We start from the raw sequence: 72,089 nt of genomic DNA, 5'->3' as shown, positions 1-72,089 counted from the left end.
ATAAAATATGAAACTGTTAAAGAAATTATCATATGAGAAATATTAGTAATAAGCCCTAATCTTCTCACATGTTAATATAATGCTCCATTAAAATGTTATTAATAATCATTAATGTTAATTTTATTTCAGAGTGAGCTCTGCCAAGGTAGTCAGAGAGCTGTGAAATCATACATAATAAGTATCTAAAAACATTGTAAAAACATGTGAACAAAACAGAATTGATATACATATAAATGGTTCATTGAAAGGAACTGAAGAAAAGACCATTATAATTTAAATATCTGCAAATGTGCTTCTATATCTCAGTGTCCACATTCAGAATTCATGAGGTCTATTTCTCAGCGAATCTACACACCCACCAGTCACTCTGACGGATGACTTCTAAAGCATTTTACATTCAACAGGACAGGAATTTGAAAGTATACTAGGCAAATTCAGATGTTGCTAACTAAAAGGACCTTTTTGTAGTGGCTATGATTGTGCCACCATAATATGAAACATCACTATTTCCTTATTTACTCTTTATTTATCCATTAGATGAGTTCCAGCTATAGCCAATGCCAATATAGGAAAGGACTAATTAGACAAAGACAGAGCCCGCAGGATGACTACAGGCTACATAAATTATTCTAATACTTCTTAGGTTGTGAAAAGTAACTTATGAAAGCTAGGCTTGAAAGTAAAGCTCTGGGGAGAAAGAGAATACAAATATCACTTCAACCGAGTCTTGAAGCATAAGAGGTCTATGACTGGGTTGATGTTGCAAATGGCAAATAACCTAGGGAGCGGGAACAGAATGATGGAAAAGAAGAAAGGGTATGACAGGTGAGCCCTGGGGAGTAAGGAGAGGGACTGTCTTGGAGTGAGTGGTCAGGGAGATTGAGGAGTGACAAGAGGACCTCATACTTAACTATGAAGATCATGGAATTTAGAGGCAGAAAAGGGAGGCCACAGAGGAGGCTCAGGAAGATAAATGAAAACTTAGGAAAACATGGGCTAATGGAAGCCCTAAGAAAGAAAGAGTATTAATCAGAAGATAGCTTCTAATCACCATTGATAGGAAAAGTAAAAAGAAAAAGCGTTCATGGAACTGAACTTACCAGCCATCTTAGAGCAGATGTGGTGGTGACCTGAGGAGAGAAATGAAAAGAAACGGAAGTGCAATAGGTGAAGATTGGAAGGGAGGTTAAGAGGAGTTAGTGAGCATAGGTGAATCTTAGGTGAGATGCTTTTTACTACATTTGGTTATGAAGAAAAAGAATTAAAGGCCTGATATAAAAAGGCATTAAGGCCTGATATAAGATGCTGATGCTTTCAGTTAGAAAGGATCAGAATGCAAGACAGTTCTCATTCAAGAACCTAAAGAGGAAGCCTACAGAATGGGAGAAGATCTTTACCAGCCACCACTCTGATAGAAGGCTTATATTCAGAATATACAAAGAGCTCAAAAGACTCTACACTCGCAAAAACACAACCTGATCAAGAAACAGACAACTGAATTGAAACAGACACTTCACAAAAGAAGAGACACAAATGGCCAATACATGAAAAGATGTTCAACATCATTAGCCATCAGGGAGATGCAAATCATAACTACACTGAGATTCCATCTAACCCCAATCAGAGTTGCAAGCATAAAGAAATCAAATAACAACAAATTCTGGTGAAGATGTTGGGAAAGAGGAACTCTTCTACACCATTGGTGGGAGTGCAAACTAGTTCAGCTGCTATGGAGATCAGTGTGGAGATTCCTCAGAAAACAGAATGGATCCGTCATATGATTTGGCTCTACCACTCTTGGGTATCTTTCCAAAGGGGATGAAATCAGAGAACTACAGTAACATATGCATACCCATATTCATAGCAGCACAATTCATAATAGTCAAAATAGGGAGCCAACCTAGGTCTCCATCAACAAATGAATGGATTGCCAAATTATGGGAAATACACACAATGGAATTCTACTCAGCTATAAAGAACAAAATCATGCCATTTGCAGGAAGATGGAAAGACCTGGAGAGCATTATGTTAAGTGAGATCAGTCAAGCACAGAAAGAGAAGGGACATATGTTTTCTCTAATATGCCCAAACTAGGGAGTATTGGGGATACCAGAGGGACTCCAGATAATGGAGGGTAAACCTCAGAAAAGCTAGAATGTTAGAAGAGGAAGAAAGCTGAAGTTGATTAATGGAGGAGCTACATTCAAAGTATGAATGTAGCATGGTCAACCTGGACACTCATTGTTGGGAGGGAGAGAAATAAGAAGTGGGGAGAGGGCACCAAGCACTGTCTGATTGTATGCCATTTTCAATATGCTCCACATAAAAATAGAAATTCAATAAAAGCAAACAAGAAGATGCCATTTGAGCAAGTTTTATAAAAAATTAAAAGAACCCATAATATGGAAAAATGCAGTCAGTTCAAAGTCCCTGAAGTTGAAATACATCTGATGAACACAAGAATAATCTTGTGGCACACACCTATAATTCCAGTACTTGGGAGTCTGAGACTAAGAATCACAGACTTGCAGCCAGCCTCAGCAATTTAGTGAAGCCCTCCTCAACTTAGTGAGACCTTGCTCCAAAATAAAAAATAAAATAGAGCTGGGGGTGTAGCTCATAGGTAAAATATACCTGGATTCAATCCCTAGCAACACACACACACACACACACACACACACACACACACACACGCGCGTGCGCGCGCGCACGCACAAATACACACACACACACACGCAATCTAAATTGTGGATGTGGCAATGTCTATTGTAGTGGAATAAATAGGGACTCTTCCTCTTCCCTGTCTTCTTTTTCTCCATAGCACTTCTATCCACTTGGAATATTATATTTATATAACCGTATGCATTTTTCTCGTGTTTATTTTTTATTTTATATCTCTGTTTACCTACTCATCCAGAACCCAAGCTCTGTGTGGAGAGACATTTATTAGTTTTGGTTCACTGCTGGATTTTCAGTTGCTAAATGACATGCTTTACATGTAGTAAAAACTCAATAAATATTTGTTAAATAAATAAAGAAGAACATGGCAATCTGATGTGCTTATATATGCTTACACATATATATTTTTGTTTAAGATAGATAATTTGGGTATACAGTAGTCATAGGCAGAGGACTAGAAATAAGTTGTGTATTTTATATACATATGGATGTTTCATGAAGTCTGGGGGAGTAAGTAGTAAAATAACAAATATACATAGTGCCACATGCTTGTAATCCCAGTACTTGGGAGGCTGAGAAAGGAGGATCTCAGGTTAGAGGCTGGCCTTAGCTACTTAGTGAAGCTCTCCTAAACTTAGTGAGAGCCTGTTTCAAAATAAAGAATAAAAAATAGGGCTGGGATTGTTGCTTGGAATTAGAATACTGCTGGGTTCAATTTGCAGTATTGCAAATATATATATATTCAGATGATAAATCTGGGTAATTTTAGTTTAGTTTTTTAGCTGTTATATTTTTTTCAATAGCGAACATATAATTGTATATTGAAGAACAATAAAACTTTATATAGTGTAAATATCTATCTGTGACCTAAGCCTGTGATATTTGCTGAATTGATTTGAACTTTTGAAATAGAGACAGGAGGGTCAGTGTATGTGAAAGCTTTGCTTGGGGATCTTATTATAATTTTTGGTTCAGTAGACTGTAATTGTGGTGTACCTCCACAAGCCACAATTTAATGAACCTGGAGCCTCATTTCTAGGACCAAAGAGGACAGGAAACCTGGAGCTCGATAATGCTGTTTTGTTTCATTAAATGTTCTTCTGTCTGTGTGGAAATAAATGTGACTCGCCCCTGACAGATGATAAAAGGCAGCAGACATCATTAGTGTCCATCACATGACTTCTGACACCTACTGGAGAGAGGGCCTCTGTTTGCTCATGATCAGAAGTAAAATCCTTCTACAGATTGATTTGAAATTGCTTCTTAACTTCAATGTTCAGATCTAGCCATGAAGCCAAGAGTGGTTCCTATTCCAACCTTAAAAACCTTGTGAGGTTTTAAATCATTTCAGTTCTGAATTTCAGGATGTTTCAAGGGACTGCCATGCTCACAAAGGAGGAAGGTTCTGTCGAATGCTTTATTAGAATTTCAAAAAAGTACCATCTCTCCAACTGCTCATTACTAGGAACAACCTGATGCCAAGCAATTTATGATTATTAAAACATATAATTTGCATTTAAATTAAATGAGTTAATAAATAGCAGAGATTAAAATAATGTGTTATATTTTCTTATTGTTAGCTGCTTTAATTCTTACACATACTAAAATAAAAAATAAAATTTATGGGTGTTCATTTGTTTTTGTACAGAGAAGTATTAAGACAAATATGAATTGAGGAAATTAGTCTCCATTATTTCCAGTTTGTCAAGAGAATGTGTTCTTAGATGCATTTCTTTATACCATATCTTCTTTTTAGGAAATTGCACTACACTTTATTTGTTCCAAAAGATATTTCTTAATATTTATCTATGTAAGAAAATTTTTAAAAGACATTTAAATAACCCAAATATATTCTGTTTCAAATTTCCTATATAAAATGGTTTTTATATCAAATAATAATAGTTTTAGTAAATAACTGATATTTAAACTGATATCTAAGGCATTATGCCAGGTACGATGGTGAAAGAAAACAACTACAAGATCCCCTCAAAGTGTTGATTCCAATTATGCATATAAAACTTAAAGTCACAAAAACATTTTAAAATGTTTAACAAGTATAACAAACCTTGAAAACCATTCCAATGTAATTTCCTGTATATGTTTATCCTGAAAAATGATCAATGAAAAACTCTTTTTCCAAGGAAGTTCTGTGATTGGGAATAATAATGACCCTGTATATCTCAATTCCTTCCACAAAATGGTAATATCAAAAAATGTAAATGGCCAGTAAGTATATGAAAAAAATGTTCAACATCATTAGCAATCAGGGACGAGCAAATAGAAAATGCACTGAGATTCTATCTAACTCCAGTAAGAATGGCAGTCATTCAGAACAGAAACAATAATAAATACTAGTAAGGATGTAGGGAGATGGAACTTCTATGCACTGTTGCTGGGACTGTAAATTGGAATGGCCACTATGGGGAGCAGTATGAAGATTTCTCAGAAAAATAGAAATGAAAGCAATGCGTGACTCTACTATATCAATCCTTGGCATCTTTCCGAAAGAATTAAAGTCAGAATACCATAGTGATATATGCATATCCATGTTTAAAGCAGCACAATTCACGACAAATTACAGAACTAACCTAGGTGTCTGTCAACAGATAAACAGATAAAGAAAATGTGGTCTATGTACACAATGGAACTTTACTCTGACATAAAAAAATAATTATGTAATTTACAAGAAAATGGATGGAACTACAGAATATTATGCTAAGTGAGATCAGTCAGTCTCAGAAAGTCTGGGGTCTATGTTTTTCTCTCATATGTGGAAGCTAGAGATAAAATAGCAAACAAAATAGAATCCAGATAAATTAGGAGACACACCAGATGAACAGTGAAAGAAGGCTGAAGGAGAATGGGGAGAGGGAGTAAAGGAGAACCAACAAAGAAAACAGTTCAAATAATACTATGTCCACATATGATGGCATCACTATCAATGTCACTAACAAATATAGGGAGTGGGGGAATGTGCAGACTCCAGAGAGAATCACACCAAGTTATGGTGTATGTGTGTTTATATCACTTTGAACCTCACTATCATGTATAATTAAAAGGTACCAATAAAATTATAAAACAGTGCATATTAAATTGCAAATGTCTCAAGATTTTAGTCATACTAGAAAACAGAAAATACCATGAAGATCAAATTGCCTATATAATTCAGATAGAAATACTACATTGCAACAGACCTCCTGACAAGATACAACTAACTCCCAAGTGCAGAAAATAGAAAAAGGGAAGCCTAAGGAATAAAAAGCTTAATAAAAAAGGGAAGCTTAAAAAGATGTAGAGGATATACAGAAGACACAGAACCCAGTAAAAGTAGTTAAGACAATATGTAGTAAAAGTCTATCTCTGGTATCTGTAAGTTCACAGCACCAGATATGAGGAAGAAGTCTAAAACTGAGAAGTACTGAAGAAGTTAGCTTCAAAAAGCATTGCTTCTTGAAAAGAAACATAAAAATAGAGAAGGGATTATGCCCTTGGTGATATAGAAGTGAGAAAATATAAAAAAAGAAGGAATTTTCAGAAATTAAAATGAAACTAGGCATGCCAGTCTTACCTCTCCCTGACCACCAATAACATTCACTAAATAAATTGGCTAACTTTACTAACAGAGAAGCATTTGTAGACTAAAAACTCCCTCCCCAAAAGGCCTAGCAATAGGAAAATAATAAAGCCAACTCCATATAAATTAAATGGAAAAGGAGAACAGAAAATTAAAATCAAAATACTTCAGGTAATAAAATGCTCTTTACAAAAAGACAAAAAAAACCTACAAAAAGATTACTGTAACATGGTTTTTAGCTCATCTTAACTCCAAATTTAATTAAAATATCTTCAATTTGGCCATTATAAATTTTGCTTCCATAAATGTGGAAATGTATGTATTACTATAGTATTCTGATTTCAATCCTTTTGGAAAGTACTCAGGAGTGGTATAGCTGGACCATATGGTGGAACTATTCCCAGTTTTCTGAGAAATATCCACACTGATCTCTATAGTGACTGTACTAATTTGCAATCACACCAACAGTGTAAAATGGTTCCTCACCAGCACATATTGTTATTGAATTTTTGATGACTGTCATTCTAATTGGGAATAGATGGAATCTCAGTGTAGCTTTAATTTGCATCTCCATGATTGCTAATAATGTTGAACATTGTTTCATGTATGTATTGGCAATTTACTTTTGTTCTTTTGTGGTGTTTATTTATTTATTTATTTATTTATTTATTTAGTGGTAATGGGGTTCCTGAAAATCCTTCTACCTCGGGGCTACACTCCCAGACCTACATTTATACTTTTTTATTTGGAAACAGAGTCCCTTGAGCCAGCTCGGCTGGCTTCGAACCTGTGTGATCCTCCTGTCTCCGCCTCCCAAATGCAGGGATTACAAGCGTGCGCCACCACGCCCAGCACAGTTGCCCATTTCTTGCTTGGGTTGTTATTTTATTTTATTTTTTTAAGAGTTAAGTCTTTTACGTAATTTGTATATTCTAGATAGTAGTCCTCTATCAAAGAAATACCTGGTAAAAATCTTCTCCCATCTGTAAGTTCTCTCTCTTTAGACTCTCAATTATTTTCTTTGATGAACAGAAACTTTTTAGTTTAATGCTACCCCACTTATTAATTGTTTTAATTTCCTGAACTTTGGGGGCCACTTGTGCCTATATGTTGGAGTTTTGGACCTAAGCCTTCCTTTAGTAATTTCAAAGTCTCTGGTATAACTTTCAAGTGTCAATCAAAAGATGAATGGATTACAAAATAATGGGCTATACACAAAATGAAATTTTACTCAGCAACAAAAAAGAACAAAACTATGTCATTCTCAAAAAATGTATGGACCTGGAGTATATTATGTTAAATGAGGTTAGCCAGTCACAGAAATTAAAGAGTCATATGTTTTTGTTCATCTGCAGAAGCTAGGGAGTAACTGGGGTATAAGAGAGACCTTAGACAATGGAGGAGAAACTGCAGTGGAGTGAAGGAGGTACTTTTGGGAAAAGGGCAGGAAGAAGAAGAATTAACGAAGGAAACAGCTCCACTGACAATATGTATATATACAAGAATACCATGCTAGACTCAATATCTTGTGTGGGGAATATAAAGGGGCTGGGGAGGGAGCTAAGGAAAGCTCACAAAGTGCTGTGTGCATGCATGTCAATATCACTTTGAACTATATTATGATGTGAAACTATATTGCACCAGTAAAAGTATAAGAAAGAAAATAAAAATGCTACTCATTAATTTAAAAAATCTTCAAACAAGCATCTACATATTAAATACAAATAGGTAGATAGACAGCTAAATGTAGATGTAAGCTAAAACCAGAAATTTTAAAACAAAAAACATGAGCATAAAAAGGGGGACTAAAAGAGTTGATTGAGCTCAATAAAGAAACTGAGGCAACGAACAAGTCCATCTCAGAAACAAAAAATTAAAATATACCCAAAGTATGATAATTTTTATACAAATTTAATAAGAGACTTTTGAAGACAAGAAGTAAATCAACCAAGAAAATCAAAATAAGATAAAATATAGCAGTCTCCACTAAATCATGAGGGATACATTCAAAGAACTCCAGTAAATGCCTGAATCATATGTAGTACTGGATCCAAAAAGCATTGCTTTTTCCCTTATGCATACACACCAATAAAAAGTTTAATTAATAAATAACCAGACATTAAAAATAATTAAAAATAATTAATAAATAATAATAAGACATTAAAAATAATGAACCATGGATCTTAGCAACCTCAGCATACAATTCTTTTTTTTTTTTTTATTGGAAGTGTTCACCTTCTTACTCAAAGGAAGTACTTTAAGGTTTCTCTTTAATATTTCTGAATCACAATCCTCACTACTCTTGTGCTTTGGGGCCACTAAGCAAAATAAGGATTACTTGAAGACAAACACTGTGATACAATGAGAATTGATCTGATAACTGAGATAGCTGCTAAGTGACTAATGGGTGGGTGTTATAAACAGTATGCACATGGACCAATCAGCAAGATGGTGACTGAAGTATGTAGCACATCTAAGGCGCTGTAAAACTGGAAATTCAACCACTATGAAGGCACCTCCTTGACAAGAGAAAAAAAATCAGTGAAAAATTGAACAAAGCAACAAAAAAATTTGAGCCATGGCAGAAGAAAAGTACTGGATCCAAAAACCATTGCTTTTTCCCTTATGCATACACACCAATAAAAAGTTTAATTAATAAATTAGGCATAATAAGACATAAAAACAATGAACCATGGCTAGAAGACAGAATCAGAGATAGCAATGTGCCCCTTGTACCTCACCTGGGGATCAATAACACTGGCAGTGGCCAGCCCTACCATCTTGGTCAGTTTGCTCCGGGCTGGGACTGCTAGCATTGAAGCCTCTAGAGACCCTTGGCAAAGAAGTCAAGCACTTGATGCTAGCATCGTAAGCGGTCAGCACCTCACTCCAGGTTCAACAGGGATCCCACAGCCTGATGACTGGTCAGAACCTGCAGCAGCAGTGCACAGCCCACCTCACTCTACAGAGACTCAGAGCAATGCTCCACTTTAAGTTAACTGGAGAGCTCAGAGGGAGACTGCCCAGAGGGACTCAAGTAAGAGGCAGCCACTTACTTCCAGGGCCTTTGCAATCCACCTTTGTGGTTTGGCTTGGAGGCTACTGCTGAACACAGCAGAGGTCCAGGAGAGGCCCATACTGCCCAGGGTGCAGTGCCAACATAGGGCCTCCAGAAATTGCCCCATGATTACACTGGACATTTGCTACCAGTATGAAGAGGAGAGAGAGAGAGAGAGAGAGAGAGAGAGAGAGAGAGAGAGAGATATGCAGAGACCTTAATACTCTCAAACTCTCATTCTACTTGATCATATCCTCTACTTTACCCTATTTCTACACCCATCACTCCAGCTCCCCCTCCCTTACCCAACTTTCACCACTGAAAACAACACAACTTTCCCTTGTATATACCAAGTGACATCTCCAAATCCCTACTGCTAAGATTAGATCAGAGACGTGAACCACTGGAAAAGATTGCCAGACACTAAGGAAAAACTAAACATAGCTGACAGAAGAAAATGCCCAACAGCCCACATGCTCATAGCTTATAATCCCCGTGCTTGGGAGGCTGAGACAGGAGGATCGTACAGGTTCAAAGACAGCCTTAGCTACTTAGTGAGGATCTCAGCAACTTAGTGAGACCCTGTTTCCAAATAAAATAGAAAATAGATCTGGGAGTATATCCCAGAGGTAGAAAGCCCCTGGGTTCCACCCCCAGTACCAACAAATAATATATAAATAAATAAATAAATAAATAAATAAATAAATAAGCAAGCAAGCAAGCAAGCACAGGACACAAACTTATGTTCACACTTCTGAGATGACTCCCTAAAACAAAGGTGCCAGACAGGACCTTAGACCTTAACACCTGAAAACCATTAATACCACCATTGTAGCACATAGAAGAAACCTCAGAGTAACCACAACCCAGTATTGATGATCTACAGGTAAAACAACAGATGGGTGATAGTAGCAACAGTTTTTAAGTTGGTATTTATCAAAGGTGATAAATACACAAAAGAGATTAGAGAATAACCACATAGTAGAGGCTACTCAATTGTAAGGCATACCTGGTGATAATAATAAGATACTATTAAGAAAGGGAAAATAGACATAAGAAACCTACAGATTGAAAGAAAGCTATCATAAGTAATAAAGATATAAAATTAAAAATAAAAATATCATGATAAAGAAGAATAGCAAGGAAACAATGAGCTTCCACAATCCCACAATAACAGACCCTTCCAACACAAAACTGCAGAGATTGACAGAAGAACAATTCATAACTTTAAGGGTAGAAATGATACAGGGCTTCCAAAAAGAATTCAGCGAAAACCTGAAAGAAATGAAGAAACTTTAAAGAAAGAATCTGACACCCTAAAAAAGAATCAAAAAGAAGTTTTTGGATAAATACCAAAAGGAAGGGAAGGATAAAATCATTGAAGTAAAGGCAAAATACAAACTATAAACAATAGGCTAAGCTAGACTACATAGAAAATAAAATCTCACTCTTAGAAAATGACCACTTCAAAATGAATGCATAGTACATAATTTAGAAAAAACAATTTGACAGCATGAATTGGACATTGAAGAGTTCTGGGCAAATTTTAAAAGAGATAACCTAAAATAATATGCACAGAAGAGAGAATAGAAGCTGAAATAAAAGGAATCAACAATATTTTCAAAGACGTAATAAGAAAAAATTGTCCAATTTTCTTTTTTTTTTCTTTTGGTGGTACTGGGGTTCCTGAAAACCCTTCTACCTCTGGGCTACACTCCCAGACCTATTTTTTATATTATTTTATTTGGAAACAGGGTCTCCTAAGCCAGCGAAACTGGCTTCGAACCTGTGTGATCCTCCTGTATCCGCCTCACAAGTGCAGGGATTACAAGCGTGCACCACCACGCCCAGCAAAATTGTCCAATTTTCTAAACATACTGGTTCAGGAAACATATAGAACCCTCTTTAGACAAGATCAGAGAAAAGGTTCACCACACCACATAATAGTCAAACTGACTAATGTAAAGACCCAAAAGACAATCTTAAAGGCAACAAAAGAAAAGACCAAGTGACATTAAGAGGAAAAGCACATAGAATCAGTCCAGACTTTCCAAACCAAGTCCTAAAAGTCAGGAAGTTCTGAGGCAACATATTTCAAAATCTGAAAGAAAGCAACTTGCAGCCAAGAATTTCCTACCTAGCAAAAATATCTCTCAAATTCAACAGGGAATAAAAACTTCCATGACAAACAGAAGCTGAAAGAAATGTATGTCTTCTAAACCAGCACTAGAGAAAACACTCAAATAAATTAATTATAAGGATTTAATTCATAAATGCCCAAAACAAAGAATCAATGATCGCTATCAAACAACTAAGAAAAGAACAAAAATTACCTCAAACAGAAATTCAAACTCAAAATGTTAGGAATTAAAAATCTACTCTCCATAATCATGCTGAATATAAATGGCCTCTACCATCCCCTCCAAAAAAAAAGACATAAGGTGGAAAAACAGATTAAAAACCAGAAAATATCTATATGCTGCCTGCAAGGAACACACCTTATAAGTATAGATACTCACAAACTAAAGGTGAAAGACTGGAGCAAGGTAATCCATGTCAGTGGAAATTAAATACAAGCAGAAGTAGCAACTATAATATCATACAATTTGGACTTCAAGCCCAAGCATATAAGAGACAATGCAGGTCATTTTTAACTGGTAAGGGAACAATAATACAAGAGGAAATAATGAGAGTCAACATTTATGCCCAAAACATAGGTGAAGCCACTTTCATAAAACAAACTCTTTGTGATATTAAGTCACACATCGATCCCAATACAATAATACTGGGAGACTTCAACACTCCTCTCACACTGCCAGACCAATCTTCTAGACAAAAGTTCATTAAATATGCCTCATACCTAAAGAGCAACATAAACTAAATGGAACTATTAGACACATACCGAATATTTCACCTAACTATAGCTGAGTTCACAATTTTTTTCAGCTGCTCACAGAACCTTCTCCAAAGTAGATGACATCCTGAGCCACAAAGTGAGCTCTAGTAAATTCAAAAAAAAGTGACATAATCCCCTCCCTATTATCAGACTACAATGAAACAAAACTAGAAATCAACTATAAGAAGACCCAGAGTAACCATATAAACATAGAGACTAAACACCACACTGTTGAATGAGGAATGATTATAGAAAAAATTATTCGAGGTGAAATCAAGAAATTCTTAGAAACAAATGGAAATAGAGTCACAACATATCAAAACCTCTGGGATACCTTACATGCAGTATGAAAGAAAATTCCTATTACTAAGGCTCAAATAAGAAAAACATAAAATCACCAAATAAAATAACCTAATGACACACATCAAAGCCCTTGAAAAACAGGAACAGTCTAAACCCATAGCCAGTAGAGGACAGAAAATTAAGAAAATTAGAGCAGAAATAAATGAAGTACAAATAAAAATATGTAAAATATCAACAAAATAAAAAGATGGTTTCTAAAAAAGTAAGATAGATAAACTACTACCAACCTAGCCAAATTTAAAAAATCAATCCAAATTACTAAAATAAGAAATGAAAAAGATATTTCCACTAACAAAAAATCTTATAATATGAAAATTTCTTCCATGCTCTTGGATAGGCAAAATAAATATCATAAAACTTGCCATTTTTCCAAAAGTGACATAAAGATTCAATGCAATAGCGATTAAATTACCAGTCATTCCTCACAAACATAGAAAGATTCAGACCTTAAATTTATTTGGAACAACAAAAACCCAGAATTGTGAAAGTGGTTCTCACAAAAAGAATTATGACTTCAAACTATACTGCAGTACAATAGTAATAAAACAGCATGGGTTGGCACAAAAACAGACACATAAACCAATGAAGCAGAATAGAAGACTCAGAAACAAATCTGCACACTTATAGCCAATTGATTTTTTACAAAAGGACCAAAAACATACACTGAAAAAAGATGGCTTTTTCAATAAATGATGTTGCCAAAACTGGTTAACCATTTGCAGAAAAATGGAAATGAAACCCAGTTCTCATCCATACAAGAATCAATTCAAGACGGATCAAAGACCTGGAAATAAGACCAGAGACCATACAGCTAGTTGAATAGGGCTTAGGTCCAACACTTCAACAAACAGGCACAGGTAAACACTTTCTCAACAAGACTTCAACAGCACAAGAAATTAAAAGGAGGATCAGTTCATGGGGCTGCATTAAATTGAAGAGCTTCTTCTTAATAAAGGAAACTATTAAGAACCTTAACAGAAAGGCTACAGAATGGAAGAAAAAATTTGCCAAATATTCCTTCTACAGAGGACTAATACCTAGAATATACAGAGAACTAAAAAAAACTCATCATTACAAAAACAAAAAACATAATAAAAAATGAGCAAGTGAACTAAATACATACTTCCAAAAGAAGAAATTCAAATGGTCAATAAATACATGAAAAAATGTTCAATATCATCAGCAATAAGAAAGAGGAAAATGAAAACTGCCCTAAAATTTCACCTAACTCCAAATAGAATGGCAATCATTCAAAATACAAACAATAACAAATGGTAGTGAGGATGGGGAAAGGTGAGAACTGTAACATATTTCTGATGGGATTGCAAATTAATGCAACCACTTCGGAAAAGAGTATGGCAGATTCTCTGAAGAATGGGAATAAACCTACAATATGGTTGAGCAATCCTACATCTGTACCTAACCAAAAGGAAAACCAAACTATTAAACTAATGTATGTGAATCTTTGTTCATTAATCTGCACAATTCACAACTGCCAAACTATGGAGCCAGCCAAGATGTCCATCAACAGATGAATAGATTACAAAACTATGGGATATGTAAACAATGGAATTTTACTCAGACATGAAGAAGAACAAAATTACATCATTTACAGGGAAATGGATGGATCTGGAGGACATTATGCTAAGTGAGATTAGTTAGTCACAAAAAGCAAAAAATTGGATGCTCTCCCTAATATACAGAAGCTAGGGAGAAAAGGGGTCATAGGAGGAACTCTAGGAGGAACCATAGATGAGCAAATAAGGTGACATAACTGAGGAGGATGGGAGGGGAAGAGGAAAATTCCTGAATACATATAATGTATATTGACAAACATATCAAAATCAATCAATAAACTGAACATGTGAAGGGAGGAGGAAAGTATGGGGTGGAATTTGGGGAAGAGCTAAATAAGTGATGTGTGGATGTATGTCTTTACCATCTTGTACTCTATTAAGAAGTATGACTACAATGCACCAATAATAAAATAAAGGTATAAATTTAAAAAATAGCATGCACATGCTGTACATGAGGATGATTCACAATCTTGTAGAGAAAGTAAACTATGAGGATGATTCACAATCTTGATGAGAAAGGAAACTCAGATGGCATGAGACTTCATTATCCTACTCAGAATTGCATGCAATTTAAAAATTATGACTTGTTTATTTCTGACATTTTTCATTTAATATTTTTGGGCCATGGTTAACTGTGGGTAACTGAAACCACACAAAGATTAACTAATCATAATGGGGGAAGCTATAACAAGCAAAAGGGTCAGAGATAATTCTGAAGTGTAAAACATGCAAAGAAAGTTCAACAAAAATATATCTAAGTGTCCGATAAAAGAGTCAAAAATAATATACAACACAGGAGAAACTACCACAATAAAAATACTCACTTTCAAAAATTCCAGAATAATTCTTTAGGTAACAAAGAGGCACCAAGTGACAAACAGCATATATGACCTAATAAAATTACATGAAGGATTTGTGAAAATATATCAGCCAACTCATAAGGCAAATTCCAAATATATAGTCTGTGCAAGCGGTGCTCTTTAAACACTGTGACTATTTATGGCTGAAATAATAAGAATAGGAAGTTCATTATCAGTAAATCAAATAATGAGGCAGCATGAATTGGTATATGAATATGAAAAAGGCAGAATTAAGATAAAAAGATTCTTGTGGAGGGTGAGAAAATGGGACTTATTTCCATTTTTATGCATATGGTCAACCAGTTTTGCCAACACCATTTGTTGAACAGGCTTTTTTTCACTGTGTGTTTTTGGCCCCTTTGCCAAAAATTAATTGGTTATAAGTGTGAAGATTTGCTTCTAATTCTTCTATTCTGCTTCACTGGTCTATGTATCTGTTTTTGTGCTGGTACCGTGCTATTTTTATTACTATGACTTTGTAGTATAGTTAGGTATTGTGATTCCTCCTGCATGGTTTTTGTTGCTGAGAACTACTTTCACTATTCTGATTTTTTGTTGTCCCAAACTAATTTAAGGACTGATTTTCCTATGTCTGTTAGGAATGATCTTGGTAATTTAATGGATATTGTGTTGAATCTGTAGATCACTTCTGGAAGTATGGCCATTTTTATTATATTTATTATGCCTACTCATGAACATGAAAGATCTTTTTATCTTCTAAGGACTTCTTCGATTTCTCTTTTCAATTTTTAACATTTTCTTTGTAGAGGTCTTTTACCACTTTGGTTAAGTTTATTCCTAAGTATTTTATATTTTTCTGGGAAATCCTGAGTGTAATCTCACTTTCTCACCCTGCAGAGTCAATTCAAGATGAATTAAGGACTTGGATTTAGACCAGAGACCTTGTGACTCCTCGAAGAGGGTGTAGGTTCAACACTGCAACACATAGGCACAGGTAAAAACTTTCTCAACAAGACTCCAAAGGCACGAGAAACTAAAAGGCGAATCAATATGTGGGACTGCATTAAACTTGAGAGTTTCTGTACTGAGAGCCAACAGAATGGGAGAAGACTTTTGCCAACTACTCCTCCAATAGAGGACTAATATATAGACTATACAGAGAACTCAAGAAACTCAGCACTAAGAAAACAAATAACCCAATTTAAAAAATGGGCAAGTGAACAAAATAGACACTTCATGAAGGAAGAAATTAAAATGTCCAATAAATGCATAAAAATGTGCAACATCGTTATCAATCAGAGATGCAAATAAAAACTACTCTGAGATTTCACCTGACTTCAACTAGAATGGCAATCATTCAAAACACAAACAACAACAAACGGTGGTGAGGACACAGAGAAGTGGGAACTCTAATACATTGTTGGTGGGATTGCAAATTAGTGCAACCACTTTGAAAAACAATATGAAGGATCCTTAGAAGAATGGGAATGAACATAACATATGATCCAGCAATACCAGTTCTGGGTATCTACCCAAAAGAAAGGAAGCCAAATTATCAAACTAATGCATGCGTATCTATGTTCATAGCTGCACAGTTCATCATTGCCAAACTATGGAACCAGCCAAGATGTCCATCAACAGATGAATGGATTACAAAACTGTGGGATATGTACACAATGGAATTTTACTCAGCCATGAAGAAAAACACAATTATGTCATTTACAGGAAAATGGATGGAACTGGAGGACATAATGCAAGGTGAGATTAGTCAGTCGCAAAAAATAAGAAATCAGATGCTCTCCCTAATATGTGGAAGCTAGGGAGAAAATGGGTCATAGGAGGAACTCTGGACGAAGAAGGAGATTCTATAGATGAGCAAATAAGGCGACCTTACTAAAGGGATGAGGGGGGAATTCTATAATATCAATCAGTAAGCCAAACATGAGAAGGAGGGAGTGGGGTGGGAACTGTGTAAAGGTTAATTGGGTGATGTGTGCATGTATGTCTCCACCATCTTGCATTCTATAAAGATGTTTGAATAGAATACATCAATAAAAATTTAAAAAGATAAAACGATATTAAGAATATTATGCCAAGAGCTACAACTCAGTATAAAATATAACAGCTACTCTTATCAATACCCAAGCAGCAAAGTCACCATTTTCAAAAGAAAAACTACAGAAAATACAAAGAGAAACAAAACATAGTAATAGAAGACTAATATTTCACTCTTAATATAAACAGTTGAAATGGCCAAAAATATGTAATGGTATAGATTTATATTTATATTTAATAAGATAGAGTTTGTGTATCAATACTGGATATTATCTCATAAAAAATAAATTCCCTTTTGAAGTATATATGAATCTTTCACCAAAGCTTATCATATATCAAGTGAAATACAAAATATCAGCAAATTGCATAGAATAAAAATATAGCAAACATCTCTAATTACAATGCAATAAAACTTGAACTTAGGTATACAATTTAAAATCAAGGCTCTTCTACTATTCATTCTATCTTTCTATTTACATATAATATTTTAATAAATAATATATACAAAACTATTAAATAATACTTGTATGAAAGGGAAGATTCAAAGAGGAATTAGAGAATTGCTAAATAATGAATCTTTGGAATAAGCTTAAGGCAGATATATAATATTATTTTCTTAAAGATCTAGATCATTAAAATGAAACAACTAATATAAGTAAATTAAATTTATGACTCAAGAAAATAAAATTAAAGAAAAATTAAAACAAAAACTATGAGCATTAGAAAAAGAACATATAAACAATAGATTAAATTAGTGATAAAAGTCCTTATTCTTAAAACATTATTCAAGATAAAGTGAGAAAATCCAATATATAACATAAGAATGACAGGTAGAAATAACTATTGATATAAATTAAATATTTAAATAATAAGAGAATACTTTATGCTAATAAGAGGTTTTCCTATGCTATTAACTTTGAAGACAGAGGTGAAATGGATAATTTAAGAGTCAAATTCAACTTACACAATTAACCTCAGTAGAAAAAGAAATTTAAATTGACAAGTGCCCTTGGGGGAAAAAATATCAAAGAAGCACTTTACAAAAATAAAATAGGGCTAGATGTTTGCAACAGAGTTCTGCATAACTCCAGGAAGTAGACAGACATAATACATCATAAATAGATTCAGAGTTCATACAGCAAAGAAAAACTCTCAATTCCTTTTTAAAAAGCAAATGGAATATTGGTGTCTAATCCTAAAATGTAATAAATAATGTATAATTCTTGTATTCAAGAAAGGAAATGAAAGACAAATATCACATGAATTTGATGAAAAAAATAACAAAATATAAAATCTCATTTAAAAAAAACACAGTATGGCTAGGTAAGATTTGTACCAGTGGCAAGAATTGTTCAATATTAAGAAATTTATTACTATCATGGAATTTTTCTCTAAAAGAGCAAATATTTGAAGAATATTTTTCAGAAACAAATTCATAGAAAAATTATATTAAATCCATAGATGCTAAAATATGTAATGAAAGAATTCAATAATCATTCTAATAAATCTTGAGAGAACAACAATAGATGGATACTTCCTCAACATGAATATATACTAACATATATTCATTTATCTCTATGAATCAGTTTTATTTAATTTCATATTTATATGTATGTTTATATACATATATTATTTATATGTAAATTATAACTATAATTACTTATTAATACATTATTATATATTAATTTACTTGATCATTTTTCCCAAGTTGATTTAATGAAATTGCAGTGAAAATTTTAGCAGGGTTTGTTAGGGAACTAGAAAAGCTATTTCTCATATGGGATAGAAGTTGACAAGACCACAATAACAGTCACTTCTGAAGTACAAGGTGGTGAACTAGCTGTATAACATGAAGCTAACTTAAAAGTACAGTTGTCAAAGAGGTGGTGATAGCATGAGAATAAACAAAAGAAATATAGATCCGTGAAGTAGAATAGCCTAATGAACCAGGATAGTCAAAAAATGTATACCTGTGCTTGGTATTAGCCTGAGGTGGCAAAGGATGTCAGTATGGAGTGAAGGAAGTAGGTTAATACATAGTACTGGCCCAGTAAATACAGAACTGGGTGGTATAGTACAGGTGACTGACAAGTGAGGAGTGTTTGGAAGATTACATGAGAGTAAAAGGGGAACATCTTCTAGAATGTGTAAAGGAATTATAATTTTCCTTTGGGTGGTGAAGTCAGTCCTCACTGAGAAGATGGCATTTAAGCTAATGGGGGGGGGTAAAATCTTTATACCATATACAAAATTCAATTCCAGAAGAGATTAAAGACTTAGACATGGAAAACTGTAAAACACTTAGAAGAAAATACAGACAAATATTTTCATGATCCTGGGACAAGAAGGCTTGCTTTAAATCTCAATAGTTATTAAAAATTTAAGATGATGCTTGATGACATTAAAATCAAGAAATTGTTCAAAGACACCTCAAAGAACGTGAAAATGTGACACAAACATAAAGATATATTTGAAGCACAACACACAACTGATAAAGATTAGTATCAAATTATATTAAAATTAATTATCATTTTTAAGAAGTCTCAGTACCTAGGAGACACAGACAGTAGGATCACAGGCTCTTGGCCAGCCTGAGCAACCTCGTGAGGCCCTCTGCAACTTAGCAAGACCCAGTATTAAAATAAAAAATGAAATCAGGCTGGGGTTGTAGCACAGAGGCAAAAAGCCCTGAGTCCAATCTTTAATGCCACAAAACATTAAAAATGGACAAAATCTGAATAGACTTTACATGAATAGTAAAATACATAGGAGGTGTTCAATATTAGTCAGAAGAGTAAAATTTTTCAATAAAATAACTTAACACACACTATAAAAGGGCACAAATTAAAATAAACAGGCAATACCAAATGTTGATTTGGTACTAGTTACATGGGTATTCATTTTATCACTATTCTTATGACAATATATAGGTACATATGCAATATATGCATTTAAAAATATTTTTATCATTTCAGATTAAAAATAAAGAGAAAATGGATACTAGAAATAAGAATTTATATTGAAAGTTTGTAAAGGCTTTGTAAAACTAAAGGTGTTTTATTATTTATTTATTTATTTATTTATTTATTTATTTATTTATTTATTTTGGTACTGGGGTTCCTAGAAGCCCTTCTACCTCCGGGCTACACTCCCAGACCTATTTTTTTTTTTTTATATTTTTACTTGGAAACAGGGTCTCCTAAGCCAGTGCGCGTGGCTGGCTTTGAACCTGCGCAATCCTCCTGTCTCTGCCTCCCAAACGCGGGGATTACAAGCATGCGCCACCACGCCCGGCCTAAAGGAGTTTCTAAGACTTATTATTTGGCTGTGTATAAAGTTTCTTGGCCCATACTACTTAAAGTAAATCATGCTTTCCTATCAGTGGGCATTTTATTTCAGAGAATGTCTAAAATTTCTTGAAAAAAATTCTAGTTTATTTGATAAAATCATCATCTTAGAGTCAACCTTTACTTCTTTTGAGTACAACTCAAGGTGGAAGGTGTGAGGAGGTGGTCTGGGTAAATCTGGGAGCAGAAGAGTCTTGAAAGATATATGGAAAAATAATAATTACATGAAAAAGAATAAAATTGGACCCTTACATAATACCATATACAAATATTGACTCAAATTAGATAAAAGACCTAACTGTAAATCTTAAGACTATAAACTTTTTATCTTCTAGCTTTGTTCTTTTTTGAGATTGTTTTGGGTATTTAGAGTTCATATTTCATGTTAGGATAGATTTTTTCTGAAAAATAAATAAATACATAAATGTATGATAGTTTCACCTTAAAAAAAGAAAAAATATTCTCGGGTAAGAAAGAAAGCAAAAAGAAATATTGAAATGTTATCTCTGTCATCAAAAGCTTGATATCAGACAAATGAATCTGTTATGTGAGATTATCATTGTTAATTTTGTATAAAATGCTATAATATTAGATGTCAACCACTAAGCCAAGAATGGGAAGGAGGGATGGGGAGGGAATGGGGTTGGGATTGGGTAGGGGCTAACAGGGCGATGTGTGCATGTATGTCTACATAAGTTTTTTATCCCATTATGATGTTTGAATACAGTGCACCAATAAAAAAAATTAAAAAATAAAGATATATGGAACAATTTTTTTCAGATTAAACAAGAGAACATGTTTTTAAGGCAGAGAAAGAAAAGAACGTAGCAGTGACCACAAAGGGAAACCAACCAACAAACTTCCCACCACACTAAGCCACAAGCACTATTTGAGACCCCAGCTGGGACTGGCTGGACACTCCTACGTCTCTGCCCTCTTCTTTTGGTTTTCCTCACAGGAAATACTTTTCTATCCTCTCCCCTCCTCCCATTTGATGAAGCCATGATGGTCTCTCAAGATTGCATATCAGGTCACAAGACAAAAATACTTACTTTGTTTTTAAAGTTTATTAACTTGTGATATGCACAAAGAATAATGACTGGAATTTAGGAAATGCCCAATAAATATTTGTTTGAATAAACAATGAATACACTGAAATTCTAGTTCTTTTCTGAATAAATGTTCAATTTCTCACTGTGGAAAAGCAGAAACGTCATTTTCCATAGTGTTTATGTTGAGGTCTTATGAAAGATGACATAATTAGCATCTAATAGGTGTTTAATAATTATTGAATGAAAAACACAGACATTTATTAGGTGTTTGGACTCAGGATGTAGCTTAGAGAAAGTTCCCTTTTAGTCTTCCCTCAAGTATAGAGACTAAAGGATTAATTCAATATAAAGAAGTAAAAATCACTTATAATTCATACCCAAAGATAAATATTCCTTACTTGCTAAATATTCTTCCAATGCATTTAAATACACACACACACACTCACACACACACACTCACACACACACAGTCTATGAAGTTATTTCATTACATCCTTAACACTATCACTCACACACACACACACACTCACACACACGCAGTCTATGAAGTTATTTCATTACATCCTTAACACTATCACACACACACACACACACACACACACACACACACACACACACACACAAAATGCAGCCTCGCAGTTAGTGTTAAGGATGTAATGAAATAATCTCATAGACTGCGTGTGTGTGTGTGTGTGTGTGTGTGTGTGTGTGTCTGTGTATTTGTAGTACTGGTGATTGAACCCAGGGACATTCTATCTCCTAACTATACCCCTACCCTTTTTTTTATTTTTTTGTTTTAAAACAAAGTCTTGCTATGCTTCTGAGAGCATCACTGCTTGATGAGGCTGTCCTGGAACCTGTGATCCTCCTGTCTCAGCTTCCCAAGTACTGGGATTACAGGTGTGCATCATCACACCTGTCTTGCATATAGGATTTTAATTTGTTATAATATTGTATGCGTGGTACTAGGGACTGAATTAAGAGGAATTCTACTCCCAAGTCGTATCCCCAGCCTTTTGTTTGTTTTTGAAATAGGGTCTTGCTAGGTTGCTGAGAGCCCAGCTGTATTACTGTGTTTATAAGAGTGATAAACACCGATAATTATTGAAACTAGGGGGTGGTATATTTAAGGTCATTATATTATTCTACTTTTGTGTAATACAAGTGATTGGTAATGAAAGTGAAGGCAGTTCAGAAATAAGAGATAGGGATATCGGCAAGGATCAATGATTCCAAGTAAAAACGTAGACAGTTAATATAGTAGGTACACACAGAAGTATGAGAATGCCAACCCATTAAAGTACAAATGACATTTCAAATGAGAGAGAATGTTAGAGATGGCCTGAACTAAGAGGAAGACAGAGGAAAAGTTGGGGAGGAGAGCTGAATCACTCAAATAAGTTGCCTAGAAGAACATTCTCAATTTGGATCACAAGTGTTTGAGACTAGCATTATAAATAATTTTTAATGTAAAATTTTTTTCTCTTTCATCTGTCAACTCTCCCACACTTGTGTTTCAAGTAAAGCACATTAGTATGGGCTAAGATATGATCTCCTCATGCAAGCATTGTATCTACCATCATGTATTCATAAAACTTTATTTAAAAACTAATTGTTGCAATTTAAGATACTTAAAAATATTTTCAATTTCATTGTATAAAAATATAAAAAGCCAAAGAAAAAATACAAATCGAGGAAATGGTGACTATAAAGTTTCTATACTTTACACATTACCCTGGGATATAAAGAGAAGGCAATCCAATGAAGACCTGCCCTGTCACATTCAACAGAGCAACAGCAGAAGCAATTTGCTACAAGCAGATGGATAGTTGAACACTGAAAAGGATGATAAACTAGAAAGAAATTAGATATTGAAATCAATTTCTTTTAGGCTTACCATGAAACTTTAGTTTCACACAAACAATTGTATTTGAAGAAGTCAGAAAAAAAAAAAACATACTAAGAGGGGTGCCCATGAAAACAGAACTTTACACATGCTATAGCCTTTATAGTCACCATTTACTTGATTGGTCCAAATATTTATAGTTCATTGTTATGACTGCCAAAACTGGCAACCACAAGGATTGTTGTCTCAATTAGGACAGTAAACAGATTGTCTCTTTTTTTAATGAAAAAATCTAAAATGTAATACTTCACAGTTTAACATGTTTATTCATCTAAACGAGCTAAAAAATAATGGTGCGACATCTGTTCGAGAAGCATTGGTACCTCAAATTTTGGCTGCCTCCCCACCAATTTGGTTGTTGTTTTAAAAAATGAAGAATAGGAGGGGGCACTGTCATAAAAAAAATCTTCTGGCATGTAAAGCATCTTATTTTTCTTGAAATAAGGATCTCATATCTGTTGCTAAGGAATAAAAAAAAAAACTGTATAACAAGGAGGCACTATGCTGAATACGGCTGCAGTTCAATTGTTTTAAATGAATTACTGATCCACTATGGATATTGCCACACTGGTATAGTTCTTTACCTGACTCTACAAGTTCCCTCTATACTTAACCTATATGATATAGCTAAAACCTTAACAAAATGGTGAGAATGTTCCTGTAGATACTGAATTCATTTGCTACAATTTTTTTTAACTGTTGGTTGTACTTATTCTAGATATGGTGTCAGTGGAACAAAAGATAGCAAACATCATTCTATCCAGACTGCATTGGAGCAAATCTAATAAAAGAAGGCAGTGCTGCTAAGGGAGAAGTGGTAGGAATCTCCCCAGAGAAGCCTCAGGTAAGTGTAAAGAAGTCTAATTGTTGTTAAGAAGAGAATATAAACTTATCTTAGGTAGTCTCTGGCTCAGCAACCTTCTGTTGTGGATAATATAGATTTAAACCAAATAAGTTTAATTTCTAGAAATTTATTTCTGAAACTTACCTGAAACAGTATTCAATCAACTAAATTATCACTGACTACTTTTAAAATCTTCAAAGTAGCTTTAGTATTCCTGTAAACATTATAATTAAAAAATAGTTTTGCTTTCATTTGGAGAGATGCATGCTAATATTGAATTTAAAAACTGAGTTGGGATTTTAATTAACTATGCACATTTGATTTCCTGGAAAAGATAAATGTTTCTATTTTATAACAACCTTAATGCTAGTTCTCTTAATCTTTGAGAGAATCAGGATGAAATATGCATATATCTCCCAATACAACCAATGATCATAAGTGCTAAATTATAAGAATTGATCAGTATTGTGGTGTTTAAATTGTATTTATTAAAGTCAAACGTTTTTAAATTATGTTCTATACACAAATAATTATGCCGAACTGAGATGACTAAAATACATTAACTTAAATTTTAACGTGCATTTGTTAAATTTCTGTGCAGATTACTACTCTATTAGAATGACAGACAGGAATGAGCAAGAACATAGTCTCAGGATCTTAAAATCATTGGTAGAGGTGAGAGCATTTTTCTTATCTTTATAAAAAATTGAAAAAAGAAACTCTTCACATATTTTGTCCCATTTAAACAATGACCAGCCATACATTACATTTATTGTTTGTTTTAAAAGAAATGCTGGGTTAGGTTAAATTTTTTACAGTATCTCCCCTCAAATAATTTAAACATTCTTTAAGCTAGTCTAAACTTGCACGCAAAATTAAAAACTAGCAACCATTCATACTTCATTCACAGTATTCCATAGGCTATATTTTAAGTTTCTTGTATTAGTTGGAAATTTATCCTGCTGAGCATATTAATAAATATATTTTAATATCCTGAAAAGTCATTATGCTTTTGTTCTCTGAGTTACTTAGCAGTAAATTATTATAGGGAAAATAGCTATGTATAAAATGTTCTGATGATAGTCACAAATTTATGCCAAACACCATTCACTATTCAAAAGCATGGTCCCCTGAAAGAGCAAATCACCTTTCTCTCTTCAAAGATTCTAACCAGATTTTAAATATGGAGTTCCTCTCCACAGGATTGGCTGCTTCCCAGATAACGAGAGTTTGCAAAATTTACATTTCACAAAACAGTGTTGTGTAAACATATATTGTTTCACTTTACCTCCTATTTAGTAAAATCAAAGCTTTTAACCTTTGGTATTTATGGTTCTCTGGTGCCTTCATAAATCAATCCATTATACATGTGGACTAGCCATAGATTCAGGGTATCAATAAAACTAGGCAATGAAACTTGCCTATAATTATACTACATTTAGACTCATATTTATTACTATTAAAAATGTTTTCCCCCCCAAAAAGAAACAACTCAGGAGTAGAACAAAATGGTATTTTCTTCTCAAAATCATGGATTTTTAAACATTTCGAAGAGCATAAATATCTATTTAAAATACTATAAACTCTGTTAATATATCACTTGGATAGGTATATAGTAAGCAATTATTACATATCCACTCATTCTCATTTAAATTACCACTGAAAACCAGAAATAATCTTTATTTAATATGACTGTTTTAACACCATATGGGAAGAAAATAACTAAATGAAAATTGTTCACGTAAATGTGATGGGAGTGGTGGAAAGCAGTATTTCTTGACATGTGGCATGTCACTCAGGAAAGTAAAAGGCCCATCATATCCAAAATGCCAGCTTGGATACTCCCTTGCCTCCCACTTCACGAACAGACATACCACATGGCATAAAATGCTGCAACCTTTCCTAAAAATGCCACTTGGATTGGTCCACTGTGGTGAGTATATAAGAACTCTTGGTCTGTCTCTTGAGTTTGTGAGTTCAAGAGAAGAATCCAGTAAATAACACTGGCTAAATTTTGCCCTCAGATGTTTGGCATAAATAATCTGTGAGGAAACTGGAACCTTTGGCTGTTTTCACACTGATGAAATAAATTATGCTACTTGAAAATTCTACAGAACATAATGCTACACTGTCATATTCAACTTTTTCCAAAAGTATGAAAGAATATGTTTTTTTCTTTTAAGAAACTGTGCTTATAAAGCCATATATACTCCTGGAATATTTATCAAAGTTTCATATCTTGGCCAGTAAGAAAACAATCTTAATACTGTATTTGTCCTTCATACATACTAAGTATATACAATAAAACATTTTGTGCACATATTTCAAACTATCCATTTTCTATGTATCTTCATATAAGGTAGTAGCTAACAATTCTTCAGTGAATACTTTCCAATTTTCTAAATTTTATGTGTTCATGTGTTTTTAAAATGCATTAAAATTTAATTACCAATAAAATGTTGCATAGAGTAGTCATTATGCTCCAACAACTGAAAAACGCATTGGAAAATTATATAAAAGAAAATTATGTATGAGAGTAATATGAGTCATATATTTCATTATATTAATTCTTTTTGCTAAAGAGTTTTAATTGATAAACTCTTAAGGAATAAAATGTAATTTTGTAAGACAAGGTTTTATTGTTCGAATTTAGGAGACAATCCAAGAAAATGATTCTGAGTAGGTAAGACGTCTGCTATTTCTGCACTGTGAAAAAGACTGCACAATTAAATGACAGATTGTTCTGTATCTCCCTAACAAGAGGGGCAAACTGATACTGCAGGCAGCCAGAACAACATAATTAAAATAGAATTCCGAGTTTATATTAATGGAGTAATAAGTTAATTAAAATCAAGATCAACTGAACTTTCTATTTACACCAGTTCAGAGAGCCCAAGAGGGAAGGAACTCTATTTTAGAGACATATGTGACTCTTTGAGCTTCTGTCATCCAGGTGCCATTTCTGATGGAGCACATGTGCACTGAACAGTTGGCAAAGTAGGAAAAAGATGACTGTAGATGTATATACAGAGAGTCTCTATAATGATATAAAATAAGTCTAGAAAGAAAACAGGGCTTCTTTGTAAAATTAAAAAAAAATTCCATGACTTCTTGTTCCTTCTTAGGTTTGTAATGTGATTTAAGTATATTTCTATAAATGAAGTTATATGTTTTTACTTATCAAGTATATAGAACAAAAATAGATTTAGTAATCTGTAAGTGATGGAGTTATACATATAAGTTGGATAAGACATCTGCAAAATTTGAGATCTGTTATCCACTTTTTTGAAATGTAACATGTATAGGGCGCCTGTCAAAGCAGAAAGATTTATAAAAGTACCCAGTAGCATACATTATACTACACTGCTAGGTAAGTTTCTTTTCTTGATATCTTATGCAACTATTTAAAAAGGTTTCTGCGAACTGAAAGTATTGGAAGAAAATATTCAAGATGTAGTTCAGAACTTCAAAAAATATTAGTCCCAGAAGGTGCTTTTATAAAATTATTTTCTTTCATGTATTGGTTGCTGCTCAGCTAATCTTCATCTGGGTCCAGATCAGCTTCAACATCCGGGGACAGTTTGAGGTAAAAGAAAGCATAGAAAGCCAGGAGGAGGGCCAGCATAGCTGCAAGTACAAGGCCAACTTCCTGGGGAAGAAAAAAAGGTACACTTGAATTTGAGGAAGACACGTTGGTTAATGTTATTAGTTTCATCAGATAAAATAGTTATATTATTTCACAGTGCAGAATGAATTATTCAAAACTAATCATTACATTCTTTTTGTTCAACAATTTTTATCACTAGGAAATTTATTTTGCCCATGACTACTCGTTTCAAAGGCAAGTACATAAGTGGGTGAGTCATTTCTATTATTACTTCTAGTGAATGAGTTTTTAACCTGATAGTAAAATTAAATTTATTTCAATATATTTTCATAGTTTGGATATAAAAAAATTAGATGCAAGAAATAATGTTTGTGCCTATATAGTTTGTGCCTATATATATTCTCTATTTGAGGGTTTAACTTTATTTCCTGCTGTAATAATAATTTGTTAGTAGTGAGAGTATTTACACACAGATTATTTTAAAATTTGGCATTCCACTTCGATCAGAAAGAAATGGCTATTATGACCAATTTCTAGGTTATGTTTCTATATAAATTATTTTTAAATATTTCTTTAAGTTTTAATTTTTAAATTACAATTTCTATATCATTGAGTATTCAGTTTATCACAACTGTGAAAGATGATAGTGAGTATTTAATTTGGTAATTTGATGTTTATATTAATCAACTATATGAAAATAATGACAAAAACTACTACACATATTATGATAAAATCATCTCTCTCAAAAAATGTGAGTGTGTATATAACATGAAGAAGACTTCTCAATATTAACATATTTGGCTTAGTAGGAAAAGGAGCAAATAGGATGCAAATTAAGTATCCTAAAGGACCAAATATTTATTTCTTATTTTCATTTGTGTATCATGCCTTTTACCTTGCACTGTGTTATGAGGAAACAATTAATTTGCATTCACAGGAATATATTTTATATTTCATAAGAATTTAAAATAAATATTTGAACACATGCCATCTACTGAACTTTAATAACATTAAAGTAAATTTGGTTTATAATCAACATAAAATTTTTACCTGAATGTTGAAATTACAAGTAGATAAATTATATAGACTTTAACTTCATAGTTTAATTTTAGACATAAAAACTAAGAAAAGAAAAATTAATAAAACCTGTGGGCTTGAGAAAGTCCGTGTCAACAATTTTTGCAAGACTTGATTTTTAAAATCTAATATATCAATATAATGTCAGATGAAAGTGAATTCTTTCTGTTACTGTTGGAACACTTTGGCATCTCAAAAGGGCATGGCAGCATCAGTCAGGTTTCATTTATTTTCTTATATCCACAGCTGTGCTCCCAGACCCATCTGGTTACACAGCTACTAATTTTAAGAGGATGTAATAAACAAGTGACACACAACTGCAAACTCCATCTGTTCTGTAGAGTGGACAACAAAACTGATCAACAGCAGCCACCATTCACTCAAGCTTAATGCAAAAACGAAGTTTTTATTCTTGATTGGAGGCCATGCTTCTCATCTCCTTGATAATCATTTTAATTGCTGCTTTTCAGCTACTTCTTGTCCTTAAAATAACTCTGTACTATTTGCACTGTATACTTTTGAAATATTCACAGGCATGAAGAGGAATTTTAAGAGTAGAAAGCAGAGACTATTCATAGAAAACAACATCAGAATGTCCATTAATTCAATTATGTCTGTTCTATATATGCCATGGGGACAGCTTAAGAAAGCACTGGGTGGGAAGTGCAACAAATAATCTTCAAAATGTCCAAAACTTTTCTTGAGGACACAAATATTGTGAAGGAAGAATGTTAGGAATATTCAAAGAAGGATAAAATTAGAAAACAATGCTTTCAGAATCTGGTGACATTAACCATAACTTAGAGACCAGTAGGCATTTATGACTTCCCAGCCATTTTTAGCATTCAATAAAAAATAACAAAAAAGAACAAACATAACATTTCAAGCTGCTCATCCCAAAGGATTGTTGGCAGGATCTGGTTGACACTGAATATTTTATTTACGTAGCAAAACTAAATTTTTGATCCTTATTTCTTACTATAATTATGCCTTTTGAATAAACCTTTTAAAATCAATTTCAAATATAGATCATTTTCCTTTTAAATGCTAGAAAACACGTATACTTGTATTCTAAAAAAATTTAGTGATGCAGTAATTCTTGAAAAATAATCTTCCTGTTGAAGAACAACAAAATAGCAAACTTATCTGTGCAAATATTTTTTAAGTGGCATTACTGTGTCATAAATTATGACATTTCATTTACATTTGTAAGACAAGAAATAAATGGCTTCTCAATTAGAAATTAACCCTACATTTTAATACAATTTATTAATTTGTCCTGCTGAAATCATTAACTCTCCCACCAAAATATTTTTATTACTACACATACATTTACAAAAAATAAACACTAACAGCCTTTGAGGGTAAAGGCCTTATTGTATAACTTTCTGCAATTCTAGACTGATTTCTCAATCAGTTCTGTTGATTTAATGTGGCAATAAAATCTGGAAGTGATTTCTTATCTAAGTTCTTCCAAGATAATCACATCTTACTCATCTTTCCATAGGATTTACAATATTGTGATCCTTACAGTAATTTATAAATAATGGATAGGGTGGTATTTATGTGATCTTTATACGAAGGAATTAACATTCTATAATATTTTTGAACTTTACTAGTGTCCATATTAATTCCACAGCTAATCTGAGAACATTTTCCAATGCATAGTGCATTTTGTTACAGGATGCAGAAATAGTTCACAATGCAGTGAAAGCCACTGACAAAAATTTAAGGGAAGTCTTAGTTACATAACCTAGAAATTGCTAATTTTAATATATATTTTCTCAGTTATCTAACAACAAGTGACTTCTATGTGCTAAATATAATGCTCAACACTTTCAATGTATTACCAAGTCTCCTAACAACATTATGACCTAAATGGCATAATCTCTGTTGTACAAATATAACAGTTTAGACTTAGCTAGATCATGATCCCAGTGAAGGTCGAGAGGGATATCATCCTAGGCTCCTTTATCATATGTTCAGTGTTATTATCGTTATTGTTATGTTTCCATTTCATGCACCTGTTTGTATTCTCTATAGAGGTAAATTATTTGAAGAGCACGACTGTGATTTATTCAAAAGTACAAGTATTAAAGTGATAAAAGAGTATAATATTATGGTCATTCTGTATCAACTAGATAAGAGTCAAACATGTTTGATGTTCATTAGTCCTTAGTTGCTTCTCTGACATTATCAATATGGATAAAATCACTCACTAGGGAAATTAAAAAGCATTAAATGGCAATTGCTGAAAGAAACTTCGTTATTTAAAATCCTATGCCAAAATGACAAGGCAATCAAAGTTTGACAGGGCAAACTAATTAATATTCCATATTTGAAAGGTAAAACACCTTTATGGTTCTGATTCTAAAGTTTCATATCATCTTAATGGGCTCTTCACATAAATTTTCAAGCAAAGTAAACAATATTTAAAGTTAAGGTCTTTGTTTTCCACAGGCTTACAAATCAAAATATTATATTAGCTTATTAAAAGGAGGTATGTTCTGATATCAGTTAGAAAATCTTCTATACATATCTTAAATTGCAAATAAAATCTATGGAAATTTTTCTCATAAAAAGACAAATCCTGTATCATAGTAAAAAAATACATTAGGTAATTGTTTAATAGGTATACTTGCATACCAGGCAGTTACTTCTTCAAATTAAAACAAAAACAATATTATAAAGAAAATATGAAAACAGAAATGTGTGCAGAAGTGTAAAATATAAATAAATGAATGACTGCACTACTTTTCAACTTTAATATATAAATGGTCATAAATCTGGGCCACAAGTGGATTTTGTTACCCTAATATTTCTCTAACAAACAAAAATCCAATCATGATGTGAAAGATAAAATGGTACATTGCACTGGAGGACAATGATGAAAATGTTCTTAACATAATAGACAATCATCAGGTAACTGAATGTAAAATAAAAAAAAACTCAGCATTGCTTTTAGAAGTCATGTTATTAAAATATTTTAAGAAAAAATAAACTTTCATAAGAAGTTAGAAAAATCTTCAACAAATTAATCTTTTTAGAAAAAATGCAACTTAATATTTTTCATTAAAAATTGACACACAGCATCAAGGATATTGTATTGTGAAAGCATCCCACTTCACACAGCAATGCTTGATCAAAATCAGCAATCAGGAGCAAAAAGAAGGCAATGTTTCGTGATCATAATAGCAAATTCTGGAAGACAACCAAATATATTATCTGGCAGTTCAACAGCTGTTACAGCTTGCTAGTAATACCTTGGCATTTGCTAGAAGCTATAACTTAGAAAAATTGATTTTTCATCTGCCAGATAAAAACCAAAATCTCCTTTCAACATTTTAATATTTAAATAAAATATATGTACTGGTCATTTTTATTTTACACATTTGATATTCGTGCTACCCAATTAATTTTTCTACTTAGTTTACTTCAGTTAGTTGTAAATACTGGGAAAAAATTAAAAAAAAACCATGGGTAATAAAATATACATAATTTTGTTAAACTTTATTGGGCTAACACATTGAATTATATCTATTAACATCATTCTCACTTGCATTTATCCCTCATAAGCAGATAAACACTGGTTTCCTAAAAGGATAAGTTTGGGGCTGTCATTAGAATTTCGTGACACAGAATAGTGCAACAATACTAAGACATGAAGTGAAATTACATGAATTAATGATCTAAGTATATGTAATTTCAAGTACAATTTAAATAACCATAAGATGAATTTATTGAAAATTAAAGAATTTTTTACAAAAGCCACATACATCACTGAAATGTTTGAGCAATACAGAGTAGCTACTGAAAATGTAAATTACAACTTTAAGTATAACTGGCTTTCTTAAGTGAGAGTTTTATCTTAAGACCTCTCAAAATCTCAGTATAGAAAGTATTTTTTCCATTAAGTAAATTCTTTACAAAACCCTTCAATTCTTGGTATTATGCTTGGATTTCAAAATATCACAAAACATTTACAATTCAACATTTATACAATCAAGTTTTAGGAAACAAAGTGGCACACACATATCAAATTATAAAGTTATCAAATTGAGGTCTACCTTTATGCCTATTGCTGTTTTCTTTGCTTCTGCTTTTAATTTGGTTGCTCGTAAAATAGGTTTGGTTTTTTTATAATCTTGTTTACCTAGAAAGAAATAGTTTCAGACAATGAATTGTGCTTATATATAATTCAAACTTAATAGTCATCTGAAATGTCAAAGAAAGTTTAAATAGAGTGAAACAGGGACACAGACTTGCAAAGTAGTTCTCAGTTGTGATAACCATAAACTTGTCACTCAAAGGTCAACTTCTCTTATTTTTTCAGGAAGAAGATTCTGACAGACATCTTTGATATGATGTGCAATGAATGTCCAAAAAAGTATAACATTTTAGTGAGTAAGACATTTAAAGTAAAGAAAGTAAATATTTTAAAAGCAAATGCATAAATGATTATTTTTATGATCCTGTTAATAGGTAAAGTTAACTCTGTCTTCATAACTTAGGAGTAATACCTCATTATAAATTTATTTTATTATGCATACATTTAGTATTGAAATAATCAATTGAGAAATATTCCTGTTTTCTGTAGAGGACTAAAGATTTTTGTAAATAATTATGTTTTATTTTTCTGAATTCATTAGAAAAATATGTGTTTAATTTTTTGTTTTCTCTTAAAAGAGGAATTAATGTGGCCGCATAAGATATAGAATATCTACATTTAGTTTTTAGTCTCAATCATGACATTTTACAGCCAAATATGAATAAAATTGAGTAACAAAAAATTATTTTTTGGTGTATCATCAGGGACTCCACCAATAAGATACCAAGGAAGTGTTACACAGTCTGGAGGAGTGGGAAATAAATTTAATAACTATGCCCAAAGCAGTATTTATACACACACACACACACACACACACACACACATATATATATATAATAGCAAGGCATTATATATATAACAAAACAATACCCAAAGCATTATATATATATAATAGCAAAAGCATTATATATATACCAAAATAATAACAAAAGCATTATATATGTGTATATATGTATATATACCAAATACCAAAAGCATTATACATATACCAAAACAATACCAAAAGCCATATACATAAATATAAAATATATAAAGTATATAAAATATATAGAATATATAAAATATAAAATAAAACATACAAATAATACAAAATATAATATATGGGATATATAATATATATTATTAAAAACATAATATATAAAAGCCATATATATATATAAAACTTCTAAGTAGAAACTGAGTCAAAAGAATCTCAAATATAAAATATATATAAATATAAAAAATATATAATATATAAAAAGCCATATATGCCATTATATATGTGTGTGTATATCAAACTCCTAAATAGAAACTGAGTCAAAGAATCTCAAATGTGTTATACTGAGTAGGGATTTACATGATTACGATTAGGGAACCTCTGTGGCATTTCATATTCTTATTTTGCTTTTTTGTCTTCATCTAATTTTTCCTTTTAATGATCAGACCTTTCCAAAACCTACCAATATATTTTCTTATTTAAATGACACAACTTTTAGCATTAATTTCCATAGCCCCTCACACTGAAATAAATCTGAAAGCAGTTGATCTAAAGTATACCATAAAATTTTAATGTGCAATAAATCTGTTTCTTAATGTGTCTGCTAATGATTCAGAAGCACCTTTAAAATTTCATATAGATTTTTAGATTTAGAAATGGCAGAGAGAAGAGAACCCAATGGATAGGAGTATTGTATAAATGATATAGTTGTGTTCATTAGACATACAAGTGTTTGGCTAAAGGACTATGTATTATATTTTTTAAGCAAAGAATTTATGTTCTTTCTTTAACCGCTATAGTGTAGCAGTTATTTTGACAATACAAGCAGAGCTTAAAAATATTATTAGATGATGGGTTTAATGATCCAGAAATGAGCCAATTGTAAAAATGTATATCAAATGATCTAAATTTAAATTATTGAATAAATAATGTGTGCAAAAATATTATTCTGACCAATTGTAAATTAGCAACATTTAGTTCTGCTTAAGAAAACTTGACAAGTGTTCACTGTGATTTCACATTTCAACAGTCAAATTATTCGTGTCATTATTCCCACAGAGATATAAACAGTTCAGAACAATGAAAATAGTGACACACCAAATGCCTCCACTCAAGATTATATAGAAAGTTTCTAATAAAAATATGAAAAGAAATGTGAAGATTATAGATTTGAAACCAAAAAGCAATTTCTTGCTTTATCCTGTATATATCCTATAATAATTTCTGGGCAGAATGGAGAAAATGAACAAATAATAAAGAATTGCTTTAACCAATATGTCTTTCATACAGACATACAGTATTTTGGATAATGTGTTTGTCATAAAATTGATTCAAATATACATCAAACAGGCAATGTTAAAATGAAAATTTATCACTCCACTTCAAATGCCATATAACTACTGGTAAATAATGTATTCTATTTCAGTTCAACTCCTATCTCCTCTTAGAGAAGAATACTTCTAGATTTACAATAAAGTTGATATGAACGTTTGAAACTGTATTTATAATAGATGGTATTAAACATTATTGTACACCTGGTACTTTTCCAAACAGTGCATCTGTCTTAATTTAGCATTCTCCTTGCTGACTTTGATATCCTAAAGTATATACTGCAAAATGTGGTTTTGGTCTACTAAGTGAAAACATTTACAGGAGCATCTGTTATGTTCCCTGTAATTGAAACTAGATCATTCCAGTGTACCCAAAGAAGTTTTTAACATGAATCTGTATGGCTTCAAGACAGATACCACGCCTTTATGATTGTAAAAAAATATATAAAACACAAATGTTCCCACCTTTTGGATATCTTGAAAACTGATAATCTAGATTTTACATATAAACTCTTTCTTGAACACAATTGGATTTGATCTTGGTTATAACAATAATATAATAGGGGCTAGGAGTATAGCTCAGTGGTAGATCATGTGCTTAGCCTGCATGAGGCCCTTGGTTCAATTCCCAGTACCAACAAAAAGGTGGAGAGGGGATAACCAAAGGATCTACTTGACAGTTGTTTTATTAAATTCATTGTAGAGGAAAAAACTTGAGAATCCAAGCCCATAAATCTAATCTGGGGCCTTTGTTGTCTAGTTTTTCTGTTTTTAGTTCATCATCTAGTGCCTATACTTTTGTTTACTATGATACAGTTTAGGTAATAAAGTTTTTTCTCATCTCTACATCCTGGTCATCTGATTTATACTTCTTCCCTCTAATCTAGTCTTATAACACTGATTTATTTTAAAATTATCATATTTTTAAATTTGTTTTTCCTTAGGATGTGCAGTTGTATGAATTTCAATACATGTATAAATTCATGTAACTACCAACATAATCAGGATATACAAAGCTCACACATGTCACCCATTCATAGTCGCTACTCTTCCCACTAATAATCCCTGGAAACCATTGATCTATTTTAAGTTTTTACAGTTCTGCCTTTTCAACTAGTTCCTCTGGTTCATCTAGTGTAAGGCCTTTAGGATTTACCCAAGTTGTATATATCAGTAGTTTATTCTTTATTGCTGAGTAATATTCCATTGCATGAATGTATCAAAGTCTATTTATTCACTGAGTAAAATATATTTGGGTTATTTCTAGTACTTGACAAGTATAACTAGAGCCATTATAAGCTCAGGTGTACAGGATTTTGTGTGACCATAAATTTTACTTCATCTCGATGCTGACTCATGTGATAAATATATGCTCAACCTGCCAAACCATTTTTCCAGAGTAGCTGCATCAGAATTTTAGGAATATCATTATCATCTGGTACTCTTCTATCAAGATTATCTAATTTTAGCATACTATTGTTCATGGTATTCCTTTATAATCCATTCTATATCTGTAAGATCATGGCTAGTGTTAATAATTTTGAGCCTCTCTCTCTCTCTCTCTCTCTCTCTCTCTCTCTCTCTCTCTCTCTCTCTCTCTCTCCCCTCCCCTCCCCTCCCCTCCCCTCCCTTCCCCCTCTCTTTCATAGATTTCCTACCTACAATACTATCTTACAATTTTGCTCACATTTCTCAATGATAAAAGTTTTTGTTGGGTTTTCATATTCCTTTTCTATTCTGTTTCTTTTTCTTTGCTTGCCTTAAGTTTAATTTGGTCTTCATTTGCTAGTTGGTTCAGGTAGAAAGTTAGAGTATTGACTTAAAATATCGATTCCTTATTAATAATGTCATTTGCAGACATGAATTTCCATGGAGTTTCTCCTTGTGTGGCCTCTCACAAGTTCTGTGTATTACTCTTTGCCCACACTCATCAAAAGGCAATTACTGGGTGATTCCTTTGATCCATTAGTTACTTAGATGAGTACTATTTAGTAAACATTTTAATTTAGTTATACATACTTTTTGTGTTGAAAATTTCTAATTTAATTCTGTTGTGCCAGAGAATAAACTCTGTGTGACTTCAAGTCTTTTAAATTTGAGGCTTGTTTAATGACCTAACATATGCTCTAACCTGGAGAATGTTTCATGTGCAGTTGTGAAGAATGTATGAGCTGCTCTTGTTGGGTAGAGTATTCTACAAGTCTAGTTAGTTTATATGTTGCTTAAGTTTTATAGTTCCTTTTTTCTTTTCTACCTAGCCATTCTCCCTATTATTCAAAAGGAAATGCTGCAGTCTGCAACTATTATATTATTTATATCTCACTTTAATTATGTCAGTGCTCAATTAATGTATTTTGGGGTTCATTATGAGTATACATGTTTGATTTTTTATATCTTATGAAATAATTAATCCTTTTATTATAAAAATTGCCTTCCAGCTCTATTAATAATTTTATTATAAAGATTATTTTGTATAATAGTTATACAACCACCCCTGCTCTTTTGGGTGCTATTTTCTTGGTATATATTTCATCATTTTTAAATTTCCCTATACATTTGGGACTTGAACCTAAGGTATAATTCTTGAAGACAGAATCATGTTTTATATTCAGTCTACCATTCTCTAGCTTTTGAGTGGTTAGTCCATTTATATTCAACATTTTTAATGCTAAAGAAGGATTTCTCTTTGGTTTTTGTTGTTACTGTTTTCTGTTTGGCTCATGTCGTTTTGTTCCTCTAGTCCCTTCATACTGTCTCAGGCATTTTTATTTTTTAAATACTTTTATTGGTATATTGTAATCTTACATCATGATGTAGCTCAGTGATTGAGACAAACATGCACACAGCGCTGGGTAAGCTTTACCCTGGCTCCTCCGCCATTCCCCCGCCTTCCCCATGCATGATATTGAGATTGGCATTGATGACTTCACGTAACTTCGCATAACTTCAGTGTCAGTGTTTCCTTCACTCTTTCTCCCTCTCCACCCCAACACTGCCCCCCGCCCCATTCCACTGCGCCCTGGGATTGCTCTTCCATTATCTAAAATCCCTCTTGTACCTGATCTAGTTACTATTTTAAATCCTTTGGTTTCTGTTTTCTTTTATTACATTTTTAAAATCACTTTCTTAATAATGTCCTTGAATATAAATATCCAATTACTACCTTAATTTTAAAATAGTCCAGGATATATTAATATCAAATTAGTTTCAATAACATATAAAAGCACTGATCCATTTCCTCCCATTCATAGAGTATTTTCAAGAAAATCTTTAAATATTAACTCATCTATGTATTATAATTATTGATTTATAAGATTAATATAAGAAAATTATATAAAAGATGTGTACATTTTTAATCTTTACCTATGCAGTTAGCTCTGTGTGTGTGTGTGTGTGTGTGTGTGTGTGTGTGTAGTTAGGGATTGGATCCAGGGACATTCTATCTCTAAGCTATACCCCCCACCCTATTTTATTGTTTTATTTGAAAACAGGGTCTTGCTAAGTTGCGGGGAGCCTTCCTAAATGCTAAATTGCTGAAGCTGGCTTTGAAACAATGATTCTCCTGTCTCTGCCTCTCAAGTATTGGGATTACAGTTACCACCACTCCTGGCTTCTTGCAGTTAACTTTTACTGGTGTGTGTGTGTGTGTGTGTGTGTGTGTGTGTGTGTGTGTGTGTGTGGTGTATTTGTGTTGGGGTATTTAGGAGTTAAAGCTTGTGCAGAACATGAAGGTCAGTAAGACATAAGAGATTATAGCTTTCTCACATCCTTATGTAACATGACATGGCCCTCCACATACGTGTAACCGTCTTGTTTCCCAGGACTCTTTATGAATTTTTTAAAGACCTTATGAGAATCTCATTGTCTAATCTTTTCTTTAAAGATTTTTGGTTAAGCCTAAATTTAGTTATAAATAGTAATGACACCTCAAATAGCTGTTGTTAAACACTTGTCAATAACTGTTCTTTCAAATGCCACAGGGAATGTGCTCTTCACAAAGAATGCGCTCTAAGACAGGTCAAATAAAAGTTCTGAGAAACAGCCTTTTCAGTGAGCTGCGAGGCAGGCGAAATGGTGGTGATGTTTGAACTTTGGCTATTTAGGGTAGCTTCATATCCATCTTCCCTTTTCCAGTCGCTGCTAGCTTCATGTTTCTCATAGCAGTTGCGGTAGCAAAGCTGATGAGAGGGATACAGAATTAAGGCAAGTTAGGACACCACAAGATGTGATGTTCTTACTGAGACTCTGGTGTTTTTCTTGAATAAACACTACTTGGTCCATGGAAAAATTTTTAGTTATTCTCCAGATTTCTAAAAACATTGATTTCAACCATTTTTGCTATTCTTTTTCTTGCGATTATAATAAAAAGCAGATTTTCAAAGTTACTTACTTTCCATTCAAAGAGCACATTTCTATCATCTTAATATTATTGTACTTGAAGTAAATTTCTTTTAAAAGCCTCTATTTGGGTCAATTTTGAATTATCAACTTGAAAAAAATCTGTCCTTTAGTATGTTAGACAATTTACACTTAATGAAACTCTTGCTATGTTTAATTGAGGTCTACCATTTTATTATTTATCTTTGTTCTTTTGATTTTGCTTATTTTACTTTCCCTGCAATTTTTTTTTTTTTTTTTTTTTGGTGGTATTGAGGTTCCTGGAAACCCTTCTACCTCCAGGCTACACTCCCAGACACCTATTTTTTTATAGTTTTATTTGGATACAGGATGCCTTAAACCAGTGAGGCTGGCTTCGAACCTGTGCAATCCTCCTGCCCCCGCCTCCCAAGCGCAGGGATTACAAGCCTGCGCCACCATGTTGGGCTTCCTGCATTTTTAATTACTTAAATACTTTGGTGGTCCATTAAAAAAATAAATTGTGATTTTGACTTAGAACAATTGTCCTAGAGACTACAAAATATATAACTAACTTTTCAGAATCTACTTCAAAGCAATTTTTATTCGATTTCCTGCTTTTAATACTTTTATTGATGCATTGTACATATGCATCATAGTGAAATTCACAGTCTTGGTATTCTTCCCTTCAGCTCCCACCTGGATAGCCACCCTTCCCTGTGAGACTGGTAGTGAGACCTTCACATATAAACATAGCATTCTTTGAACTGTTTCATTATTAGCTCTTCTTTTAATTTCACCTCTCTTCCCATATCCCCTTATGCTATTCTACTGATCTCTCTTCTCAATTATCTAAAGTCCCTATTTTTATATTACAATTTTCTCTTTTATTTTGATATATTTTAAATTGCTTTTAATAATCTAGTATATTTCATATTTTAATATAATGAAAATAAGCAGAGTATAGCTTTGTAGTAATAGTTTTGCTAATTGTTGTCTTTATCTTTTGAGTTTGCTGTTTTTATATTTGAACTTCTTGGACATAAGCCATTGTTTAGGGAAGTTTATATAGACAGTATGCTTAATTCAGACCTTAATCCATGCAAAGAATTATACAAGTGAATAGACTATTGCAGAATAGGTATGTTCATTGATGTCCCTGCTTGATGCATGTTCTTATTATAGTCTAATGGTTCTGCAATAAAAGATGAAAGATAGATAATGACAATTTGCCAGATGATGAAAACACCATTGTCAATATGATCCATATTATGATGTGAAACTGTACAATAAAATAAAATAAAAATTAAAAATAAATTGGAAACTATGAAGTTAAAAGGAAAAACAGTAAGGGCATATAAGGAGTAGACCATAAAGGGGAGAGATCTACTTTTGCAGAGAAGGGAATATTCCTTAATAAGATATCACTGACCCAATGCTTGAATGAAGGTGAAGAGCAAGTCTTATCTGTTGGGAGCTTTCAGAGCATCAAAGGTGCAAAGGTTCAAAGCCACTACCTCCTAGGGGCAAGAGAGTTTAACAGTCCAGATGACTAAATCCAATCGATTACACAAACAGCACACTCCACTGCCTTTAGTAACATAACAGACTCCATGTTCAGTTTCCAATTTCTGACTGTACGGGACCAAATGATGACCTAGGAAACAAAATCTCCATCTTAGTTCCCTCATATGTAATGCAAACCTCTTTTGATAGTAAGGTTGAAATGCCAGTATTATTTCCTCTCTACACTCAAGGGGAAATTTGAGAGATATGGCTATAGCACCCAAAACTTTAAATATGCAGTCACACTGATATTTTCACAGACCTATTTATTTTCTCACTATGTCTAGTTGGTCATGAAAACCAGCTGAGTACTTCTGAAAATGTAAACTTGTGATAGAATTTTCTTACTGGAGCAGAATAATAAATTCCTTAGCACATGGTCACAGCTAGCTATTTAATCTAGCTAATGCATTTTTCTAAAAGCAAAAGAGGCTTGTTTTCTCATGAAAGCACAGCAGTATACTTAAAATCCTAGTGCAGAAGTAGGTCAACTCTGCATCTCAGTGTTCAGTCTGATTCCCATAGATTTTAACTGCATCACCACCCTACAATAATATATGCCAGTGACAATGATATAAACTTCAAAGAAGACATTGAAAGTGCCTAGGAAGCCTCTTAGATGCATGCATAAGAAGGAGAAGAGTGAACATTCTTTTAAAATATTTGCCACCGAAATGTGATTCACAAAAGTTAACTCATTTAATGCTATTCAAGATTGTTTCCCAGAAGTAAGGGTCAACTTGTCACCCTACTACTCTGTTTATCACCAGAAAGGGGCATAGATACAACTTCTTAAAAAACCCACTGGGATTATTTGATAATGGCATATATTTATGTTCATCATCTAATGTACTTCTACCAGGTGTATATTGCAGAGAATCTCTTGTAAAAATAAGATGGTGAACAAACATATTTAAATTATTTGTAGCAGGACTGCACATAACAACATTCATAGAAAAAAAAAGAGATTGGAAAGAACTGTTTAACACCAGAAGAACATATAGAAAAATACCACTATATCTAATGGTAAAACCATAAAAAATAAACTATGTCAACATTCATCAACAAAAATAAAACTCAAAATCATGTTTTGCAGAGCAAATTACCTAAAATATCCAATTATGATTTCATTTATATAAAGTTTAATTATATAATCTAAAAAAATTGAATAATATGACACATATGTAGGTGGCAAAACAAAATTAAAAATAGTCAAAACAAAAAACGATCATGACCTTCTCAGAGGCATGAAGAGTGTTGCAATTGGGAAGAGGCATATAAGAGATTTTTAAGCTGGTTATATATGTTCAAATTTTTTTTTTTTTTTTTTGTGGTACTGGGGTTCCTGGAAGCCCTTCTACCTCCGGGCTACACTCCCAGACCTATTTTTACATTTTTATTTGGAAACAGGGTCTCCTAAACCAGCCCACACGGCTGGCTTCGAACCTGCGCAATCCTCCTGTCTCTGCCTCTCAAGTGTGGGGATTACAAGCGTGCGCCACCATGCCCAGCTATATATATTCAATTTTTAACCTGCATTGTAGATACATGGTTGTTCATGTTATTACCATTTTTTGTAATATAAAACACATATTTTTGTGTAGCAGCCTGAGGGGCTACTAGTGTTGAGTAGAGCATAGGACAGTGCAAGTTCTTCTAGTAGTTTCTTGGGAGCTTATGAAATTGCAGAGTCAATGGAGCCTAAAATGACTGAAACAAGCCTTTAGCTGATCCCAGGAAGAAAGAAGTGGCAATGTCTATGGTGTTGAAACAGTGAAATACCATCTTCTGCAAGTAAAAGCAGTGAAGACACAAACAATATAAGCCATATGTAGATGGAAAATACATAAACAACACAAACTTAAGGCCATGGGCCTCTCAGAGGAAGGAAGAGTGTTGCAATTGAAAGGAGTTATACAAGCCTTTTAAGCTACATGTTTATGTTCAATTTGAATTGCTGAATTTCTACTAAACTTTAATGGAGACTGCCTACTTGGGTCATGAGACTCAGAATATATAAAGTCTGAGCTACTTATAGGTCATGAATTGAGAGTTAATAAGTTAAAAAATCCCAATATTGGGTATACCATTTTCATACTTTTTAAAAGAATACAGGTGGCTCTTTATAATATTGACACCAGTTTGAAGTAGGCTGATATATTATTATTGGCATCGTTGGAAATGATCCTAAAGGACAATGAAAAGCCAAGTCCTCTCAGTGGCCAGTTTGAATAGTGTATTTTGTTATTCAGTTTACCTAGAAAGAGAGGTAATCTAAGAAAAGACACAATACTAGTTGTCCTGGATAGAAAGCAGAGCTAGATAGGCAGTCAGTGTGGATTTTTGTTGTATATAGGCAAACAGACAAATTGGAAAATCATAGAGTTGGATAGAAAAATTTGTGCTTATCCTAAAGGATAAAATAACTTCTTAATACTTAGTGAATGTCAAAGGATATATGGGGAGATATGAGAGAACTACTGGGATAACTACTAAGACAGATATAAAATTTAATATTTCCATTTAACTTCCTAACTAGAAGAATCACCCAGGACTTAAAATTTCTCAAAAATGAAAGTGTGGGTAACTTCTAAAGTCAAAACCCAAGGACTTCCGGGAAGATGGCGATGGAGAAAAGCGGGGCTTACGAGCCCCGCTAACAACCAATCTCTGTTATCACAAAATCAGTGCCTTTCATAGCCAGAAAACACCATCAGCAGAGAAACAAAAAATGTAAATACAAGGGACAAAGAAAAAGAGGGCTGGAAAAACGAGACACTAGAAAGAAACCAGACCGCAGTGCTGCGGCTGGAGCTGTGGCGCGGAGCCATGTGGACACCATTTTCCCTTGCAGCACCAGGCCCCAGAGAGGAGGGGAACTCAGAACGGAGCTCAGAACCAGAGAGGAGAAACGGCGGCCTCATGGCAGAGGACACAGCAGCAGCGCCTTACTGCCGGCGACAGCGGCGAATTCACCAGACAACACCAGACTAATGCACTCAACAGCCCACCAGGCTCCAGAGAGAAGCGGCAGACAGCGAGCTGAGGTAAGCCACTGTGGATCAGCCAGGAGGAATTCGGCAGATTTTTCAGCGTGGGGAGCATCTAAAGCTCCCAGGGGCCTGGCTCAGCACACCCTGCAGGGACTCAAAAACAGAAAAAATACGCCAGCCTCACAGCCGAGGGTGTGGCAGTGGTGCCATATTGCCACCGGTGGCAGCAGCAGCGAATTCACCAAGTTCACTACAGCACCATCAGCGCACTCAACAACAGTGAGTCAAGTTGCGGCGCCTAGAGGTGAAATCCCAGTACCGCACTCCCAGGGACTTGACCAGTGGGGGAGTGGCGGTGGCAGAGATATCACACCATAGTCACAACCCCCCCACAGGAGAATGCCCAACCTGGCACCCCCCATGGTCTAAAGCAGCCTCAATTGACTCCCTGGGTCTGAGACTCTGCGATACAACCCAGTAAAGGAGTAGTGGTGACTGAGATACCACAGAATCGAGATCCAGAGCACCTTAAGTGAAGTTGTAGTTACCCAGGAAAGAACCCAGAGAAGTCACAAACTTGCGAGATCATGGGAAAGAGGAATAACAATGGAGCAATGAATGCCCACAACCCCACAACATCAGAACCTGATAAAACAGAAATTCAGAGATTTCTAGAAGATCAAATCAGGAAAATAACTGTAGAAATAATAGAGGTGCTTGGAAAAGAATTCAGAGAGAGCCAAAAAGAGATAAAGGATGCAATTAATGAAGTAAAGGCCTCAATTCAAAGTATAAATAACCAATTAGACCACATGGAGAATAGAATCTCACTCCTAGAAGATGATCACTCCAAAAATGAATGCATAGTTTCTAATTTAGAAAAAAAAATATCCGACAGCAGGAATCTGACATTGAAGAAATATGGGCCCATTTTAAGAGAGCTAACCTAAGAATAATTGGAATAGAGGGAAAAGAAGGTGAAACCAAAGGGATAAACAATTGTCGCGTCCCTCGACCAGCGATTAAGACACGACACGAAGCTCTTCTTGCAAGCCGTTTATTCAGGATACTCGTAATAACGGAATGGCGAAGATCTGCCTCGCGCAGGGCATTATAAACATTAACTCCCCCAATCACTTCTTGCCACATCTCACTCACTCACTGGCTCACGCTCGTCAGGTTACCACCACGTCATGTGTTACGCAACCCTAGCCTCCAAATATGGAGTTGCTTCCTGCACAGCCATGTGCCTAATCAAGCTCAGAGGCAGGAAGCCGGCGCCATCTTTCAATGGCGGCTCACCACAATTCCCCCTTTTTGTTTTTATAGGCAACAGGTAAGAGCAGAGGTTTGACCCCTATTAATCACTGGCACCTTTTTCTAGGGACGGGTACTTGGGTGCCTAACCCGTGTGCAGTCAAGCGTACTCTTCCTGAGGACCAAACTTGTGCCCTCAGCTGCAGTGCTTTGCCTTGCAACCTGAGCCACTATGCCTTAGCTGCCACGAGCCAGGCTTGGGGTGATTGTCCTGCCTCGATAGCCACACAGGCCTGTATAAACATGGCTGTATTATGATTAGAACTTTGGCGAAGACGAGCAATGCACCAGACACAAAACAACACAGCCACAACCAATAATCCCATCAAGGCCCCCAATCCAGCCCATTTCTTTAGATGATTCATGGCATGAGTTATCCAAGATGACAGTCCTTCAGCCAAACTGATGTCCACACGAGTCGAGTTGACGGTGACCACGGCAGTGCGTAATCTCTCTAGTTGGGTTTCAAATTCTCCCGTCCAGTTGCCTAAAAGATAAATTGACAACTCCCGAGACAGGTTAGCGGCTTTTGTAAAATTTTCATATTGAACGCTGGTAACACAGAGACCAGGATATCTCCATTTACATCCAAGCTGTGCAAGCTGCCATAATACCTCAACTTGTTCTTAATTTTGGTTAGATTACCAGCAGATTCCCCTGAGCTCCTAAGGGATTTCCATGCTCTAATAGCACAAAAATTTATTTGATTATAAACTTCCAAAGGAAGTCGGGTTTGGTTTTGGGCATGTAGCCCTTGTCCTAAAATCATATCTCGATCCCATTGAGGATTTCCAGCAAGAGCATTAGCAGCAGCCTGATCAGAGGCATATTCTATGTTAAAGGCCTTCCATTCCAAAAATTGTCCAGGGGTGAGGCATGCTCGTGTTAATCCATTCCAGTCCCCTGGCGTCATGCAGTTTCTAACCAGAGCTTCCACTTGGGCTAATGTAAAGGAAGCTGTGACCCCATACATGCGAACTGATTCTGCTAATGCCTTAATGACCTTAAAATCAAGGGGTTCATAAAAACAAGCACCCTGTGTATCTTGAAAAATAGGAAAGGCCAACGGGAGCTCAGTTCTAACACGTGACCAAACTTGAGGGCAAAAGGAATTATGAGATCCCTGAGTGGAGGATGGTAAGGATGGCGGTGGCCCAGGAGGAGGATCTTGTAAACCTGAGGGCATAGGAAAGTCCGGATCTAATTTAGGCAAACGAGATTTTTTCGAGGCTGAATGAATTGACACACAGGCCATTTGTTTCTTTAACGAACCCTTTTCTTCATCAGAAGAATCAGAAGAGGAGTCTGGCCCTTTAAATTCAGACAAATTCGGATAGAGTGAGGAACAGACAGGTTCCTTTGCTTCACTAACTGCCCGTTCTGACTTATGCTTTTCAGATTTCTGTTCTTTGAGTAACTCGAGGGCGGTTTGCCCTTCCTTAATAGCATCATCATATTTTTGATCTTTTAAACAACCTTTGACCAATTTCCAAATAGGTAGAACACAGGGATTAAGGCTTCCCTGTTGCTTGGCATATTCAAGATCTCGACCAAGCTTTTCCCAACTAGGAACTGTCAGGTTACCTGAGACAGCAAACCATGGAGCAGCTCTGTCACAATCATTTAAAAATTTCTCTAAAGTAGACTCTCTAAATTCTAAACTTCTAGAATAAAGTAGCTCCTGGAGAGCCAAAAAAATTGGATGAGACTGTGAAGCCCCCATCCCAAAACTAAGCTCAAAATGAAATTCAAAAATGGTCCGCTTTGATCGCGGCTCTACCTTCGCGTTCCCGCGACTGCTTTAACCGCAATTCCACTTTCACTTTTTCGCGTCTGCTTGACCGCAACAAATGGTCCGCCTTAATCGCGGCTTTACCTTTGCGTTCCCGCATCTGCTTTAACCGCAATTCCACTTTCACCTTTTCGCGTCTGCTTGACCGCAACTCCACTTTCACTTTCCCGCGTCTGCTTTAACCGCAATTCCACTTTTCACTTTCCCGCGTCTGCTTGACCGCGGCTCTACTTCCACTTTCCCGCGTCTGCTTTGATCGCAGCTCTACTGTCACTTTCCCGCGTCTGCTTTGATCGCAGCTCTACTGTCACTTTCCCGTCTGCTTTGATCGCAGCTCTACTGGATTTGCTCTCCCCTTATCCACAGGTGAGAGCGGTTACCCGCATTTTTCGCGGACCCCCCAACTTACCAGGGGACTTACCGGTGCACCTTCCCTGACGACAGCAAGTTCTGAGCTTCACGCACGGGAGCTGTTTTTTCCCCGTACGGGCCACCAGTTGTCGCGTCCCTCGACCAGCGATTAAGACACGACACGAAGCTCTTCTTGCAAGCCGTTTATTCAGGATACTCGTAATAACGGAATGGCGAAGATCTGCCTCGCACAGGGCATTATAAACATTAACTCCCCCAATCACTTCTTGCCACATCTCACTCACTCACTGGCTCACGCTCGTCAGGTTACCACCACGTCATGTGTTACGCAACCCTAGCCTCCAAATATGGAGTTGCTTCCTGCACAGCCATGTGCCTAATCAAGCTCAGAGGCAGGAAGCCGGCGCCATCTTTCAATGGCGGCTCACCACAAACAATCTCTTAAAGGAAGTAATAGCAGAAAATTTTCCAAACATAGTGCAAGAGGTTGATACACAGATCCAGGAAACTTATAGAACTCCCTTTAGACAGGATCAGAGAAGAGGATCCCCACACCACATAATTGTCAAAATGACCAATGTGGAAGCCAAGCAGAGAATCTTAAAGGCAACAAAAACAAAGGGCCAAGTGACATTCAGAGGCAAACCAACTAGAATCACTCCAGACTTCCCAAACCAAGTCATGAGAGCCAGAAGGGCTTGGAGTAACATATTCCAAACTCTGAAAGAAAACAACTTCCAGCCAAAAATTTCCTACCCACCAAAACTTTCTATCAAATTAGATGGGAAAATAAGAAGCTTCCATGACAAACAGAAACTGAAGGAATTTATGTCTTCAAAACCAGCGCTAATGATGTATGAATACATTGCACCAATAAAAAATAAATTAAAAAAAAAAAACAAAAAACCAGCACTAGAGAAAATACTCAAAGAGATTAACTACAAAGAAGAAATAGGTAATATACACCAGAACCAGAGAAACAAGATTTTCCATCCAACAGAAAACTAAGATTAGTTATCTTTGGAGATTCATTATTTATGTTAGTGTTTTACCTATTTCTAAATTGTATTGTTTGCTTTTATTGTTGCTAATTTTTAGGATTTCTATTTGGAATGTTAATATACCTTCAGATATAGCATTTAGAAATATTTTATTCCTTTCTATCAGTAACTTTTAACTCTGTTTACATTGTCTTTGGATATACAATATTTTTTTTGGGGGGGTTATTTGCCCTTCTGTTGCCTGTGCCATTGAAATCATATCCAAGAAATCACTGCCAATTTCAATGTTGTGAGGTTTTATGACCCAGATTTTCTTCTAAAAGTTTATAGTCTTAAGATTTATATTTAGGTCTTTTATCAATTTTGAGTTAATATTTGTATATAGTGTTAGGTAAGGGTCCAATTTTATTCTTTTTTAAGTAATTATTATTTTTCAACAATATTTAGTTAAAAGATTATTATTTCCTCCACCAAATGTTCATGGAAACCTTGTCAAAAATAACTTGACAATATATGGAAGAATTTATTTCTAGGCTTTTATTTAACTCCAATGGTTTATATCTGCCTTTATAACAGTACTACACTGTTTCAATTATTGTAGCTTTATAAGGTTTGAAATCAGAAAATATACATCTTCTACCTTTGTTCTTTTTCGAGATCATTTTGGGTATCTAGAGTCCATATTCCATATTAGGATAGATTTTTTTCTGAAAAATAAATAAATAAATGTATGATAGTTACACCTAAAAAAAAGAGAAAAAAATTCTCTGGTAAGAAAGAAAGCAAAAAGAAATATTGAAATGTTATCTTTAAGTCATCAAAAGCTTGGTATCAGACAAATGAAACTGTTATGTGAGATTATCATTGTTAATTTTGGATAAATTGCTATAATACTAGATGTCAACCAGTAAGCCAAGCATTGGAAGGAGAGATGGGGATGGAATGGGGTGGGGATCAGGTAGGGGCTAACTGGGCGATGTGTGTATGCATGTCTACAAAAGTTTTTTTTTTTTTTGTCCCATTATGATGTATGAATACAGTGTACCAATTAAAAATTAAAAATAAAAATAAAGTCAAAACCCCCCAAAAAACTAAGATAATTGCTAGGGAAAAGATCTAGAATGAATACTGAAAGAGCGAGATCATAAAATACAACTGCTATGTCTAGTTAGAGAACTGAGAATGGTAGACTCAACCTGAAATTCCTTTGCTTGCTACTAGAATGTAATAGCTATTCTTGCTACATAACTAAATTCCTAAAAGTCACTATTATCAAAATTTTAAAAATATTCCTTCTTCTTTCAGTCTGGATCAGAACAGGATCCCCTAAGCCCTGTTTTTTTTAAAAAAATAAAGGCTGAATATCACTTAAGATTCTGGATTCGGGACAGCAAATCAAGCTAGATTGATATGCTTGTCTGGGAGGTGTTGAAAATGCTGGGAGTATTCTTAGATTCTAACCGGGATTATTCTCATTGTAAGAAACAGAAATCCAACTTGAAATAACATGAAAGTGTGCAGGAGGTGGCGAAAGAGAGAGAGAGAGAACATGTACAAAGATCTGAAAAAGATTAACAAGAACTATATAAATTTTTGACCCAGAAGCACTTTCTCTTTTTATCACCAGTTCTATTTCTTGTTTTCCTCTGGAATCATGACTTTTTCCATCTCTGGCTCATATTTTATATTACAAAGTGGAATGAACACTGACACTTCTCCCAGACATCATTTCAATATTTTTATTAATGCATTGTAATTATAAATCATAATGAGGTTCAAAGTTATAGAAACACATGCACACATCACTTGGTGAATTTTTAACTTGTGCCAAAAGATTACCTATCAGATATCTTCCAATTACAGAAGACTAAGATTCACTAAATAATACTTGTGTCAATCCAGTTCAAACTTTAGCAATCCAAACAAGCCTGCCTGTGCTTTCTACTGTGAAATATATATTATAAATGTATAGTTTTATGGTTTACATAAATGAATGTTACACAATCAACATAATTTCCTGCTTTAAGTATTAAAGAGGGGTGGTATTAATGAAAAGCAAAATCATAGTTAAAAATTATACATTAATAAAATTTTTATAATTATGCTAGATTTTTATGGCAAAGATAGTAGCACCAATTTTCATAATGTCTATTTACATATACTCTGCAGATAATCTGTTTTTCAAGTAAAATACTTTAAAAAGCCACATTTATAATCAGTAGATATTATCTGTATATAAAGTTCATTTGCTTATATACTGAGCACAAATAGAACTCATTTAACATAAGCATGAACACCATCCCTGAAAGGAACCATGTATTTAAGAAGATATAAAATATATCTAGTAAGAGATATAATGTTATGTATCTTAAAACATTTAATACAACTCAAATGTTTTACTATCTTACTATCATTATTAATCATCCTCATTAATTATTTTAGAAAATGATACAGTAATTTATATATTCTACTTAAATCAACCTAAAATCTGTATGATAGGAATTATTTCATATTGACAGTAAAAGTCAGTTTTAACTATAGCATACACAGTTCTACCTGGGAGTTCCCTTAGTTTAATAAATAGTTTGCTTAACTGCTCTTGGTTTTGTTTTGTTTGTTTTATTTTGTGATCAATTCTTTACCCTTGCCCAGAAACAAGACTGCATTTTGCCCTTTGTTGATATTGCTGTTCATGTTCATTACAGCATAACTATATGGTTATTATTTTATAAATGGTCTTTTTTCAGAAGCTTGCTGTTTTTTCCTTTCTTGACAGTGGACTTTACACTCACCACATTCATTATCAGTGCAGCAATACTGCTCTCCCTCTGCCTTTGCTGCTTTAAAAATTAATGCACTGTTATTTTCTGAATACTGCATAAGCTGCTTATGAGTACATTATGCTATCAAGCAAGCACATGCAGAAAAGCTTCCTAAACTGTTATTCTTTCAATGAAAATACAGCTGGTTCTGCTTCAAAGGCACATCTTTTCACCTGCAAATGGACTTGCTCCTACACTTATTCCTCAATTCATTGTCTTTTATTTGTGTCTGGAAATCTTTAATTACCTTTAATTAGAAAAAAAGTAAATTCAGTGCTTTAATCTTGCAAATACATTCAATCATAATTCTGTCTGGGATGAATACCAAGTTCTATTCACTGTCTGATCTCTATAACAAAGATATATAATTTATTGTCCATTTATATAGACCACACCAATTAAGATACAATAGAAAAGCAGAGAGATAAGAGTCAAAATATTTGAAAAGAAAAATTTGCAATCTAAATTTAATTACTCAAATGAATTATTGAAAGATGAGTTATTTACACATGCCAAAATACTGACAAATAATATTTGGTAATCAACATTAAAGGCTTTTATATTGCCTTCGACATTTTTAGAATAATTCTCATCAACTGTTTCAAATCCCTCCTCCCATTTTCACAAGGCAAAACACTACTTGGAATCTTATTTTTCTCATATTACCAAAATTACATATAAAAGTATAATGCGATTTGTCATGTAATTTCTCAACTCCCATAAGAACACAATTTTTAGTTACTGTTTATTTATAAACTACATATAACTACACAGGACTCATTATAAAACTCTAAGTTAATAGTTTTTTCTTGAGAAATCCTATAACAATCTTCAGGAGATATAGTAACAAATAATGATCTACATTTTGGTACTTTCATGATGAATGCAATTATAAATTCTCACAAGAAAATAATTAAAAACTTAATCAGTTTTGAACCCTTACTTGAAATATCTAGTCTGCCTAGATGGTTAGAAATACCTAATGCATGTTAAATATAGAGGTAGTAAAATACTGCTTTAGAGGTAGTAAAATGCCACTTTCTAAGTATTTTATCACTAAAATTTATATAAAATATTGTCTTTTGGGAATGAGAATGTTAAGCCACCTCTGTGAGCAGTACACACAATTATTACAAAACCATGAACATAATAAAAATATATCCAGTAGATTACCAGCTATATGGTAGCCAACTATACAAAATGATATAGAAAAAATGGAGGGATATTATCTATATAAGTGAAATTTGCAAACAAGTTTTTCTCATATTATTTATTTGTTTATTAATTAATTAATTTATTTAGTTATTGTGGAACTAGGGATGGGACCCAGGGGCATTCTACCTCCGAGCTATACTCCCAGCCCTAGTTTTTATTCTTTATTTTTAAACAGTCCCACTAAGTCACAGAAAGCCTCACTACATAGCTGAGGCTAGCCTCAAATCTGTGATCTTCCTGTCTCAGCCTCCCAAGTACTGGGATTACAAGAGTGTATCACCACGCCTGGCTCTCATATTTATATTAACATAGCTGTACTATGGTAAATTAATCAGGAGAAATAAAAGACTTATGTGATCATTTTTGTTTTAATGACATAAAGATAATTAAAAGAAATGATAATTTTTCAATGCTTGGACAAAAAAACTTGGCACATCAATTAACACCATATAAAAAAGCAAGTACTATCATTTGTGCTCCTACAAGGTTAAACCATTAAATTGCTATAATTTTTAAAAATATTAAAAATTTAACCAAACGATATGTTATACACAGAGGAGAAATATAGTTAAATAGATGATATTATAATAAAGTATATCAAACATTTTGTGTGTGTGTGTGGAACTGAGAATTGAACCCAGGGATGTTATACCTCTGAGCTATACCCTGGACCTATTTTAGTGTCTTGCTAAATTACCATATGCTGGCCTCAAACCTGTAATCCTCTTGTCTAAGCCTCCCCAAGCTTACTTACTTATCCATTTATTTACTTATTTATAGATAGCCTTCACCCAAGGAATTTTTACTTACAGAAGATTTAACAAGTGAAGAAAGTAAACATGTTTACATAGTAGAACTAAAACTCAGAGAAATTCAGTTCATGGCATTCATGAAAAAATGGTGTAGACATTGGTATGAATTCAAAGGTTTGTTTTGTGGTATATGATTACAAGCTTAAACTTCAAACATCTACTTTAAAGCCATCAATGTTATTGAAAGAACTTTCCTCCCTCATTTCAGCTTCACATTTGTAGTCTTTTATATTCAGAATAAAAATAAGGACTTCTTATACCTTGGTATATCAAACTTTAGTTTGTACTTGGAAAAAAATAGATGGTATACACAGGTATTCTTGGGTAAGTAAGGAAGTAAAACCAGAGGAAAACAATAAAAAGAATAACAGAGAAGGCAAAATAAATGTCAAAAAAGTTACATAGTATACATTTTAGCAAGTTTTCACCTCTGATAAAGACACTATTATTTCAAGACAGTTTAAAGATAGGTATATAATTTTTTTTTTTTTTTTTTTTTTTTTTTTTTTTTTTTTTTAGTGGTACTGGAGATGGAACCCAGAGGCCTTTGGCTACACTCCCAGACCTATTTTTTAAATATATATTTTATTTGGAAACAGGGTCTCACTAAGTTGCTGAGAGCCTCACTACATAGCTGAGGCTGGCTTTGAACCTGCACAATCCTCCTGTCTCAGCCTTCCAAGCATGGGGATTACAAGTGTGCGCCACCACGCCCGGCTTAAAATTTTAATACCTGAGAATTAGGAAAATTGCTTTATTGGTATTTAAGCAAATATTTACTAAATATCTCTATGAATATGACTAGAGACAAAAATAGAAAAGAAATAAAAGCTTCTGCCTCCAAGAATAGTTATATTTCATAGACAAACATATATATACATATATAAACATGAAAATAGGAAAGAATAACCATATATAACAATTTAAAATTGATATAAAATTGCTACACTTACTTAAATAACCTAGAAACATTGAGAAAATCAAAATATAAATAAATAAATAAAAGCAAAAATTGAATAAAAAACATTAAGGCCTTTTTAAATTAAAACAGTCCAAAAAATTTTTGCATGAAGGTTAGAATGAAGACTGGCAAGAAAAATTCATTACAAATAAAAAATAGAAAATAAAATTGGGGAAATTCAGATTGTTTATTGATAGTAAATAAAATGTGATCGAATTAAATTTGCTTGCTTAAAAATAAAGACTCTTAAGCCAGGCGTGGTGGCGCATGCTTGTAATCCCCGCGCTTGGTGCTTGGGAGGCAGAGACAGGAGGATCACGCAGGTTCGAAGCTAGCCTCGCTGGCTTAAGAGACCCTGTTTCCACATAAAAAACTATAAAATAGGTCTTGGAGTGTAGCCCAGAGGTGGAGGTAGAAGGGCTTCCAGGAACCCCAGTACCACCAAAAAACAAAAAAATAAAAAATAAATAAAATAAAATAAAGACTCAGAGATAAACCAAACATAAAAACACAAGTGTAAATGAAAATAATTTAATAAAAAATAAAACTACTAAACAAAATATAGGTGATTAACCAATATTACTATGAGACTAACAGAACCCAAGAAAAAAACATTACAAGTAGTTTATGAAGAGTTCATTATAAGAGAAAAGAGGTAAATACAGTCAAGGTCATATGTTTTATATGTAGAAGCTAGAATGAAAATAGGAAACAAAGGAGTTTCAATCAAATTAAGAGAGAGAGAGAGAGACTAGTAAAACAGAGGACAGTGATGGGGGAGGAGGGAGGGGTGAGAAAATGAGGCTTGAGGAATGCAGCAATCCAATACGGTTAAGTCTACATTAGAAACTATCACTACCAAACTTACTAACATGTACAGGGAGGAGTTGGTAGTGGTGTGGGAGCTAAAGAGAAACATACAAAGACCTTTGTGTGTTTTTGTTTGTGTGATTTGAACCTTACTATGATGAATAATTAAAATGCATCAATAAAAACATAAAAAATTGTGAATCATAATTTGAGAGTTAGTACAAATGTATAAGGCACTCACACAACTCAATATCAAGCAAACAGCCTGTTTAAAAATGGGCCAAGAAGCAGAATAGACTCCGTCTTAAAGAAGATACAAAAATGGCCAACAGGTTCATAAAAATGTAATCAATTTTCCTAGATACCAAGAAAATGCAAATAAGACCAAAGTGTGCTATAGTCTCCCATCTGTTGGGAAAGCCTTCATCAAAAAACTAAAGATACTGCGTTGGTGAGTGTATGGAGAAGAATGAACACTATATACTATTGGGGGAGCCATTATGGAAAAGAGTGTGTAGGTTCCTCAACATAAAACTACCATATGAGCCCTCCAACCTCTCCTGGGTATATAATAAAAGGAAAAGAAAGTAGCACATTGTGGAGTTATCTTTATTCCCACAAACAAAACTTTATCATTCACAATAGCCCAGGTATGAAAATAACCTAAGTATTTGTTAACAAATGACAAGATGGAGAAATTGTGATGTATGTATATACCTATATATACACACCCAGATAAACATACATACGTGAAATGTCATTCTGTTTTTATCAAAGGAGATCTTGCCATTTGGAACAACATAGTTGAACCTGGAGGATATTACGGGAAGTGAAATAAAAAAGACACAGAAATAAAAATACTACATCACCTCTTATATTTGTAATTTTAAAAAAACTCAGCCAGGGATCGGAGCCTGCCGAGGGGTTAGGCTGGTGCTGGGGCCAGTGAGGCCGGCATCGGAGCCTGCCTTGAGGCAAGGCTGGTACTGGGGCCTCCAAATCCGTGATCGGAGCCTGCCAAGGGGTTAGGCCGGTGCTGGGGCCAGCGAGGCCAGCATCGGAGCCTGCCTTGAGGCAAGGCCAGTACTGGGGCCTCTGAGGCCAGGATAAGAGACTGCCGAGGGGTTAGGCCGGTGCTGGGGCCAGCGAGGCCGGCATCGGAGCCTGCCTTGAAGCATGACCAGTGCTGGGGCCTCCGAGGCCGGGATCGGAGCCTGCCAAGGGGTTAGGCTGGTGCTGGTGGCTACGAGGCCGGCATTGGAGCCTGCCATGAGGCTAGGCCGGTGCTGGGGCCTCCGAGGCCAGGATTGGAATCCTGCCAAGGGGTTAGACCGGTGCAGGGGCCAATGGCCAGCATCGGAGCCTGGCGTGAGGCAAGATCACTCCTGCGGCCTCCAAGGTCGGGACCAAAGCCAGCTTAGGGGTTAGACCGGTTCAGGGGCCAGCGAGACCAGAACTGGGGCCTCCCATGAGGCAAGGCCGCTGCTTGAGCCACGAGGTCTGGATCAGTCCACTGAGTAGCCAGGCCACTACTGGGACCATCAAGAGTGGGATTGGTACTTGCAACGCAGCATGCACAGAGAAATATTGCAGAAAATATAAATCAGACGCTTCTCTTAATCAGCAATAACTAGGAGGAAAAGGGCAACAGGAAGAGGTTGAGCTATAGAAAGGGCCCTATAGTGAAGCAACTAATGTGACCAATCAGAGGGTATGTAATACTGGAGGACGAAGCCTCTTTAAAACGCAGGAGGTACATAAACAAATGTATCAAAGTAAATCACCAAAGAAGTGTGGGATGGAGGGAGGGGGAGGGAATGGGATGGGGGCTGGAGGAGGGCTAATTGGATGATGTGTGCTTGTATATCCTCTCAAGTCTTGTACTCCAATGTGATTGATATATGACTACAATGCACCAATTTAAAAAATAAATTAATTAAAAAAAATAAAAAAAAATAAAAAAAAAAAACTCAGCCAGGCGTGGTGGCGCACGCTCCTAATCCCCGCACTTGGGAGGTGGAGACAGGAGGATTGGGCAGGTTCGAAGCCAGCCGCGCTGGCTTAAGAGACCCTGTTTCAAAATAAAAAGATAAAAAATAGGTGTCTGGGAGTGTAACCTGGAGGTAGAAGGGTTTCCAGGCACCCCAGTACCACCAAAAAAAAAAAAAAAAGTCAAACACACAAAAAAGAGGAAGAATGGTGATTGCCAGAGATCAGGGAGAGGGGAATAGAGAATGGGTAGATATAGGTAAAAGGATACAAAGTTCTAGTTATGTAGGGTAAGTAAATCTAAAGATTAAATGTACAACATGAGGACTATAAAATAATATTGTATTGTAAAATGGAAAATTGCCGAGAGTAGATTTTTAGTGGTCCTAGCCACATAAAAGAGGTAACTATGCGAAATGATAGGTTTTTTTTTTTAATTGGCTTGACTATAGTTAATTATTTTTTCTGTGTGTGTATGTATACTTATACATAGCAAAATATAACTCTATATTCCAGTATATTACTGAATAAAAAACAAAAAAATTCTAATCAGTTATTTGTATCATTTTTTTTTACCTTGCATGTCTTTTGTTTTGCAGACTTCTTAATTTGTGGAGTGTGCCCACGTGTCATATTTATCAACTAGATATGTACTATCATTGGCACCAATTGTATTTATTTGCTATCTAACTTCTATCATAATTTTTATTCTCCAGTCACTTAAATATTTACCTTTTATTAACTTGTTGCTTTTTCATTTCCAAAAGCAAGGAAGTGGGTAGATATGAAAGGAAGCACACAAAAGAAAAGAGTGGTAGATGGAGAGGAGATGTTACCTTTTCTCTTCTGATTTTGAATGAACTCCACTTTCATCAAAGAATATGGTTATTGAATACTGAGTCTTTAAAATTTGAGGGTTTTCCCTTACAACCTATGCAGGTATTATTTTTATAAATACTCATTATGTCGCCAGTACAGAGAATATATATCTTTACTAGTAAACAAAGTTGTCCTTACTTTGCTCTGGAAAAAAGCTCTATTAAATCTTTATTCACATATTGCTATCCTATGTATTAAAATGATGTCATAATAGCATACATAATTGCTTTTTTCTTTCTATTAGTTTACAGAAGTGTATCAAAGGGAATTCACTGCTTACCAATTTGCTTTCTGTACTGATCAACAGGAAGTTTTATAGTAGAAGCATCTTTTCTACCCATCTTTGATCTCCAAAATGCCTGCTGAAGAGAAAGAAAACAATTTTAATGGAGCTTTTAAAAAGACTATCAACAAATTTCAGGAATAACTTATTTCTTAAAATTCATTTTAAAGCAATGTGTGAACATGACTTTAACTCATTTCTACTAATTATCCATAAAGAACACAAAATCCTTTATAATAAATTATCAAGGAAACAGTTGATAATAATTAAATTCCCTAATCATTTATTTTGGTAACATTCATTTTATCAGGAACTATCAATGCTCAATTAAACCACACTGTTAGAGACCTCTATTAGTAAATGTGAAAATCATGTACTACTTATTCAGATGGGTTGGCTATAGGCATGTTCTGGTACCATGTTTCATTCTAATTATCTACTACATTGCATAAAAAGGAAAGCTAAAGTTCAAATCTCAAAAGGCTTGCATTTTGTCTTAAAAGCATGATTTAGAGAGTGAAAGTGAAATTTAGGTTCTAGTTATACCCCTTTTAATGTAAAGAGCAAAAATGAATTTATTTATACTCTTATGCTTACCACATTATACATACTATATTGTTTTTTATTTTACACTTTCATTGGTTCATGAAAGTCTCACACCATTATATGGTTCACAGTGTAATGTCACACATGCACACAGCGTGCATGAGTTTTCCCACAGGTCCTTCCCCACTCCTCCCTTTTTCCATAGAAGATATTGAGATTGCCACTGGTTCCCACATATGTACATAATGTCAGTGGAAGTAATTTCTCCATTAATTCTCCTCCCTCTCAAACCTCTCCAAAGCTACCTCCTTCATTCCCCTGGAGTTTTTCCTCCATTATCCAAAGTCCCTCTTTTTTTTTTTTTTTTTTTGTGGTACTGGGGGTGGAACCCAGAGGCTTTCTACCTCTGGGCTATTCTCCTAGCCCTAATATATATATTATAATGTATATAATATATTATAATATATTATATATTATATAAATATTATAATATATAAATATTATATATTATTATATTATATATTATATATAAATATATGAATATTATATGTATTATATAATATTATATATACCTTTTTTTGGTGGTACTGGGGTTCCTGGAAGCCCTTCTACCTCTGGGCTACACTCCCAGACCTATTTTTACATTTTTATTTGGAAACAGGGTCTCCTAAGACAGCGCGCGTGGCTGGCTTCGAACATGCACCATCCTCCTGTCTATGCCTCCCAAGCACGGGGATTATAAGCGTGCGCCACCACACCCGGCTATTTTATGTTTTTTATTTGGAAAAAGGGTCTCACTAAGTTGCTGACAGCCTCACTAATTAGCTGAGGCTGGCTTCAAACCAATGTAGACATTATTGCTAAAAAGCAGACATGTTCAAAAGCACAGAAAGAAAGCACAGGTTGAAAATTATATCTTGGGGGGAAAAACACTGCGGTGCAATAACTGGCATGTGGACTCATCGGAAATTCTAACAAATTTAGTAAAATTTGAGGGAAATACATTGACCAAGAAAACAGAAACTGTCTAAAAAGGTCTATAAATGAAAACCAACCCTTGGGTCTCTACACTTCAACCAGTAGAAGAAGTGCCCATGTTTGCCCAAGGCAATCTCTGTAGAGTTGGTAATATCCACTTTATGTGTGATCAAGAAGGAAGAACACCAAGGGCAGAGCTATGGAGAATAATAGACAAGGGAGTTCCTCCAAAAAGATCTAAAATGAGGTCTAAGTAAGAGATCTCTATCGGTGAGGTTGGGGAAGGCTGGATAAATTTTTTAAATTTACTGGTGCATTGCAATTACACATCATTATGAGGTACAGAAAGGTAGAGGCATACATTAACATATCTGACTTTTCAGTCTATAAAAATTAAAAAGCCACAACCTAACTTGAGAAAGAAGACTCGAGTTTAGATCCTTGGCTTTGAACTGTATGCAGTAAATGAGAAACTCTTAGTAGTTTTTGTTTATTGGGGAGACAAGAAAAAATGTACATGGCTATTTTAGGGCCAGAAAACTGAACAACAGCAAAAACTTTTGCTACTCACCCAAAACACGTTTTTTTCTTTTTTTTTTCCCTAGGCATACTTGGCTACATTTCCCAGCCACTTCTGATGCTAGTTGTAGGCAGATCACTAATTTTCAGCTAACAGAATGTGAGTAAATTAATGTTTGCTACTTTTAGAACCAATGTATTAAAAGTTCCTTGTGTATTCATTCATCTGAATGAAATGGAAAATGACCTCCAGGGTAACTTACAAAATAATATGATGAAAATGGCAGGCTCTGTAACAACCTGGATCCTGAATGAGTGCATGGAAGAGATCTATCCAACCAAATTATTTTTCCTCTTTCATACTACTTTAAGAACAAGAAATAAACATGTAGCATTTCAGTCATGATATGTTTTACACCCATTTGTTATAGTGGCTAGTATTACTTCATTTAAAACAAATAAGTATAGATGCCTCTATATAAACTGCTACAATTATCAAACTACACGTTCCCCAGTGAGCATTATTAAGGTTTTCAAATGTCATGTGCATTTTAAATCTGTTCATATCAAACTACTGTGTGTGTGTGTGTGTGTGTGTGTGTGTTGTGTATACATATATATCCTCACAGCGATAGGTAACAACGATCCCATCCAACCCAGTAAATGGCATCCCAATTTAATAATTTCTACTACATGTAAGAAAATTATAAGTTTAGCTAAAAAACTCATTTTTTCTAATCATAATAACATCCAGATTTATAATATATAGCAATATCTGGGAACATAAAATATCTAAGGATGATAGAAAGTCAAGTAAATTAAATCTTCAACTCTAATAAACCATGTCATTATTACATATAAGATAACATATACTTAAAATTTTATAAATTAAACCAAGGCATCACCTAATCCTATAGTCTTACTTGATATTAATTCAAAACATTAAAAATCTGACAAGACAAGCACCATAAATAATGTTGATAGATATAATTTATTCATATAGCAATTTCATTTGCATAGTGTTTTTGCATTTGTTAATTATAACGTGGAGTCATTATTTTAATTTTGATTGTGTGAGGCTAGAAAAGATACCACTTTATTTAGGAGAGAAAGTTAGTTCAAATGAATAAGCACACAAGATAACATCCCCTTTCAATTTAGCTTTATTCTTTGCCATTATGGAATATGCTTAAAGTTTTTAAAAGGTCAAGTTATTAAAGTTATTCTCCAAAATGGTTACTATCTATGCTTCCTTATTTCCCTCCTGATCATTAAAACCAACAACCCAACAGAAAAAACACTTTAGAGGCTGGTATTTTATTCACTCATTGACTGAAGTAAGTAAAAAAGGGATCCATTTAGCATATATTTTTATTAAAATAAAGTTTTACTTATTTGTAAATGTACTTTACCTAAAATAATTATAACAGAAAGATTAAAGAATTTAAATTTTTGTAAGAATCTATACTGTATAAACAAACATATTGTTCACATATTATAATCTCTGAATACAAAATTTTTAAAGAATTTCAATCAAGGAGATAAAAAGGAGATGGTTTTCAATTTTTGTTCTTAATTATTTTAGTGACTGCTAATACTAAATCAAGGTTTCAAAAATGTAACTTTTATTCTTGTATTTGAAATAATTATAATCTGTTAAGTGAAAATGATTTTACCAAATGATGAAACAAAAATGCCTATAGAACCCAAACATGACAAAAATGGTTTACATTTCATTAGCTGCAACAAACAGAGGAAGGTGAAAAATATTTTACTTTATTAACTGACACACTAAGGCTGTCTTAAATTATCTAAAGATATACTTGTTCATCATCTGTACTATACAAACTGTCAATGCCTCAGATATCTAGAACCTCTAAAATGTTCTGACTTTTCTTTGTTCTTCAAAGCTTTGCAGTAATCATCATTCATTTCTATTGCTTTGATGCTCAGTTAGAAAACTCCCAAGAAATCCAGGGAGACATTAGCACATACAGCCGCAATTTCTAATAAGACAGCTATTTGCATACAAGATCAGCCACAATTTAAAATGTGTTGTGATAGATGTGGAAAGGGAATAACAGATTTATATTAGCATGTACAATACTAAGATTGTTTTCACAATTTAATTCCTTAGAGATTATGTCTCATCACCTTCTTTTATAAAGAACATTGCATTCCCTGAGGAACTAACTTGCTCTGAGACCCAGCTAAACTAAAATATGGATTAATAAGATAGTATTTATTATTTATGAATTTTGCTGTAGGAATGATTTCAGATTAAATCATCAGAGAAGTTTTTAACATTCTTGAAACCTGATAGCACATATTTAAGGAAGAAAGAATGTTAATTTTATTTAATACCTAAATTGCATATTAAAATAATTCATCATTAATTTTCTAGTTAATTAAAACTTTATACTGCAGAACTTTTAAGATTAAAGACAGCATTTTGTTTATGATATGCTTTCTTAGCCTGAATTTAAGACAGCAATTTTGCCACATGCATTTTTAAGCATAATATCTGACCTTTAAAAACAAAGGTGGTATTATATTCATTCACATTCCAACTATGTTTTTTATTGCTTACTTATACTTTTTCAATAAAGTCGAGGGAAAATTCAAGTAGAGAAATAAACCCAAAGATTTCACATAAGTCTCTGCTTCTAGAAAAAGTGTTAAATCCAGACTGTGACTTTTAAATATATGTATAAAATCTTAGGTTTATATTAAAAGATTCAACCTTAGATCACAGGTAAATAATTATCTCATATTTTAAGGTTAAAAGAAAGACCCTCATCTAAAAAACCCCGTACTTGAAGCATAAAGTTATAATTACATAGAAATACATGATATGGCTAGATCAAAACTGAGAACCACTCATGAAAACACAACTGCATGCTAGATACTAGGGATTTAAAAGTGAACAAAGAAGGCATTTCTTCCTCACCTTATGACATTGAGTTCCCAGAGTATTGAAAATTCAAAATTGTTCATGTAATTAACATATTCAAGTGATCAAAATGATGACACATTTGCTAGATATAGGAAAAATCATCAGTATAAAGAACTACTCATGATCAGTTTGTCATTTGTTCTCTACTCATGTTTCAATATATTATCAATTTCAAATTTTAGTTCCATAGTTCTGACAAGAACATTCATATTTTTATAAATTTCCTCATGCTCTGCAATTTGCTTTAAATGTCCTGTCATACATCCTCATTTGTGGAATCTACATTTCAATAATGCTTGCCAGGGTCATCTCCAATGAATAATCACTCCAACTTTGTCTAGAAGGCCTCATACCATGATTCAGATCCACAGAAGAATTTTCCATGCTTAGCGAAGTGAAAAGAAAAAATAATAACAATAATGTGAAATTCTATCAAAATGTGAATGATATAATATGTATTATAATATAAAAATATTCTATTAGTTATTTCAGTCAACCAATTAGTTGGTTATATTTATGATATAATAATAACTTATAACATTCAACAAGTAAATCAAAATAATTATCTCTCAATGGAGGACAGATCTCAGGATATACATTGGATGCCAAAATCCCTGGATGCTCAAGTGCCATTTATGAAATGGGACGGGTTGACGCCAGAGGCTAAGGCAATAGCATGGCAAGTTCCAGGCAAGTCTGGACATCTTAGTGAGACCTTGTTCAAAATAAAATTTGTTAAAAGGGCTGAGGATGTAACTGTGTGAAAAGTGACCCTGGTTTTAATCCCCAGTACCAAAAATAAAAAGGCATATATTTTGTATATAGTCTATACACATCCTCTCACATAATTTAAATCGTATCTAGATTACTTAAAAACTTAAAACAATGTAAATGTCAAAGAAATAGTTGTTATACTTTATTTTTAAGACACCAATAATAAGCCTATACAGGTTAAATAAGCCTACAAAAATAAGCATATACAAGCTTTTTCCAAAATTAGTCAAAAAGACGTAAAATTTAGAGCGAAATAATTGGATACAGAGAGCTGACCACATTAAAATAAGTTGTTATAGTGAGAAATAAATTCTTATATAAAATTAGAGAACTAAACAAGTCTTTCTAAAGTTTTCAAAGATCCAAATGTCCTTTACTTTATGCCACCTTTATTATCATTTCACATTTATTTTGCCAAATTAATTTCATGTGTAGCTACAAAAAAGCATATAAAACTAGAATATATGAAAGATTTCTAAAATCCTATTGGCCAACAATGATATAAAAATTGATTTAAAAAGTAACTATAGAGGAATTTGCATAAACCTCAAAATATGTTTTCCAGGGAAAGCATCTTGGTTAGTAGAATCATTCTTTAGTCAAAGTATGGAACTAAAAAAAATATGGACTCAAAAAATATAGTACTAGAACTACTGTATTTCCTCATTAAACAAAATTAGGCAAAAATAAAATGCAAAGAACTTGATCCCTCTCTCTCATCACATACAATTGAAGACCATCATAAATCTAAACAAAAGAACTAAAATATAAAGCTGTTAGTGGGGAAAAAGGGATTAAATTCATGACCTTGAAGAGATACATATTTATCAAAATACAAATAGCATGAACCATGAAATATAGGTACTATATCAAAATCAATTTTGCTTATCAAAATATACTAGTAAAAAAGTTTAGCTAGGAAAGTATGTATAATACATATATCTGATGAAAGAATATGAATCCAGAATGTATTAAAATTAATAAGAGAATGGCAAATCAGATTTTAAAAAAGAGAAAAAAAAGATCTGAATAAGAACTTTAACAAATAAGATATAAAATGAGAAACAAGCCCATAAAAATGTTCTTACTACTGGTAATCAGCAAAATGAAAATTAATACTAGGACTGAGCTACCACTACATACCCACAGAATGGTCCAAATAAAAAAGCTTTCATACACAACATATTGGAGAGGATATGGATCAACTGAAACTGCTGGTTGAAGTGTAAAACCATACAACCACTTCAGGAAATTGTTTGGCAGTAACTTAACAAGTTAACTACCAACAACTCCACTCCTAATCTAGGGGGAATTAATACATATGGCCACAAAAACATTTTGTACAAGAACGATCATAACAGCTTTATTCATAATAGTCAGAAGTTGGAAACAGCCCCAGAGCTGATCAAGAGAAAAGTAGTTAAACTGTGCTTTATTCACACCGTGCAAAGCTGCCCGGCAAAAGCAAGCAAACAAACACGCAAACAAAAAGTACTGAAAATGCACAAGAGTAGAGATCAATCACTAAAATGTGATGCATGAAAGCAGCAGTGGTAGTGGCTTCTCTGGATCCAAATCAAATAGCTACTCATCAGTTTTATTTGTCCTCAAAGTATCATTTGACAAGAGTGATCTCTGCTCTCTCCTTGACATGTTCATCTCGAAATCCTTACTACTATGGATAAAGAATGAGTAAGCAGAGAAGAGAAATGTAGACAAATCTATTACAAAATAAGTACACTGGTAGAGAAAAGAGGATAATGAGTAGAGAGGAACAGGGGTTGAGGGAGACTTCTTTGTTATATTTTACTCTTGAGCCTTGTTTTTGAATAGAGATGGAAATTTTAGATAGTCCAAATAATAACTAAAAGGAGGTAATAGAACAGCGAGGGGTCTAGAAAAAAGTTAAATCGGAAAATAAATCAGAATGAGATTTCCTAGTAGATAGGAAGAGATGGAATCCATGCATATTTGATAAAATAATTATAGCCAATTACCTCTTACATTTTAACAGGAAAATCTAATGATTAAAAAAGTACAAGTGTGTGCATACACACACACACACACACACACACACACACACACACACCACACGCACGCACACACGCACGCACAGAGTTTGAAGTTTGTTAGCCAAAGTAGAGTTTTGATAGTCTGCTTTCACTCCACAGTAGAAGGAAAGATTATCTTGTAACTGAAAAGGAAGGTGGAAAGTGTGGAGATTTGAGAATTGGAGACTGGCATTTATGCTGTGAAAAATACAAAGTATTGTTTAAAGAAAAGAGGACTGATAACAAATATCAAGAGCACAAATGGATTTCGTATACATGAATCTAAGGTAGCACTGGACTACGTGGCTGCAAATGTGTTTCTGAGTGCTCAGCTGCTCAGCGCTGGCACAGGGAACGGCAGTCAGAGTAAGCAGAGTTCAGATTTTCCAGATAGGCATGACAGAAGGGCAGCAAGGGGGAAAAAGATTGAGATAGTATGAAAAGTTGGTCAAGTGATAGATGCACCACGGTATCGAGAGCTGGAGAAGGAAGTAAGGATAGTAGGGGTTGGGATTTAATCAAAAAGTAGATTAGTTTTTAGACTTAAGGTTTGGATAAGGCCAAACAACCAAACTTAGGACTAAAACAAATATTGGGAATAAAAACACTAGAGATTCTTTTATTAGAGATCAGCTGATGGCTATTAATAGAGCAATCAGTATTTATATTATTGCAGTGGTGTAGGCTTTAGCCCAAAGTGACTCAAACAGTACAAAAGCATTATGGCAAATAAATAAAAGAACTGAGATAACAGGCTAATTCACACAGTATAAATGTTAACAGTGAAGGCACCACCTGGTAGCAAAACTGAGGCTTTGGCACAAAGATACTGAGTTAAGAAGACTGAGGAGGGACCTGGATGCAAACAGACAATAGTAAAAAAGAAAGACAGAGGGCACTATGGTCAAATGGACTGAACCATAAATGTCCTGGATTTTTTCTTTTTCTTTTTCTTTTTCTTTTTTTTTTTTTTGCGGGTCTGGGGATGGAACCCAGGGGCATTCTACCTCTGAGCTATACCCTCTGCCCTATTTTTTTATTCTTTATTTTGAAACCGGGTCTCACTGAGTTGCAGAGGGCCTCACTAAGTAGCTGAGGCTGTCCACGAACCGTGATCCTCTGGTCTCAGCCTCCCGAATGCTTGGAATACAAGCGTGCACCACCACGCCTGGCTTGGCTTCTTTTTTTTATAGAACAAAAAAGTAAAGGATCTAGAACAATCAATAAAGAAATAAAATAACAATGAATCTCTTATTTTCTCGTGGTACTAGAGGTACTGGGGATGGAACCCAGGGGCATTCTACCTCTGAGCTACACCCTCAGCCCTATTTTTTATTCTTTATTTTGAAACAGGGTCTCACTGAGTTGCAAAGGGGCTCACTAAGTAGCTGAGAATATCCAAAAATGGCAATCCTCCTGTCTCAGCCTCCCAAATGTGGGATTACAAGCATTTGCCAACATGCCCGGCTCACAGTGAATCTCTTGATTCATGGTTATGTGGAGGGTTACAGAATAGTCTCCATTTAAGAAGGCTTTGGTAAAATGGTGTCTATAAGAAGAAATGGAATTAATCTTTATTTTAATTTTTTATGTGGATCATATTGAAGTCAGGATACATTTAGACTGTGCTTGCTGCCAAAAGGTAAAAGTAATACTCAGTGAAGGGCTTGAAGATGGAAGAAGTTCAAGAAGGACACACACACACAAAAAAAAAAATGCAGCATGGGAAGGGAATAGCAGAGATTGCCCCATAAAATAAGAGAAAAAAAGAATTCAAGATCCTTGACGTGATGGCAGATCCTTGTAATTCCAGTACTTGGGAGACTGAGACAGGAAGATCGCAGGTTGGTGGTCAACCTTAGCTACTTAGTAAAGCCCTATGCAACTTTAGTCCAACCCTATTTCAAAATAAAGAATTAAAAAAAAAATAAAATAAAACAGGGCTTGGAGTGTAGCTTAGAGGTAGAATGGCCCTGGGTTCCATCCACAGTGTTGCAGGGAAAAAAAAAAAGGAAGAAGAAAAAGAAAAGGAAAAATAAATCATAGCATAATATGGGCATAAGCATTCATAGGACAAGAAGTATAGTATCTTGAAATAGCTTTATCTTAAAACTGCACTGAATACTTAAGTCTTCTCAGGAGTTGGCTGTGTCCTGGGTAAAATGGGGGAAATTCCAGTTAATATGGGTAGGATCAGCTATCTGGAATTTAGTGCCTCAGAAGAAAGCTGTGGTTCTGTAATGGAATTAGGCATGCTAATTTGCCAGCACAATTAGAGATTCCAGGTCAGCATTTGTCAAAATGTAGCCATGTATCACCAGTTTCAGAGTTGTCCAGAAGGCTCAGTAAAATGTGGGTGCATGGGCCCCATCAGAGTTCTACCAAAGCAGAAACTCAGGGGCTCAGGTCTACAGACAGATCTCCAGTTTTGTTTTGTTTTTAATCCCAGGTGATTGCTTGACCCTTAAAGACTGTGAACTTTTTGTTTTTTTTTTTTGTTTTTGTTTTTAATAGGCTCACAGGCCATTCTTCTGCATGCTAGAACTTGCAAAGACCTGCTGGAAGTAGATGTGACGCTTAAACAGGGACCATGAGATCCTTTAGCCTCTTTGGTGAATGGCAAAACCAATGGGAGAGCATACCTAAATTGTGGAAGTTTTTAATGAAAGGCCATTTTCAAAATGGATTTTTTTCTGAATGCAATAGGAAGACATCAAAAGGGCTTTGTGCAGTAAGATAAGCAATTCACATACTTTTAGTAAGAGTAGAAAGATTGTTAAGTTTGAAGATAATTGACAGACTAGGGAAAAAACTAGCTAAGATCCAAAGGGAATCTACTAAAGGATAAATGCAGCAAGTAGAAAGCACGTGATATCTGCTGTTCCTTTTTAGAATCTGGAAGCAGGCTAGATAGGAGTATGAGGGAGAAGAAAGATTGATGACAGCACTTTTTAACCTGAGTGATAGTTCACTTACAAAGTCTAAGGCCTCGCCCTTTAAAATAGTCAGTGAGTTTGGGGAGACCCAAGGAGGGAGCATTCTCAACTAGTGTCGAGTCCCTGCCAGAGTGTTCACACTCAGGTTGTTGTGAGCAATACTTGGTAAAATATTGGGATAGGCCGGGCGTGGTGGCACACACTTGTAATCCCAGCATTCGGGAGGCTGAGACCTGGAGGATCGTGGTTCGCGGACAGCCTCAGCTACTTAGTGAGGCCCTCTGCAACTCAGTGAGACCCGGTTACAAAATAAAGAATAAAAAACAGGGCAGGGGCTGTAGCTCAGAGGTCAAATGCCCCTGGGTTCCATCCCCAGACCCGCCAAAAAAAAAAAAAAAAAAAATTGGGATAGACAGATGGTAATGTAATTAAAAGAAATAGGTGATACAGAAGATGAAGATATGGGGTAAGTGGTGAGGGTTAAGGAGTGTTAGTGATCTATATGATAAAATGTTTATTACTACTATAGGAAAACACTGCACTTGTTTTTCCTAAAACCTAATCGAATTAGTTACTCCAAAGAGAATGGTATCACAAATTTCTCAGCCCCCACAAAAAAATACTCAAATATTTTACTTACTTTCATTTTAATGTCTTTTTAATGCACAGATTGTTGTGGCATCTGGACACATGACACACTTGAAAACAACACATTAAATTTATACTGCCCAGAATAGACAAAAAGCTGCCTTGTGTGTACCATCAACAACGCTCATCCTAGGGGGGAGCTACATTATATTAACTGGGTCCATTTAAATTTATTTTTGAATTCTGATCTCTGCACAAATATAAAAAGGATACATTAAGTCTTAGAGGCCACATAAGAGAAAGAGTGTCTACTGAGTAAGTAACCATTTTCTCAAACAGGAACATGACTGTTATAATTCACTGAGGTTTTATTTCAGCAAACCAGTAAATGCACTTTAGTTAATTTCTTGTATTATATTTGCTAAAGGAGATATTTAAGCCAGGATTGGACTATGATACCAGCTAAGAACTTCAGATTATCAAATTAAAGAGTCATTAACCACACAAATCACATTATCCTTTAAATAAAGGTATTTTTAATTTATTTTTTTGGTGGTACCGGGGTTCCTGGAAGCCCTTCAATCTCTGGGCTACACTCCCAGACCTATTTTATATTTTTTTTTTTTTTTGAAACAGGGTCTCTTAAGCCAGGGATGCTGGCTTCGAACCTGCTAGATCCTCCTGTCTCCGCCTCCCAAGCGGGGGGAGGGGGGGATTACAAGCCTGCGCCACCATGCCCGGCAAGGTAATTTTTATATAAACTTTTATTTAAAAAAAAAAAATGTTCCAAAGGTTACAATAATATGGCACCAAAAATAAAAAGTCCTGAAGACCCTGTTTTTACTATTTTAAAGTGGTGATATAAGAAGAGAAACAAACTTAAAATGTAAAAATTAAGACTAATATAATTCTGGCATAAAACCAGAAAGGTGTGAAGTCTATACCCCTGTACACAAGGGTTTAATGTGTCAAGAGGAATGAGAAAAAGCAAGAGTACGTTTGGCTTCAGGGGTTCTGAGTTGAGAAAGGATGGCTTCAGATTCACATTGCTAACTAACATACCTTCAGACTGCTTTGCTTTGTGAGGCAAAGAATAATTGAAAATAGGTTTTAGATATAGAGGACCCTATGTATACGGTTATATTTATTAGCATATATTATAAGTATATGGTTTAGGACTATTATTGGTGCACACTTATTATAAATAATAGTGGGTTTCATTGTGGCATATTCAGATAGAATTTGAGCAATCAATTTTCCCTCCTTCCTATCTCCCCCGATCCTGTTCTCCTACCCTAACTGCCTTATTTTTGAATTTTTTAAAAATAGAAATAAAGTAGGGGATAAACAAAAGTACTATATTTGGACTACATGATATTATTGTATCATTGTGAAATTTCTTAGGTGGTAATGAGATTTTGAGGGGGATGGTGAGAGATGGAACTGTTCTGTATCCTGTTGCTGGTGTCAGTGTATAAAAACTATGCAAATGTTAAAATTAATATAACTGTATACCTAAAAGTCAATTTTACTGTATCATGTTTAAATAAAAATTAAATTCATAAAATCATGAGATGCAATCAGTAATGATAGAGAAGCCTCAAAGAATATTATCAACCAGGTTAATGGAATCTATATTTAGAGAACATAGGACCTAACATATGCAGCTCACAGAATGTATACCAGAACGAAACACATTCTGAGCATTAAAACATAAAATTTTAAATATTAAAAAAGATTAAGCCACAATGGGTGACCTCTTACAAATGAAGTTAAATTTGAAAATAGGATTATGAATAAAGGTCAAAAAACTTGATTTTTCAATGTATATAGTCACTTTTAAACTGGGTTATTTTAAGAGAGATATATGAACCCAATGATGTTGTTTCAACTATCACATAAACAACAAATTAACTACTTTATCCAGCTGATACCAAAAAACAGTGGCTATAAGGATGGAGAAAAGCAATACACTGTAGAGGCTCAAACATCTCAAATACCCTCTTTTATTTCTGCAATTCCTGAATAAACATATATTCATTTTATTGCAGTTTCTCTATATGAACTTCCTTTTGTAAATCTAGTGGAAATTAATGAATTGTAAGAGTTTTCAATACATTACTCTGAAATAAAGATTTGTTAGACAAAAATGGACACTTTTCTAGTTTAGTATAAATGTTAGATGTATTTGATTAGAAATTTCTAAATAATGTAAGTGTTCAGTATAAATGACATGTTCTGATACTCTAAGTATATCAAGGTCACTATAACTACTTAGGCTCATTCAAAATTAAAAATTTTG

The 72,089-nt window shown here is 34.1% G+C and overlaps 1 protein-coding gene across 1 annotated transcript; it reads right to left on the bottom strand.

The window, feature by feature from the left end:
- Positions 1-27,707: 27,707 nt before the first annotated feature.
- On the bottom strand, positions 27,708-58,497 carry TRIQK (triple QxxK/R motif containing; the record flags this gene model as incomplete). Its single annotated transcript, XM_080693865.1, has 3 exons — positions 27,708-27,821; positions 32,924-33,009; positions 58,437-58,497. The coding sequence occupies 3 exons, from the start codon at positions 58,495-58,497 to the stop codon at positions 27,708-27,710; spliced, it is 261 nt and encodes an 86-aa protein (XP_080549991.1).
- Positions 58,498-72,089: the final 13,592 nt, after the last annotated feature.

Source organism: Muscardinus avellanarius, assembly GCF_963383645.1.
Source record: "Muscardinus avellanarius genome assembly, chromosome: 4".
NCBI classification, from domain to species: Eukaryota; Metazoa; Chordata; class Mammalia; order Rodentia; family Gliridae; genus Muscardinus; species Muscardinus avellanarius.
The sequence above is the reverse complement of the archived record's forward strand: the minus strand, read 5'-3'. Positions and strand labels throughout refer to the sequence as shown.